Source organism: Carassius carassius, chromosome 46 (assembly GCF_963082965.1).
Source record: "Carassius carassius chromosome 46, fCarCar2.1, whole genome shotgun sequence".
Taxonomy (NCBI): domain Eukaryota; kingdom Metazoa; phylum Chordata; class Actinopteri; order Cypriniformes; family Cyprinidae; genus Carassius; species Carassius carassius.
In genome coordinates, this window is record NC_081800.1 from 15,314,279 (window position 1) to 15,381,283 (window position 67,005).

A 67,005-nucleotide genomic window follows, 5' to 3' on the forward strand; every position below is an offset into this window, starting at 1 on the left:
ATGAAGAGAACATAAAAACTCCCTTGTATATTTGAAGAAAATAATAATTCAACACAGCAGAATGAGGCATATAAGTTAAGTAAAAGAATTCCTGAAGATGCGGCTCTTGTCTTTTTTGTCTGCTGGAGCGGTCAGAGAGCGTGGCCTTTTTAGCAAGGCAATTTATCAGCTAGGGGTTCTGAAATTTCAGTCTCCATCATTTTTAAAACCCTGAGCATCACACTAGCTGATAAAAATCTCCTTCACTATTCTCTTTTTATTGGTCCCCTTCAGTGGCACAGGAGCACAATTCTAGCACAAGCGCCCGTCATAAAGGCAGTCTGTGGTGGCCAGTAACAGGGCCATCTGTGGAAGTGTTATTAGAGTGTATCATCCCAAAGTCCCTGAAATGCATGTTGGTTCTAGAACAGCTTCTCCCAAGGACTTATTACACGCAGGCTTTTCTGTATATATTGGCAGAAGGCTGGTTAGTGTTGGTTCTTCATTCTCTGCTGTGCAAAAGGTTCACCTCTGGCTCTGTTTAATGTTGTGTTCTCATGCTACAGACACAAGGTTCAGTGTGAAGGATATTGAGGGAGCCCTTCTCAAACAGCTCAATGCATCTAAAGACACTGGTATAGTTGTGAAGAAACCTGAGGAAGAGAACATCCGCATCACCACCTATGGTAACCTGTCTTTTTTTATTTTTCTCTTGCCGCTTTTTGTTGAATGTGATTGCTCTTCAAGCTGGCATTTGATAGTCATGAGTTACCTCAGGACTCATAGCTCAAAAGATCCAGCTTATTGAACATCAGACTGTATGTCTCAGCCTCGGTTTCATTTGTCAAGAATTAAATATGTCTACCCTGACTAATTTTTCTTTCTCTCAATTTTTTAGGTCTTTCAGCTGTTCCTTTCTTCACGACCACGACAACCACCGTGGCGTCAGTCACAACTCCCATCACCACAATCCTGTCTCCCACTACTGCATTTACCACTCTCCGCCCGATCACCACTAGACGACCCTTCACCAGCCGCAGGACTACCACAGCCGCACCAGCCACCACCACTCCATCTCAGGCCCCCACGACCACAGTCTCCCTGAAGAACAGACTGACTGTCCACCCCAACAGGCTGTGTGACTCCCAGCCCTGCCGTCACGGTGGAACCTGCGAGGAGGAGGATAATGACTTCACCTGCATCTGTCCTGCAGGAAGAGGAGGAGCCGTGTGTGAGAAAGGTGAGGGGAACTAGAAAAAAAAATCTGTGCATTGCAGGAAAAACTGATTGAAAGGGTGAATTTCATAAAATCTTAGCCAGGTCAAATTTTAATGACCACATAATCAACAGAAAAAAAAAATATTTTCCTTAATAAAACAGAGAAATTTTTAGGACCATTTAAGATTTATTTGTTGCATTTTTATGTTATTTTCATGAAAATTTTGGTAATTTGACTTTGAGAGGGATTTGTGCCAATTTATAATGCATTCATAATGCAGAAATAACCTAGCATTTAATTGTATTATTATAATTTTCTTCAAGCAAAGTATTGTTTCCTGTTTCTTTTGAACCTTCTTTTGGTGTGAAATAAACCACAATAGAAGTACACTTGAATATTTCAGATATGTTTTAATATTAATTATTATAAATAAATGATTGCAATTAAATATCCATTATTTATAACTGTTGTTATTTATTATTAATATGCTGGCATACAGTATTTGAATCCTTAGAGAAAAAAAAGTATTCAATAAGGATTGAATATAATTTTGTAGCCCTGCTGTTACCCTGAAAATTTTTTAGCTCAATTATTTGTCTCTGTTGGTGGGATAGGGATATATAACTACCTTTTGCAGCTGTGTCAGGTTATAATTGACACTAATTACATCGATGAACTTTAGTTAGTATCAAACCGCTGTGAGGTGAAAAAAAGCCACTAATTAAAGGCTTGTAAGCAGCCCTCAAACACTTCCTCTGATCAATCAGGTCATTAAAGAGTGATGTAGAGAGAAGGCTTCATCAGCCTTGCATTCTCCCGAGAAAAGGGTGAGAGACAGCTGAAAGAGAAAGAGAGAGAGGTGGTGAGACATTTCTGAGCATGGGGATTTTCTGTCTGGAATGTCAATGTCTAACGGAGAAAAGTCCAGGGAGAACTATGATACTCCTCTTTGTACTTCATCTTATGTTTTTTTTTTCACATTATGGAATATAACACAAACTGAATGGCGCATCACTGTAGTATTGACGGGGTATCTGTGTTATCTGAGGGAGACATGCCTGAGTTTTGTTTGTCACTTTATCAGTAGAAAGCAGACTGTTAACGGGTTGAAGGCCAAGTTTAGAGTCTCTGATGACCTGCTCTATCTGTCCTACTCAGTTATAAAGTACTTCATCCCATCCTTTGGTGGTAAGTCTTACCTGGCTTTCCAAACGATGAAGGCCTACCACACTGTGCGCATTGCCATGGAGTTCAGGGCTTCGGAAATGACAGGGATATTGCTGTACAATGACCAAAAAGGCAAAAAAGACTTCTTGTCTCTGGCACTGGTTCAAGGACATGTGGAGCTCAGGTAAGTAACCAATGAAAAACCCCTACATTTGTTACATGCTGTAGGGATGGAAATCATTTCTTATTCGGAGTGATTTTCATGACCATTACAGATCCATTAACCATTTTATTTTGTGATTTTTCTCTGTGAAGGTTTAACACTGGTTCTGGGACGGCTTCAGTGATCAGTAAGGTACTGGTAAGGCCGGGTCGTTGGCATCAGCTCATAGTTGTGCGTAACAGGCGTAATGCCATGCTGAGTGTGGACAATGAGCCGAGCGTTGAAGGACAAAGTCCCCCAGGAACAGATGGACTCAACCTGGACACAGACCTTTTTATCGGAGGAGTGCTTGAAGACATGATACCAGAGTAAGAGAAGCTCTAGAACGCCTCCGAATAACACTAACAAGAGCCTCTTTTGTCTTGTTAGAAGCCATAATGAAACAATATGGAGAATAATAACCTAAACCACTGACGGTCTAAGATTGTCTTCGCATTTTTGCAGAAACCTGCCAGAACAGCTAATATGACTTAATAAGATTGAGCAGAAATAGCCAAATCAATTTAGCATCAATCAAAGATGTTGTGAAACACCACTTGAGTGTAATTGAATGTTTTTCCATCTGTTCTCAGTAAGGAAAATAGTGTCTTTTCTCAAATGAGAAGATGACGTCTTTGTTTTTTTTTTGTTTTTTATTTAATAATTTCATGCTGTTGTTTCATTTTCCATGTCATTTAAGAATTAAGATTAGCATTAAGGAAGAAAGGACTGACAAGACCTCACTTGTTCTTGCAGTGTAAAGGAGAAGACATCAGTTTCAACAGGCCTGGTGGGCTGCATCCGCTTGCTGGACGTCAACAACCTTGTCTATAACCTGCAAGAGAATGGCAACAGCATTCTATACGGTTCAGGCGTGGGAGAGTGTGGCAACAATCCATGCCTGCCGAACCCCTGCAAGAATGGAGCTTCTTGCCAGGTCAAAGAAGCAGAGATGTTCCACTGCAAATGTGTCAATGGTTTCTCCGGTAAGTACACATTTTCACTTAAATGGACACGTAGGGTTTCTCTTGTTTCTATGTTTATTAATATATTTATCTGAATAAGTGTTTGTTTAAATAAAATAAAACAGAAATACCTCAACATATTACATATATATTAATATTTGTAAAATATTTAGCATATTTTTGCTATATATATATATATATATATATATATATATATATATATATATATATATATTGTTTTTGCATTATTTTAATGAGTCTTTGGGAGAGAAATGTGTTTTCTCGAAAATAATTTAATAATGGAAATTAAATAGAATTCATTTACTTTAAGCAAAGCATTTGGCACAGCCATCAGGACAGGTCTCAATATTTCCAGTGCCAATTTGTTCTTAATGCCAATGTTATAATGAACATTTTTCAATGTCTGTCACATGAAGTTTGACCAATCTTCAACAAAATTGGCTCAGGTCATCTTCAGACCAAGATTCACAAATGGATTTCAAATTCTCAAAACCACTTGACTGTAAAACACCACCAAATTTGATGGTGATGCTGCCAAACAGAAAGTTGTAGCTGTGTCTTGGATCTTAGAGGGAAATCTTTTCATTTTATTTTTTACAAGGCAGAAATGTAATGTTACAAAAATAATAACACTATTAAAATAATTTTACACCATCACAGCTTTAATTGTATTTTTTAACAAATAAATGCAGCCTTGGTGTGCATAAAAGGAATCTTCTATTAAAACATCAAGAAACCTTACCAGCTCCAAACTTGTGAAGGATAGTATATATTCCACTGTTGTGCTTGGCCTTGTAATTACTGTTTCTGGCTTTCTCCTGTATGTCCATCTTTGGTTTCTCACAGCATAAGGAACTGTAGGAGTCATCCACACAGAAGATACAGTGTTCTCTTTGTTCACTTCGAAGAACCTTTTTTTTCTCTCTCTATCTTGCCGTGTTGCTCCAGACATTTGAAATATTGCCCATAGTAAATTGCTCTGTTATTCTGCTCACAAGACTTTATTGAACAAGCTTTATTATAATACAGTTCAATATCCACCACTTTATTTCAGTGCTGCAGAATGACTGCAATAAGGTGTGTAGGAAAATGAAGACCCTTTGAAGTAGAAGTGTACACAAAGAAATTGGCTAGAGGGATAAATATGTGGGATAACCTTTCATGTTTAAAGAGCAGGATTATAAGTTGGAGGGTTTGCGCACTGTCTCCATGAGAGAGCGGCCTTATAGTTTGAGAGTAAAAGAGAGAGACACCTAGCAGAGAAGGTCTTTCATTACAGCAAGCAGCAGTTGCCGCCTGTGGCGTGATCTCCTACTATCTTCTTTGCGATGATGGGAGTGTTCTGATGAGACTAGAAGCACTGACCTGATAGAGTTTCATTCTCTCAAACCAGGAGGGCACACAAGCACAACGTGCAGCACTATGGCATAATCTAAATTTGTAATAATGTAAAAAAGAATTCTATTAGAAAACCTCTACACTCTTAAAAAGAAAGCTTCTTTATTAGAATCTGTGGTTCCATGAAGAACCTTTAAAGGATTTGTTAATTAAAAAATGTACTTACCCCTGCGTATCCAAGATGTTCACGTCTTCCTGTCCACTTAAATAGTGGCCAAATTGTTCTATCGCTGCAACCCCCCCACCACCACCCCTTTTGGAACCATTCCTTTTAAGAGTGTATTTAGGTGCAAATTCATATTCGGACATATGCTGACTCAGTCCATCTTTGTAACATTTCTAGGCAGCTGAATCTCAAACAGTTTGTCAAGTCAAGTTTTAATAACATATTTCATATTGGCAATAAAATCTGACAACACTGGTATCATGAATTTAACTTCTTTAGCTCGAATCATGGTAAAAAAAACTTTATTTTTCACAGTATTTATATTTTTCAGATAATATAGCTATTAAACAAACTCTTTAACTCTTTTGACTTAACTAGCCAGTTTGTATTAGGGTTGACAGGAAGTTGGTTGATTTCTCCCCAAGTGACCTTCTTATCATCTTTTGTTTATGCCACAATTTCTGTTAACAGGTCCAACTTGCGCTGATGCCCACAACCCTTGTGACCCCAATAAATGTCACCCGCCATCACGGTGCCAGGTCCTTCCAGAGGGAGGATACAAATGTGAATGTCCGATGGGACTTGAAGGCAAGCACTGTGAAAAAGGTACAGTACTACATCATAGTAAAAATACAGTAAATGAGCGTATCGACTGCCCTAAGGACTGAAATAACTGCTGCTTCTCAGTTGTAATTTCAGTATTGATTTTTGTTAGGATCGTTTGGTCTGACTTGGATTTTTGCTGTAGAATTGTCATGGGAAAAAAGGGCTGAGGTTATGGTGGGGTGGTCAAAGTGAGATTCTTCAGTGGGTACCATACTGTTAAATAGGTTTTACCAGTATAATGGAGAGTCAGCATCTGGGAGGTGATTTGAAATTCTTTTCCCTTTTACACTGTGTCTGAGTTGCCATCCTGAACTGGAAGATCAAGCATATGGTACAGTAGGTGGGGTGGGGGGATTTCTCTCCTATGGGAGCTGGACCCTAACCAGGGAAGAGATGCTTCGTTCTGATGCCATTTCAAAGCTTTTATTAGCACTCTCACTCTGTTGCACTTCTCTCTCTCACCTCATTAAAATTCCTACAGATGGAAGGTGGGGGGTTGGGTCCAGCCCTATACACTAGGCCATGAACCCCTTTAAATGTAGGTTAAATTTCTTGCAATAGTGCGCACCCACTTTTTTCAGCAGCATTGGTTCTGGAAATATTTTTCCAATTAATTTTTTCCATAGGAATAAAAAAAAAAAAACCTTCAATAAAGAGCTAAAAGCCATCAACCAAATTAAACAATCAAACTTTGACTTGAAGGAAGGAAATAATTATTGGTGGAGATTTCTTGCAGAATCTTAAGTAATGTAGTTTCTCATGAAGATTCCAGCTGTTTAAACATGATAATTTACAAAAATAAGTTTAAATAGTGTGTGCTCCGTCAACAAAAGCACATACAGTTTATAACCAGCCTTTTAGCTCAATGAAAATAATTTTACTTTTTGAACCTGATTGTCACACATTGTAGAGCTTCCAAATCATTTACATCAGCATCAAGTCTTTACTGACTGTTAAAAACTTGAAAAGCTTAATTTTCATGACCATCATTGCTGCCTGTCTGTATCAGCGATACTATTCCAGTATTTTTATTAACAATATGATATCACTAATAGTGGGCGGGCCAGTTTCATCATTCACAAGGTACCTGAGGACTGCAGTATGTCATTGCACACACATTCAAGCACCTGTTCAACTATCATATGAGAGGGACCAGAGAGTCATCTTTTTGTCTAAGAAAGTCTCCCTTAGCGAGTGATTAAAATAATGTTGAACCAGAATCAATGAGTTGAGCACATCCATCAGACAGAGTGTTTTTTTTTATCGCTTGAATCAATGAGATGAGTAATTCTATCAGTCAGCTGCACATCATGATTAATGGGAAGTCAGTCGGGCAAAGTGTCCAGGGAGAGTGGCTCTTTCAGATAAGAGACTGTCCCGCACTGTTTGGCTTTTGTGAAATGACTAAGTCAGTTACAGGAGAGTGCGCCCTTATGGGCGAGGTCAGAAGGTAAAATACATGCAGCATGCTGAAAGAAGGAAATTTACGTTACATAAAAGGCTAATCAGGAAACACTTGACTCTTAGGAGTTACACTACGCTATTGTCTCTAAAGCACTGCTGGCCGAAAGAATAATTAAAGAATAAAAAAAATGAATACATGATTTATCCATTAGCTGCTATTTAGAAATTAAGATTTGTATAGTCAGTGAATTGTTTAAAAAAGCAGTTGCTTTCATAATGGGGTGTATTTCAAAGGAAAAATGTATTATATTCAGTGAGAAAAAAAAGTGAAAAAAATGCTAGTTTGTTAAGCAATGCTTAATTCTAATGTTAATTTACAATATGTTTGTGATTTACAAAAGTGTCATATACTTTCTCTTCTACTAGTTTTGTGAAAGTGGAATGTTTTAAACAAAAAATGCTATTGCTTAATGGAATATTTCAAAATAAATATGTAAAGGAAGGATTGTTCAGTTTTCAGTAATTTACCAAGCATCCTGTACTGTTGAATGCTGCCAATTGCTGAGCTTCTATTTCTGCAGTGCAGAAATAGAGGCCTCTTCTTTGTAACTTTCCATTTTGACTTCTCACTTTATTGAGGTGTATGCAAGTGTTGTGTCTTCTTGTACAATAGCGAAGCTGTGGCTGTGTTAAACTATAGCTAATTAGCTTTTTAATCTCATTCTACCATCCCAGACCGAGCATGCGCTCATCCTGTGTAATTACTACAGGGTGCATGCTGGGCTGAGTGGCAGTGCTATGTGCTGATGGGTGTGAGTGTATGTGTGATCATGTAAGCTATATACAGTGTCACTGTCTGGGCTTATAATTGGAGGAACACCTCAAACACATTGTTATCTGTTAGCATAATAGACTTTTTCACATTTTCCAGTGTCAGACAAGGGAGGCGCTTACATTCCTTACTTTACTGGAGACTCTTTCCTGGAGCTCAAGGGCCTTCATCTCTACGGCCAGGATCTGAGGTATTACATTAAATATTGACTATTGTTTATTGCATTTATGCAATACTATTAATGCACATAGTAGTGTTATATTTGTAGCGGTCTTCTGAAATGAGGCAAGTTCTCTTTCTTCATTTGTTTTTTTAGTTTATTCATGTTAGTAACATGTTTTTATTAAGTAGAATAATTCTATTTTATATGAAAGTGTCTTGTATATTAATAATTCAGTAGTGTGCTGTATATTAATAATACAATAATAATGATGATGTCAATCATACAATAAATTAAAGAAACATATTTTGTGTATTGGGAACTGCTAACGTTTTTCTGTATTATTGTTAATAATAATTTTTAAAAGTTACTAAATATCTAAGCTTCTTTACAGACCGAATATCTTTTTAATGATGCCTTTTTCTCAGACCATTATTTAAAAAATACTTGGTAAACACCACTTGTTTAATTATGCTCACGTTTCAAGTCATTTCAAGTTCATTTAGATTTCGGACATGTTGGATTTGATTTCAGTAATTATGTTCAGTTGTTTGAGCTGTTAACTCAGTAATTAGTCCATCCGTTTCCACAAATGTTGATGCATATTTGCTGGCTAAATGCAAACATTGTTTCTCACACAAGGAAGAAAACCTCTCTTATGTATCTAATTGAACTATACTTATTTGTTCACAGGCAAAAGTTCAGCCTGACTGTGGTTCTGTTGGCCAACGACTCCAAAGGAATGATCTTCTACAACGGTCAAAAGACTGACGGCAAAGGAGATTTCATCTCTCTCTCCCTGAATGATGGTATCCTAGAGTTTCGATATGATCTGGGCAAAGGGCCAGCTGTCATTAGGTAAACAGCACTCTCTATAGTTATATTCAAATGCAGTTCAATTTAAATTACTCCGCTGGGTTGTGTTCAGTTACTCTTTCAGTTATTTAGCTGTAGCTTTTGGGTTTATTTTCATATTGTCATTTAGAGGGGCAAATAAACATTTTTGCTATGTTTTTTGTGTGTGTTTGCAACAGGAGTAAAGAAAAAATCAAGCTGAACGAATGGAACACAGTGAGTCTGGAGAGGGCCAGCAGAAAAGGAGAGATCAGCATTAACGGCAAAGACCCCGTCAGAGGAGAGGCGCCGGTAAGAGATCTCTCTTATGCTAATGCTGACCTATAGGCCACAAACATTACCCTTCTTTACAAGAACAAGTCATACTAGCTGTTGACTCCACTTGTTCCTCAAATTGCTATGCTGAAAGTGTCAACTGTGATTAAAAAATTACTAAATTAAGATTCTAAAATACAAAAATCTTTTAGACCCCACTATAAAACATGGTATTGAATGACTACCATATTCACATACCATGATATTGACATTTCAGATAATACTATGGTATTATCATGGTACATTTAAAAGAAACCATGATATTACCATCATGCTTATTGATATTGACCAGAAAGTCATGCTTTGTTTGCATTCTGTGAAGTTTAGTTTGCTGCTTTTTAACGCAGGGTCTGGGGTGCATGTGTGGGAAGCTTTCAATACGTCTCTCTTTTATGCCTCATACTTGTGATCTTTTGCCCTCCATTTGCTTTTAATTGCCATGTGGAAATGACTATGTATGTTGTGCTATGGATTGGCACCCACTCAGATCAATCCCAGCAGCCTCTGTCTTAGAGCTGCACAATATTGGAAAAAATTACAGTGCGATATTTTATTTTTCTGCGATATATATTGCGATATGAAATCTAATCAAATTTTATCTTTGATTAGAGAGAGCAAGACAGCGCTTGTGTTGTTTGAAGACGGTGAGCGTGCGGCCGGGGCTCGCTCGCTCACGCTCTCTCTCTCTCTCTCTCTCTCTCTCACGCGCGCTCTCTCTCTCTCTCTCTCCCTCTGTCTCTCTCTCTCTCTCACGCGCTATCCCTCTCGTGCGCGCTCTCTCACGCTCTCTCTCTCTCACGCGCACTCTCTCCCTCTCTGCCCTGTCAAAACTTTCACTCTATGATGGTTAAGCTGTGCAATTAATCCGCTAATCACATTCGTCAAGGGCCGGGGAGCAGCTGGCCCGTACAGTTAATGAATAACGGATCAACTACGACAGCCTACATCACACATCCTGCGATGTGACTATCGTGGATTCGTACATCGCGATATCGATGCTTAAACGACACATCGTGCAGCCCTACTCTGTCTGAGCTCGTGTCAAACCCGAAGTACGACAGCAGAACAATCGGGCCGCTCTCGTACACAAATCGAGGCCGTGAAATAATCTCAAAACTCTCTCATCCTCCAGTTATTCTAAATAGTGTAATTTGTGATCAGCTTGATGTAGTCTTACACGTAGGCACTTAAGTGTGCCTTTTTTGCCATTAAATCTTCCTAGGTATGATAATTGTGTTTCATTTCAACAGTAGAGGAAGGCAAATCTTATTAAAGTAAGAGCGTGAGAGGATGAGAGAGGAACAAAATGTGAAGAAACCAGAAGGAGCCGTCTGCAGCGAAACCCAGAGAGAAATGCTTTCATATTGCTTCGATGGCCTCAGCTGTTCCACTGAACAGACTCTAACTACACTCCCATATCATAAAGCAAATATAAATAATGCGGGTGCAGTAGTGTAAAACATAGCGCAACTTTAATGCAATTTCTGATTTACTCTGAAAATTTGTTTCCAAGGCACTGTACACACATATATTTATTTACTTGTGAGCTGCATGCTAAAAGTCTTGCTTGAGCTATGCCTGTGAATATTTATTCCTCAGGCTTACAGTTTACTGCATGTTTCTGTTCTGTGTGTACTGACATCCTCTCTGTTTTCTACACTGGTAACATTTTTTTTCTTCCTTCCCCTGTGCTCTTTTTGTGTGCTGTCTGGATATAAGAAATCACGCAAGGTAATGACTGAAGTCTGAAATCGCTTTCTCGAATCCACATTCTCATTCCCACCAAAAGCAACTGTCCATTTCAGCTTCATTGTCCATTAGTCAAGATCTGGTAGAGGATCAAACGAAACAAAGGCAAGGTTTTTTTTTCTCTTCTTAAAACCATTCCATATGCTGAAAGGAGTGATGCAGAGAGAGATATGGCTTTCACCTCAGACCAGCTGGTATGGGGGCGACAAGGGAGAGAGTTATCATTTGACCATCATTGTTTCATCACCCTTCCAACAACAATGAAATGTCTTCATTAGTCTCACGTGGGAGGGCCATTAAACCGCCTCGCTGTGGATGTAGACTGCGAAAGAAATGCTGCTGGTGTAGGAGAGAAAGGGAGTGTTATCAAGAGAAGAAAGAGATGTGAGAGGAAGAGTGTGTGGTACAGAGCTAGGAGTTGTTCTTTTGGCACATTTGTTTTTGGACTCTTCAAGGGTGTCTTACTTTTTTTTTTTTTTTTTTTCGTTTGAGGTGGTACCAGTGACAGTCTTGGCTCATTTCCTGCCCTAGGCAACATAAGACATGGCCAGAGAAATACATTCTATAAATAAGTGCGAGACATGATAGTCTAGTGGTAGAGTTTCTTTTAAGAATCCTAGGGGTTTCAGATGTGTAACTTTTGAACCCCAAACTTTTTGAACTTTTGGGATAGGGTTAGAAGTCTCTTATGTTCACCAATTTGTGTTTTGTAACATTATAAATGTCTTTAATGTCACTTTTGATCAATTAAATTAATCCTTGCTGAATAAAAGCATTACTTTTCTTCCAACCCTAGACTTTAGAATGATATTATATAATTAATAAAGAGACATTTTAAGATTTGTTTTTAATTGATGTATAATATTATTGGGTTTGAATGTATTTATTCATTTATTGCAAGGAAACCTTCTGAACCTGACAGCTAGTGATGATTTTGATTGTGAATAACTTTGACTTTTTAAAAACAATATCATTTTCAGTTTAAAGCAAATGATCTGCATTTCTACCAAATTCCTGGCTCTAAAATTGGAGGGGGCACGTGACAGTTTGAGTGGGCATGATGCTTCTGGGCCCTTGGGCAAACTACCTAAATAACAATGACAGTTAGCTATTCACTTCACCTGCTCAATCTCAGTCTCAGCTTGTGTTGGCAGAGAACGGGAGAGTGAAAATGTCTCTCCCAGCCTGTGGCTGTCGGTGCATTGCAGCTTTGTGTCAAGACTTCTCATTGCACACGTCTCTGACCACATGAAACAGCAGCTGGGTGAAAACATTCCTGGCTATGCTGTCTTGGCCCAAACGCATGCTTGGACTGGCCTCTGGGTCCGTAGCCAGAGCTTTTCAAGCCTTCGCCTGTATCCGTACTTAGCTATTCTTCTTTTTATATCTCCGGAATGAGAGCTGGACCACACATCAGAAATTGGCATTGCTGTTGATGTCCCATCTTTTTTTTTCCCGGCAATTAACTTGCCTTTCCCCCCAAGGCAATTTTTGGCCTACATAAAATAAAGATTTTTAATTCTATTCAAATAGAGTCTCTCACAGAAAAATCCCTCTGTAACTAAAGCGATTTTAACACAGGTTGGAGAAACGCTCATTTCATGGTCATCTGCATTGTACTCTATACACCAATTAGAGTTTACAACTCAAGATTTTAAATGTCCGAGGAACAATTAGGCATCCATTACACTAAAAAAAAAAAAAAACATCCATATCAATCATCCTAATTTCAATTGCTTCAATTTTCTCTCACTTTTTTCTACCTCTTTTCCACCTGTCTAATATGTTAGATTCAGAGTCATTTACCATTCAGGTAACTGAGCTTAATTATGGTTTTGCAATACAATACTTACACTGATGTGGATAAGGATTAGGGGTAAAAGTTGAATTAATAAGCCTGCTGATATACAGTAAACATCCACTCTTCTACTGATTTTACTGCAGTTGCTCTATTAGATGGCCCATAAAAATTTATAGCCATTTTATTTGCATTAAAGGATGTGAAGTTTGAACAGTGAATAGAGGACAAGGAACAGTTCATGTGGTTTCTCACACTCATTTTTGTACTCTCCAGAATCAGCACACAGATCTTAATCTGAAGGAGTCACTCTTTGTGGGCGGAGCCCCTGATTTCCGCAAAGTAGCCAGAGCTGCTGCGATTAAAGATGGCTTCAAAGGGGCCATTCAGAAGGTGAGAGCTATCATGGATGCATTAAAGTCATGAATTTCCATTTGCATTCCGTTTTACTTCCAACAGCTGATGTACAGTATGTTTAGAGTGAAACAGGATATTCAGTGTGAATAAACCTGAATTTTACTCTCTGGGAATTACATGGATAGTAAAAATTAGATGTTACTTACCAGAATGAAGCCAAATCTAAATTTGATTTGCAAAAACACCCCCTAAATAGCTGTTTGGCTATTGGTTCACATCGTCCAATGACCTGTACAGCCATAATGACAAATAATGAAATTTATTTTTTTTAGAAGCACAACTTAAGTCTATTTAGACACAAAATTACATAGAGAACACACTTTTTAATGTTTTCTACTAATGAATCCTCCAAAGTAAGACCAGGAACATGCATTAGAAAAAAAGGAAATAGTTTTTGAAAATAATTTTGATATCTTCATAGATTACTCTGATGGGAATTCCAATCCTGAAAGCTGATAACGCACTTCACTCCAGTGATGTGTCCATGTATCCCTACCACCCCTGCTCCAAAGATGTTTGTGAGAACGGAGGCCGCTGCAACCCCCTCTTGGATAGCTACGAGTGTGTCTGCCGCCACGGATTTGTTGGACAGCACTGCCAGGATGGTAAGTGCCTTATTTCATCAAATCGATGCAAAATCGTATTACCCAGTACAGCCTCTCCTCCAACTCCCTCACACTCCTTTAAGGCAAGATTTGCATACGTCTTTTGAATATATCAACACACAACTTAATTAAAAGGAAATTCTTATGGCAGTTTTAGCCAGTCATTTGCTCCATATGTAGATTTAGCTAAATCCACACCACAAAACTTTTAGAAATAATACCAGCCATCATCCTTGTTCAATTTGTATGCTCATCACAAACACACATTGGCACAGTTGCAAGAAACCCAAGAACTTTTACTCACCTCATTAACCTTGCTGGGTCCTACTGTTGTATCTTTAACCTGAATTAAGCCACAAAAGCATAGAGCCTGCAATATATCACGCTTTCCACCTTTGTTTTAATTACAGTGCTGTGTCTCATATCGATTAATGTAATTTCACTCTGTCTTCTTTCCTCCCTTCCAGCAATATATGAGAAATCTGCTGGGGACACAGAGGCCATTGCATTTGATGGTCATACATTCATCGAATATCACAACGGAGTCACCAAGAGGTAATGTCAATGGCCTCCCCAATGATCACGATCCACCCTGAGCATCCCATCTCTATATTAGCAGTCAATGAAGGGTGATGACAAGCTAGATTACTCTGGCCCCATTTAAGGTCCAACGTTTTTCCTCGTCGTAGCTAATGGTTTGATCTCATCAATTACCGCTTGCACTGGCCTGTCTCTTTGGTTTTCCATGAACCCAGCCTGGTTCTAATTAACATAGCACCCGAAGGAGTCTCGTGACTCCACTACGATGTACCACACTTATGCGCTGTAATGAACCTTCCCCCACCATCACTAGGATCTCAAAACCACACGTCTCCACTACCACACATATCCTAAAGCACCATGGATGGTCATGTCTTGATAATTGCTTCCTTCAACACTTATCAGATGATTTCTCTTACTTTGGTTGGTCTGATGTGTCAGCAGTCCAGCAAGCACCAATTACGTCAAGCGTATTCTAGTAGAAAAAGGACTGCATTTTTAACGCGTCACAGGTGTTATATATTAAATTGCAATGTCTTTACCAGTGTTGAGGAAGCTACTTTAAAATATAGCTTTCAAAGCTACTCATATTTGAAATTAGATAAATTACAGTGAAAATTCCCTATTGAAAGTGCCAATATCTACACTGAAGGTTACTTAAAGTAGTTGACTTCAGTGAAACTATTTATAAAGCACATATATAAGGGCATTTTTCTGGCACAAAGGATCTCAATTAGGATAACCATATTTAAATTTAAATTACTGTAATTTACACATCCTGATTCAAAAATATAATGAACGGCAGAACTTATCTAAATATTTGACTACATTGACTCTGAATCCATTTCAAATTAATTGGTCCTTCCAGTGCTACATGTAAGTCAGGGAATCGTTTATAACTAGATTAACTGATTTACAAATCTGAGTTGACATTAGAAACATTTTACTATCATTGCTGCTTTTTACTGATCATACAACTTAGAAATGCATCTCATACCACCTATTTCACAAACTAGCATTCTGAAACGTGGTGAATCTTAATGTAGGACTCATCTCTATGTGTAGTATATGTGTGTGTATTTGTGTCTACCTGTCTTTCTCTGTACACAGCTTTTCTTGTCTTTGTTCTTGTCCGTCTGTCTCATGTGAGTGTACTCTGTTGTCTTCCTTCTGCTCTCAAGCCAACTGACCAATGAGATCCCAGAGTAAGTAACCCAGAAACATTCTGGGATGGATTTGATTAAGCAAAACTAACATTTTAAAAGACAAACCATTGACATAACCCAACACAAGGCTTTCTTGTTTTCCCTTGTATTCCCATTTACATCACATTCAAGAGAATTTTCATCAAATATACATAAATATCTATTTTTCCAGGAAAGGTAGATTTTCATCTGAAACCAGTTTCAGGAATGCATGCTTGGCATGAATGATGATGAGCATTGTGGTACTCTGATATATTCCCACAGGAATCATGCATGGAAATACCTGAACTGACTGGAAATATGTCTGTGTGTATTCTTATGTAAAAAAAAAAAAAAAAAAAAGAAAAAGAAATGAATGAAGCCCCTTTTAACTGCAAGTGTTATTTAACTTTTTAAAGCACAATATACATCAATATTTTGTTGGTTTTTACAGCTGGGTTTAAATGGCATTTTGCCGCCCCATTAGGGAAATTTTCAATCTGTTATAGTGTTCCTTTTAGTGATTCTTATTTTAAATTATTTGTTTCCTTCTGAATGTAATTAAGTGTCTAAGTGGCTGCTCTAAGCCCTTAAAAAGCTGGCAGCTTGATTAAATGGAATTATGTTATGTATTATATGCTCATGAAAAGTTCCTACCCCGCTTTTAAGCCACGTCATTTTGTTTGTCAAATCGCTCCCAGTAATTTCTAATAATTGTGCCCAAGGATGAAAGCAAAAGTGGCACATTAATCAAGGATTTGTCTCTCAAAACCGGACGCAGTTAAAGAGGCTCCGTCCAGTAGAGAAAGTGAACCACTGCTGGCATCAGTAACGGTTAGGAACAAGGCCCTTTTCATTGACTATCGCTATTCTTGGTGTTTATTGCATGTCACTTCCTGTAAAAATGAAGTGCCGGATTAAAATTAATCTCAACCAAGAAAGCTGACCAGCCCTTCAAAATGAGTGTCATCAATTTAGCTTGATCTGGTTTTGAACAGAGCCCTTAAAGTTAATAAATTCCTCAGACGACGCTGACATAGTGGCGCCGCATCTGTGGGAATTGAGTTATATTTCTGTTAGTATTTACTGTGCTCTTCATCTGTCTTTATTCTCTCTCTTTAGCTCAGCAGCCTTGGATCAATTTACCCATTTTTACCATTTAAGTGTCCTGTTCATAAATGCACTTTTTTATATAATTGGCTTTTGACAAAAAATTTTTTAAAAAGTCTCTTGTATTTAGTTTATCCAAAACCTTGCTGCCTTTTTAGGAAGCATAATAACTCTCACCCTAGACCAGTTATGCTTTACATAAGCAGAAAAGCACGCCACATAAATAGAAACTTGACTCGCAATTGATTTCAGTAGAGTTTGATGTTAGCATTTTGCTAAGCTAACAGCAGCGTAGTAGGCCTAACTATACAGCTTCAGCTCTGCACAGTTCAAAAATGATAAGAATAAGAATATTTATTGTTGTCAGCCACTTTAACATTGTAAATACACAGTTTGATCACTGCACTGTGCTTACATACAGGTAAATGAAAAACGTAAACAAAAATTAAAAAAAATTTTTTTTAATCTTTATGTAATTTAGTGATTTCTCTGCGTAACCACTAGAGGGAGCCTGACATTTTTTTAGAGCCACTGATTTAAATTGTACCGAGATTTGCAATTATATATTTCTAAAAACACGACAAGAGTATGTTATCTTTGAGACTATTATAAATAAAAAATATATATACAACACACCTAATGCATGGGATTCATATCTCATTTTAACCATATTTCAACATGGTTGGTCATGTGCCGGCTGTTTTTCAACTGTTCAACATTAAACGTTGTATCAATGTTGTTTCAACGTTGAAACAACAACTGACCTTATTTCTACCATATTTCAACGTTGAAGGTAGGTCATGTGCCGGCTGGGATGCTTAAGCTATGGTTAGTGTAGCAAAACCATGGTTAATTAGTGGTTACCATGTTTGAGGGGTGAGGGGTTGTTTTATTTGTAGTAAAGTCATGGTTCATTTTCAAGCCGAGTAATTAAGTTGAGTGGACCTATGATGACTTTAAATACTGGCTCCACAGGCAGCTCACTAGGTTTTGGAATTTGATCGAAAATGTCCGGTCTTTCAAACATATACTCACTTAGTTACTCTTTCTCTTGCTTTCTTGCTCTCTTGACTGGTTGAGAATGATGGAATCATTGATAAATTGCAGTAATTCAATCATGTGACAGCACAGAACAATAAAAGCAGCTTGTCAGTACCACTGGTACCGCCGATACAGACTTACAATGTTATTTCTCTGCCTATGCTGGCATAACAACTGAAAGAATAGAATAATTTAGTGAAGTCACTCCAGCTCTTTGGTGCGGATCTTCTTATCTGTATGTTATGCGATCCCTGTTCTTCCCCTCCACCCTTTTGCACTTATTGCATGCCTATCATTTCTTCCCTTGCTCCTCTAAGCCCTGAGTCACTGGAGAACCCATCTGACCAGAGGTGAGTCCCCTCTGTCTAAACTGTTTATAATGGCACGCCGTCCTCCAACACTCAGCCACCCTGCAGAGGCTAAAGGCCAGGGCTTTTGTCAGGTAGCACGTCGCAGCTTGCACTCTGAAATCATGTCTCAAACATGTTTATTTGTCTAATACACAAGCCTAGATAGAATATGTGGAGTACAACTGGTAACGCATATTAAGCAGAACAAAGGTGCCAATGCACACAAAAAAAAGCTTGAGGTCTGTGACTGCAGATTCTTTGTGGAACTGCTAAAAATATTAGAGACATGTATGTACTGACTATTCCCATGTGAGCCACTGCCCCCTATAGGTGGACAGCATAAACCACTCTTTAAGTCTGATCACTTCAACTATGAAAAAATGATGCACCACCCTATTATGAAAGCTGCTGCTTCTGAGATTTTTTAAAAGCAAAATACTCAAAGCAGTTTTGTTGCTCACCTCCCATTAGGATCTCAAGCATCTAGAACATTAGAATGATCTAGATGCTTGAGATCCTATTGGGACATGAGCAATAATAAGCTCAGCTGAGTGGTGTATAATCACAGAGAGCTGCCCTGATGCTGAAGCTCTGGCCTGTGGCCGTGCAAAGGGAAGGCCTATGAAAAGAGTCCAGTCAGCACATTACATGTGTCTCACCGGGAAAGAATTCAATTACAGCAAATAATTATTCAGCTTTGCACCATCAAAGGCTCATCAACTGCATTAGCGTAATGAAAATCTGTCTTTTTAATCAAACAAATTAAGATGTGTTATTTCAAATTCTCAAGTCGTAAGTAGAGCGGCTAATATTGTGATTTAAAAATTTGACTTGTCAGTCGGGCAGAGCGTCTGATTTTACGCCTGTTTTCAGATTAATTGTTCCTCAAGACAGCACGTATTGTTCGACTGGACTCTTCCTAGGTTAAATTCTCGGAAAAAAAAATGCACCGGCGATTTATTCATTTATTCACCCAATCTTTGAAAGGAAACACAAATTCTGTACAAACAAGCTCACAAATAAACACCATCAGTGATATCACAGTTTGCACACCCATGGAGAAAGTGTCTCTATTTGCTGCAATGTGGTGTGAAGATGCGAGCGCAGTCACCATCTGCTTTCTTTTCTTCTGTGTATCGTGTCCGTTGTTTTGTTCCTCTCCGTTTTGTCTTTGTCTTTGTCTTGTCTGTGTTTTTATCCGTGTTGTCACTTGTCTTTCTCCTGTTTACACGTTATCTGATTTAGCAAACAAGCCCCCACACACTTGCTATTCTGTCTCACAAATGCGCTCGCTTTCTCAAATAATGGCTCTCTTGATGCCACAACTGCAGGTACACCACTGAGAACAAAGGAATTGTTGTAAAAATAGCTGCTTTTATTTTTGGTGGCGTATCTGTGGGAACTTGCAAAGGGGCAGAATGCGAGGTGTGTTAGATTAAACCGACTCCCCGTTGACCTGAACAATAGCTCGCTCGGAGTGACACCGTCCTCCCCTGAGGACGGGCAGATGTGACTTTCTCGATGCTTTACAAGGGAGTGCTGCATCCAGGGAACCAGATCAAAACACAGATCAGACAGCAGCTGATATGGGCATCCTTCCTTAGCGCTTCCTGCACAGGAAGAGAAAATCTAGAGCTTGAAGGCAAATTAGGAAGTGTAAACTTGGAGATAACCTAAAGTGTGTCACCAGCCCTCTCACACATACACGTGTTCAAAAGGCCCTTCCCCCATCAGCGTGGCCTAGTTTACCTAGTGTCATACAAACCACATCTGTTCAGTCTGTTCATTAGTTTATCAAACCCTTACTGGGGCTTTGACTGTATCAAAGTTACGTTTTCACTCATAATTGCATCACTGTTGTTGATAATATAGCAGGTAAGTAAGGGTTTCATGCAAGTCCCGTGGCATCTCTGAAATGGCAGTGGATTTGTGACAGCATTTCCTGTCTCTCTTTGATCTAGTGAGAAGGCCCTGCTGGTGAATAAATTTGAACTGAGCATCAGGACTGAGGCTACTCATGGTCTGATTTTGTGGAGCGGAAAGGGAGTGGAACGCTCCGACTACATTGCCCTCGCCATTGTAGACGGCCGTGTGCAGATGACCTATGACCTCGGCTCCAAGCCTGTGGTGTTGCGCTCTTCTGTACGGGTCAACACCAACCGCTGGATACGAATCAAGGCCAACAGGTAAAACATTATTCCATCATTGCCTCAATAGTAAGGAATTTTGCATGTTGTCCAAAGCTTGCTGCAGGTTCATGACTACAAGTGTAAAGCTGCAATCTTCTTTTTTTTCCCCTCATGACTACAATTTAATTTGCCACAAATGTAGTACATATTAACTACAAGTTTGCCAGAAGGCCAATCTTCAGGAAATGTGAGGGGGAAATCAGATTTTCAGTGTTAATGCTGAGCTGGGACTCACTATCTTCCTGCACTTCTCTATTCTCCACAGAGCGCTCAGAGATGGCTCGCTGCAGGTTGGTAATGAGGCAGCTGTCACTGGGTCATCACCATTGGCTGCCACACAGCTGGACACAGACGGCGCTCTCTGGTTGGGTAAGTCCATCTTAGGTCGCTTTGCACAATCGTAGTTCATTTACAAACCATGTACATAAACCTGCTCTGACACACCGAACATCAACAGTCCCACCTTAGCTTGTGAAATCTAATGGGATCTTCCCCCAACATGAGTGCTTTTGATGAGCTACATCTCTTGTTACCCCTGAGCATCACTCAATATTACCTAATTATGTTTAATTAATTATTCCAGAATGAGTCTTTACTATAGGGTGTAAAAAGCCCTAATAGGGTTTAAAAAGCCCTAATGTCTCAGTGTTTGCCTTTTCTTTCTCTTTTGACAAACTTAAAAGGGCTGATTTATTCCATTTTAAGGTTGCGTAAAGTATTTCAGCACAGGCCAGCCAGTAGAGCACAGGGCAGCCGGTGGCTAGAATACATTATCCTCAGACAGCCAGAACATCAAGAGCTCCCTCTGAAAATCCCTTCTTTCAAATTTCATTATTTATTTACTTATTCAGATGTAATTCACTTGAAATTAGCCCTGTCAATTTTACCGTTGCAAGCACACAATCCGATTAAAGGGGAAGCACATGGGGAGGTGAAAGGAAGAGAGAGAACTGGGTGAAACGTGAGCGAACTGTAACGGGGAGACCTTTTTCGCCGTGCTCAAGAGCAGGAGACAGTGCTTGATTTTCAACAGTGTCAGGTCCCTGAGGGAGGCGAGCGTAACTCTTGCTCAGAAAGCTGTCAGGGAACGTCCCCAGAGCCTGGCCTCACAAAAACACTGTTTGATCTTCTCACCTGTTCCTGAGTGTTGTGTCTCTATTGTGTCTCATTCTGACACCCCCACCTTACACCTTCTGTGTCTGTCTCAGGCGTGATTAAGTTTTTAACAGTCTTCTACTCAAGGTTTCCATAAGCCACAGACTTCATCAGCCTTTAATAATATATAATGCTGTGGCTTGCCTTCATGGTGTGTTATATATCAAGTTACACTAAGATATTACCCACCATGCAGGCAAGCTACAGGTCATACTATAGTTCAGCTGACATATACTGTACAGTACAAGTGTTCATGGTAAAAAAGGAATGATTGTTGTAATTGTAAACATTTGTTATATCTTGTTGAAAAGTTTTTTTAAGTTCATTGTGTACTTTGTGTTCATGTTGGTTTCATATGGTTTTGAAAACTGTTTATATAATTTTAAAGAAAATTATACATTTGATGCCTCTTAAAATTGCAAAGGGAGTAATCAACAAGTTAAAGATAAAAGCATATACCCATCTTTAAAAATAGAGATTAAAAGCATTACTTATAAATATGGTGAATTATTAATTCACAAGAAAAAGTGTGTGTGTGTGTGTGTGTGTGTGTGTGTGTGTGTGTGTGTGTGTGTGTGTGTGTGTGTGTGTGTGTGTGTGTGTGTGTGTGTGTGTGTGTGTGTGTGTGTGTGTGTGTTTTTGTGTGTGTGTGTGTGTGTGTGTGTGACTCGCTAAAGTTTTTCTTGCTAAAATTTCATTCTTTTAATGAGTCTTTTTGCTCCATTTTGATAGCAGAATAGGTGTATCACCCTGACATTTTTTACTTTATGCCCCCAAAAATATCAATATAAAATCATTCAGAAATGAAAAAAAAAACATGCTCATCATAGAAGAGCTGTATTTCTGAAAAGAAAAAAGTATCATCGTCTTATATCCAATGTGATGGCATGCATTTCTTACAACCTCTTGAGAGTTTTAAGTGATTAGATGGCTGTTTATACCAATTTTGTGATGTCCACTACTAATAGAATGTTTTATTCAGGTTTATTGTGTGAATATAAAGTGCTGTGCAGTATATCATGTACCCTTGATCTGATCTTGTCCATTCCTCTCGTCTTCAGGAGGTCTGGAGGAGCTGTCCGTAGCTCGCCGGTTGCCCAAAGCTTACAGCACTGGCTTTGTCGGCTGCGTGAAAGACATGATAGTCGACGGGGTACAACTACATCTGGTTGAGGACGCCTTAAACAGTCCCAAAATATTACACTGTTCTGCCAAATAGTCTGGCACCACCATCCTCCCAACACCATGTCTACTGCTGTAATTATTTTTCTATTTTTTGTATAATTTTCTTTGCCTTTCATATTGGAAAAATTACATTGTTTTAATTATAATTTTATTTTGTTTTCTTTGTTCCCCCATCATTGCGTCCAACCATAATCATGTCACCAGTCAGCGAACATGGTGTCACAAAACAAGCAAAAAGTGGCATTACATCTGTCCTGTTCCTATGACAAACAGCAGAACATGTACTTGCTCATTACTTGAACAGTGGCAGATGAGATTGGTGCTGTTTGTGCCGTCTGGATTGCCTTCTCTCGCTTGCTGTCCAGCAGTCATCATACATTCCTCTGAGCTACTGCTGTGGTCCATTACTACATTTAAAAAAGGTCTAAAAAAGTGACTTTCTGCTTTATTGACGCCACAGAAACTGTTAAATACACTGAGCAAGACTATATACAATATTCCTCATTTATGATACCACTAACAAGGGCGAAAGCTTGAAAAACTTGAAGCTTTTGAATCCTGAACTGTTAGTAGCTGACGTAACATTTAGCATTCCTCAAAATTCACTAGTTTTTTTTTTTTTCCCATGCAAAAATCATTGACCTGTGAGATGAAATAAATAGTAATGAAATACATGAGACTGTGAATTTTGAAGATGCTATTTTTGTTGCAGTCATTCGTCTCATGTGTTGTGCATATCTATACATATAAATATACTATATGACCATTTGTTGCATGCATCTTTTTAAGCGTTGAGTTGATTTTGCATTGGTTTTCTTGATCTTCATCATTCCATTCAGGGCAGAAATGTAGCTGACTACATTGCAATCTCGACATATGAACATTCAAGTTGAGAGATACTGAAATTTTATATATATATATATATATATATATTATATCTGCTATTTGTCAATCTGGACTTCGTGTGTGTGTGTGTGTGTGTGTGTGTGTGTGTGTGTGTGTGTGTGTGTGTGTGTGTGTGTTGGAAAAAATGGTTGTTGCAAAAACTCAACATTGGGAGGCGCTGTAACACAGGAAGAGATGAGAGACTCAAAACACATCAGATGGACAAAAACAGCATTGACATTCTTGGCATGTTCCGTCATCGAACAAAAATCTAACATTTCTAACGTATGTCAGTTGAAAATGTCGCTTTAAAATGCTGCCAGCACTTGCTATAAAAAAGGGATGATGTATGTAGACTCCTTGCATCCTATGACCCCCATAACAGCTGTTCATGTTCAGTGGTAACCAGTTAAAATAGTAATGCATGGGTTTAAGTCAAGTCAATATCCCAAGAAAAATGCAATGCTGTGTTGCTGTTTCTGTGTAAAAAAATATGAGTTTGATGCCAGATGCTTTGCAGTATTCCGCTAAAAATATGCCTGTTCAAGGTGAAGAATCACCAAATGTTTTTTTTTTTTTTAATGATTATTTTTTGTAATTTTATTTTACATTTTTTAACAAACCCTGGAACATGCAAGATCATAATCGCCATCATGTACAGCCCTGTGATTTTTCAAGTGTAAATTTGTTACTGAGGTTTTGTTTTAGTATTATACACTGGAAGCGAGTCTGAGAGCAGGGTGGAGGATTGGGGGAACATCGATCTGGGGATGCCCTTTGTTACTGCACGAGCTGTATGGACCATCCTAAACTTTTCCAGCGGACTAGATTTTTGATCGTTTTTATATTAATCAGAGTTATTTTTTGACATCCTCCTCACGTAGATTTGCTCTCAAGGGATGAGGCTCATGGTGAGGAAATCTGCTTTGTGAATGGAATCTGAGAAATGCCTTAAAATCATTCGTCGTTCATCGGTGACAAAAGTTCCTTTCCATATTGTTCTGTGCTCTCACTTTAGCCAGTATATACGCCTCACTCCCATTATGTAAATTAATTCATAAATGTTAATAATTATATTAATAATGCTTATGAGAATTTCCAGACGGCCTCAATAATAGTGGTCCTGGACTCTACAAAAATACTGTTTACTGTACAAATACTATTTTCAGTATATTATTTATGTCTTTAAAAGGATTCTCAGTCTGGCATTTTGAACTACTGTTTTGATTGATTGATTGATTGATTGATTGATTGATTGATTGAACTAGATCTGATTGGCTGTGAATGCACAGAATGAAAGGCATGACCTTACCATTACTAACTTTATTACTCGTGTCTTGTGTTCCAACCACCATAAAATAAAATGTAAAACAAACTGACCTGACTTTCTGTACTCCTGATAATGTCTGTGAATAAATCCCACCAGTTCCCAGAGTCTCCCTAAAGTGTTATATTGTATATTATGTTATATTACAGATCAGATGTTTGGGATTGGTAAGATTTTGTTTTGTTTGTAAGTTTTTTTTTTTTTTTTTATATATAAAAAAATAAAGTAAAACAGCACCATTGTGAAATATAAAACTTTAAAATAACTGCTTTATTTTAATACATTTTCATCTGAAATTTGATGACAACATGTCTTTATATATACTGTATATCTACTATCTACTATATTGTATGTTTAAGTGTTATTGTTTGTCAACAAAAAAATGCCTATATATTAAAACATTGGATGTATCACTTTATAAGCCCAATAACATGCAAAAGCATTACCCTGATGAAGGCTGAATAGCAAAACTGGCCATATTAACATGCATAAATAGCATGGAAAATGCATTGGGCCAATATTAGAATCAGCCATAATACCAGATGATAAATGAGTTTGTTTGATTGTATGCACAGCCTTTTATGTCAATAATATATGGAATGTTTCTGAAGTGTTTCTTATTTTAAAAGTTTATTAGACTATTTATTTAGCTATCCTTGCTATAATATTGAAGCCCTGAAATAACAATAAAATAAGCATATTATAAGGTGTGCATACAGTAATCTTAATTTATAAGAGGGATAGTGTATTATTCATTTACGTAACAGTTATTCTCCTAAGGGGATATAAAATGTCATCAGACATGACAAGCTCAGGGTTGCCTGGAGATGTTAGAGAAACAGATCTTGTCAAAGAACTCTGGTACTCGGGGTACAATGCTTAATGGGAAAATTCACTGGGTTTTCACTGTATAGTGCTAAGCATATGAAATGATCAATGCTAGATGAGCAGAAGGTTTCAGTACACGTGCTCACAGCGGTGCAATAAAGAGGCTTTTACTGTGTGTAAGGCTTCAGCTGTCTGGCTTCATCAGATGATCTGTGGCTCTTATTGTTCCTCCTCATGAGGTTTTAGTTTGGACTGAAGAGTCCTCGGTCTATAAGGTCAAGGGGCGTCTTGGAACAGAGCTTGTCAACAGCACTGGCTCTTCCTATAGTGAGTGATTTCCTTCACAAAAACAAAGTCAACCACGTAATAAGCAACCACTGATCAAGACACTTATTTTGTTACTAAATGCATCCCGGTTTTGAATGAATCATCAAGTGTATGAGTCAATGACTCGCTCATAAACACCGTCACTTGTTTAATTCCTGAATGAATCAGTGTTTTTGAATGAATCAGCTGAGAAATTGATTCAGTAAATATACAGTATATACTATACATATAAATAAATGACATCAATATAACATAATGGATCATATGACTTAATACGTTGAAATGATGAGATGAAAAATCCTAATTATGACATAACATATTTATAATTAATTAGAATTTTTGTCAAAACTCATAATTATGATTTACCAAAGCATATTTTCTGTCTTATGTGGCAAGAAATGGGCATCCATAATATATAAAACATTGTGAACTGTCCTCAAGTCTAAAATTAGAGACATTTTTTGCATTGGCTCTATACACTGCACAGAAAAGAAAGACTCACTCTCTAGAGAGAGAAATCCATATATAAAGCCCTGCATTTCAGAAAATTGCATAACCACGTCCCCCAGCAGATTAATCTTTCTTAGGGCCAGTGACGTCACGGCAGCCATGGCATTGCTGCAGTGTCCACAGCTGCCACCATCAAATCACCCCAATGCAAATGGGGTCAGGCCCAAATGGAAACTGATGAAATGAAAGCAGAGTCAACATTCCTGTTGTGTATCTTCTACCCCCTAACAAATATAGCAGCATTGCAAATAACAGAGTAATAATAAACATGCCTGGAAATGAACTAAAGGTGACAATTACATGGAAGGAACAGCTAAAATATAACTGGAGGAACTGAAGTCAATGTATAGTACTGTGTATGTACATCATTTCTTTATTGGCCTCTCAGGTGCTGGACCTCTAAATGTCTAACACCTCCACCAGTGAAGAATTCAGCTGCCAGCAGGTGCTAAAAATCCTCTTACACAAGATCACATCATAATATCTGAAATGTAATCAAACAAAATCTTACACATTCTTAGACATTCTTAGTTTTCCTTTATTTAGTTTTAGTTTTTAATAATTCAACTTAATCTAAATGATAATAAGAAATGTTGCCCTGGCTGTCTGAAATCAAATGTTTATATTAGTTTAGTTAATGTTTATATATATATATATATATATATATGTGTGTGTGTGTGTGTGTGTGTGTGTGTGTGTGTGTGTGTGTGTGTGTGTTTGCTCTATTACAGTCTGTTTTAGTTAATGATAACTCTTGACACATAATTATGATACAGGCAACTGAGTCACATGAGAGTAAAAAGTAAAAAGTATGAAATATTAAGTAATATGACTTACAGTAAATGGTTTAAACTGTGAGATGAAAAATCATAATTCTAACATGAAAGTAAAATTGACTTGACTTTTTATGTCGTAACTCGTAGTTATGATTTTCTTCTTATGTGGCAGAAATGGGCTTCCATAATATAATATAATACTAATGGCTTATGGCTTTCTAATAACCGACTAGTTTTGAACCGGCCAGATAAAGTTTTTCCAGTGTGTTGTGAGTGTTGTGTGTTCGCTGTCAGTGAGAGGCGGAGAGAGTGAGTGAGAGTCAGGCGCTGTGTGACGCCCCTCGCTCGCGCTCGGTTCTGCTGCAGTGACTCGGCGAAGGCAGGATCATTTTATCACACTTTCCCCTTCAGTCCGCTCACACACACTTTTGACATCTGACAGCACCCCAGGACGGCCATGACGTCTCGAAGGTAAGCTGCAGGCTACATTATAACAGCAAGAGCGTGTGCTGATGGTTACTGTTACTGTATGAATGAATCGACACGACACGCAGCTCAGCGAGGCTCCTGATCCTCTCCGGCCCATTATACTGTAAATGTGTTCGCTTCGCTCAACGATTTTATACAATAGGCTATTTAGAAATATGTCTTTTTTTTTCAATAGCATATGTAGATTGTAGGCATCGCTCTCGCCTACCGGATGTTGAATGTGAATAATCAGCGCAAAGTCACTGTAACAGTTTCTCTCTCTAATGCAGTGTAAACAGTGCTTCATTAGTTTATTGAGGCGGTTTATTAGGAGATGTATGGTAATTCCCTCCTACTGTATTTACTGTAGTCTACCTCGTGTGCTAAAACAATCATTTAAAATATTAAGAGAAATATGCACTCAAGCGCTAATACAAATCTGTAAATGTAGCTGCAAATAATGTATTACTGTAAACTCTTGCCTTCCTTGGTTATCTTGTGATATGTTTAACAATGTTAAGAATTTATACTGGGCTAGTAATTTTTTTTTTTTTTTTTTTGGTGGGTGGTGAGTTTAGATTTTACACTGTATGTTTGAAATTCCGAGAATATCTGCATATGTATGAGGTCAGTAAAATTGATTGGACAAATACAGCACGCGACCTGTTCTAACAACTGGTCGTACAGAAAAGTGTGTAAACAGCGCGTGAAAGTTTCGACTACTGTACAAAGAGCATGAATATTTAGTTATGAATATTTAAGGTAAGAGGCATTTTATAATTAGTTGTTGCTAAACATTTCTGGAGCAGGGTTTTAAATTTAGCCAGGGTTGAAACAGGCCTTTAGTCAGCGTCTAAAAGACTTTAACCCAAGGATAAGTGTGGTGTGATGCTGTTTTGTTTCCTGAAGTTGGACATATGATTTGTATATTCTGAGTGTCATATCTGCATAAACAGAGATCTAGAGATTCATTGGGTTAATGCATGCACACAAAGAGCTGAACCACACACCAGTTATTGTGAGAGTTTGCACAGGTGGCCTTGGTTAAACAACATACAGTATGGAAACAACACTCAGTGTTGCTTTATGCTTGCACTAACCGTTAACACAACATGTTCTAGGATTCAGTGCTGGTTATGGCTTCACCGGCAGCTTTCATTTGTCAAAGTAATAGTCTGTTAGCCTTTGGCCTTTACTCTGCCTTTACATCATCTGTTATATAAATAGTTCGGCTGTCAACAATTACCATTGACTATTATTAGCATCATTAGATTATCATTACTGATGTCCTTCTCATCTCATTAAATTAATAGTTCACCCATACATGTTAACTTGTGTGGCTTTATTTCTTCAGCGAAGCACAGAAAGAGAGATTAGAAACCTCACTTTCATTGCATCTTTTTCTATACAATGAAAGGGAATGTTGACTGAGACCATCATCTCTTTATGTGTTCCACTGAAAAAAGAAGGTTGTACAGTTTTAGAAGAACGTGAGTAAATGATGACTCTTTAACTGGTATGAAAAGTGATCTCACTTAGTACATAACAGAGGATGAATCTGTCTAATGTGCTAAAGTGGCAGGGACCTGAACTGTGCATTTTGGTTTTCAGTTATCTGTGCTATACAAACAGGAAAATGAAAAATTATTTCAATAGATGATTTACATATATTACACTTACAAATTTTTTATTGTTCACAAGAGGTTTTGCATAGAGGAGGTCAAACAAAGTTACTTAGCTCAGTATTCATGCATATTTAACATACTGCAGTAAAGAAAATTTAAACTGCTCCTAATTCTGTCCAAAAGAGATTTATTTCTTATTATCTTCATGTAATGTAGAAGACTTTTTCTTGGTCACTAAGCCCACCTGCTATATTTTCAATTATTGTTACTTCTTTCTCTTTAGATCATAAAGCATCTTTTGTGTGCAAGTGTGTAAGCGTGTACAGGAAAGATGAAAAAGGAAGAGATGGCTCATAGCGTGGTTATTTTTGTATGGTCATGAAAATATGGGGTCATAAATATTTTGGTTGCACAAAAATAGTCACCTGTTGCCAAAATTCTTTCTTTCTTTCTTTCTTTCTTTCTTTCTTTCTTTCTTTCTTTCTTTCTTTCTTTCTTTCTTTCTTTCTTTCTAAAGCACATTTAATAACAACCATGAGTTGACCAAACTGCTATACTTAATAATTATTAAAAGGCAAATATATTGATAATATTTTAGTAATCGAGTACTCTACCAAAAAATTCCATCGATTAATCGAGTAATCGGATAAAACGTGTTTTTGCTTAATTAAAGTCCAATATTAATTATGCAAGAGAAAATAAGACTCCTGGGTCTCTTAAATTGAACAACTAAGTTTCCTTTTTTAGAAAAAAAAATATTGTTATTTTTTAAATGCATAGAATGCAATGCATACATCGAAAATAAACATTTAATTATTACCCATTGTTTCTCTGTCTGTACTTGTACTGTGAACAATGACAATAAAGTTGACAGGTGAATTAAGTGCATTTAAGTGCCATTCAGTTGGGGTTTTAAATAAAGCATTTTCTGAGATGCACATTAAACATTAATTTAATTTATCTTTTAATTATTGAAAATTAAGCAAACTTAACTTTTTGGTAAACAAAGGGGATTTACTATTAAAACATGGAAGAAATGTTGTGTGATTAAACCTTTAAAAAAAATAATGTTCGATTTTTTTTTTTTAGTGGTAGGGTATGTAACTTACATTCTGCTGAACAATAGTTTTTAACCGGACTTTTATTTTGACGGGTTGACGTACCTTTACAGTTCTGTGTATGTGATGTGACACTAGTTTTACTCAAATCAAACGGTCAAATGCTCATGAAGTGACCGTCAGAGTCAGAGCAGTTCTGGAGATGTTGTTCATGTGTTCACGTCCTTATTTAGAGAGACGACAGACGCTGAAATCACCAGAGCGTCACACGCACTTCAGTGTGTGTTAAAAAAGTAAGACACGCTTCTGCTCCATTCGTTAACAGAGACACGCAGAACATGCAGGATTCATATTTAAACAGACTGTTCCGGCTTAATATTTACAGATGTTAGTCCATATCGTGATTTGATGTAAGTGCAATGACCTATTTTTGATTAATTCATTCAAAATTGAGCAAATTTTGTGCATTCCGCATTAAAATCCTTTTTTTTATGACTGGATTCCGCGATTCCCTCCACGTTTTCTGCATCGCGGAAATCATAGGGCCCTAGTAGTGGTATGCCAGCTCTATCTTGCAATGGACGCACGCCACAACATTCTCTTTACGTTTGCATGCGCCCTCAAATCAAAACACTGCTGACTCCTTGCAGTATGCGATTTCAGACTCAGCGCTTGTGTCTCCTTCCGCTTTGTGTGTGACGTAAACGCGCTGTGTCACATTTAAAAAAATAATTGCGAAAGAACCTGACGTGAGATTTAAATTAAATTAAAAGAGGCTTCGAGGCAGAGGAATTTGCCTCGATCATTTTTTGTAATCGAGTTACTCGAGGAATCGTTTCAGCCCTAATTGATAAGCATATTTTCAAACAATGCACCTTTGTTGAAACTGATAATTTTTTTTTCCATCATTCTGTGATGAATAAACATTTATTTGAACAGCATTTATTTGAAATAGAAACTGTTTCAATTGTTTGCATCCTTGCTAAATAAAAGATTAAAATAAAAAATATTCATTTCTTTCAAAAAACAAAACAAGATAGTATGTCAGTATTTAGGGTATGTCTGAGAGTTTGACTTGTTTGTCTGAAAGTAGAAAGGACAGGACTGATAGTGTTGTGCTAAAAATTCACAGACAGGAAAACTGCCTTCAGTGTGGTGAAATGAGATAGTCCGTCCAAAATTTCCAGGAATTCTGCTAGTCGTTACCAAAGTTTTTTTCTTTTCAGTCATTCATTTATAATCTTAAAGCACCAGGATCATTGTAGTCAACATTTTCTTTGTTATATTGACATTTATGTTAAAATTTAAATCTAAAGTGTTACATATCATGGGTTGTTTGATGATTATCATTTATCATTTTATAAATGAACCCTTAAAATCAGTCCAGCAGACTGACAGCTATCCAGCATGGCCCTAAACCCACATTACTTATTAATCAAGGAATTATTTCACATCAGATCAAATGAAGCATAGATTATATACTGTAGATCAATGTCTCCATAATCATGATATAGATTATGGAGGCAATGTATTTAAGTATATGGATGTAGTTCATTTCATTGTTCATTTCATAAATCATCGCTATTTTATTTTTCTCTTAGACACCATTTTAGGGTGCAAAGCCAGGTCTTGATGCAATTCCAGGAGGCTATTTCTATTGAAAGGGTTGTTATCAGCTGTCAAGAACTTGAATATGATCGTTGACGTTAGATTTTGTTTCACATGTCCTTGGGCTGTCTAACCCAGGGCAAGTTCAAAAATGGCAACATATTTCTCCCTCAGTAAGGGGAGAGAGAGACTGCTACTGCGTATGTATCATAGTTATGTGTGAATTGATTTGACATTACATGTACGTGCTTGGGGACTTTTGTTAATCAATGAACTCACACTTAAATAACTCAGATTCACTGCTGTATATTACTCATAGCTAGAACTGGGTGGAACCTACAGTATATACCCATGTCTGACACTATATGTGTGTGGGTGTATTTAATATTTTCTCTTATCCTTTCCATTGCTAAATTGATTTGATCAAATGTACAGTAAAAACAGGAATATTGTGAAACATTATTACAATTTAAAACAACTGTTTCCTATTTTAAAATATTTTAAAATCAAATTTATCCTGTGATGACAAAGCAAAATTTTCAGCAGCTGTAACTCCATTATTCAGTGTCACATGATCCTTCAGAAATCATTCCCAAAGTCTTTTATCAATTCTCAGTTTCAGAATTGAACAAAAATATATTCAGCAGGGATGCGTTAAATTGACAGTAAAGACATTTATAATGTTACAAATTATTTATTAAATAAATTTAAGCTGAAGTAGAGATGAAGTAAAATGAGACAAGCTATAGGACCGTGTGTGTTGGAACTGACTAAACGTGTCACCGCTAGACTGACATGTGGCAGCATAATCAGCTTTTCTATAAATTCAGTAACGGTACCAAAATCCAGCCAAAGGGCTCTGTCTGCCCCCAATATAGACGCAAGGGGGTCTTTGAAGCTGAGTTGGAGGTACTATGTATAGTGCTTTTTGTCACCAAGCCTGCTGCTTTAAATAGCCAACTGTGTTGAACTTGAGACATTATGTAAGAGGGAAGAGGCAGCTCAATGTGTGCGTGTGGGCCTGTGTTTCCCCTGTCAGAACACTTTCTGCCTGATAACACTCACTCTCTCTCTTTCTAGCCTTCACTGTACAAGCTTTTTGTGCCCCTGAGTTAGAATAAAAAAAGAGAGTCTCTGGTGTCACTCAACAAAATGTGCCAATGTGGATGTGACAAAAGAGGACTGTGGCCATTCCTGTTTCAGATATTTTAAAATCTCATTTGCATGTTGGTTTTACTATTACTAAAAATGTCATATTGCTTTTGAACTGCATTCAGTGTCTGTTGTTTCATCTTGTTGGAATTTATTATTATTTTAAGTTTTTTGCCAGAGTTAATTGTTATTTTTATCAGGCAGCAATGGCTGTTAATTATTAAGCCAGGGGAGAAAGTCATGAATTTATTTTATCGAAGAGGAAGCTAAAAGAACAGAAGAGCTCTTCCTTTGGATTCTGACCATTATAACACTAATGGCCTCAGATTGCGTTTAATGTGTCCTTATGAGATCGTTTGGGAAGGTTTAAAGGGAAGTTACAGGACAATGTTACTTCCATGATGAAGCATTAAAGAGAACTGATAAGAATTCAAGCTGAAGTGTACTGCTTTTGACCATAAGACCTTACTTTGTGCCCCAGTTTACGATGTGGAGATGGCCAGAAGTGTGCGATTTGTAGGTTGATTCCTTGAAAGTGTAAAAACGGACTCTTTGGCAGAAAACATTAGTGTTTTTTTAGCATCCTGGCATAGCAACATTGGCTCAAGCCTCAAACAGTGATGTGTAGTAGGAGCGTCTGAACTGTATTTTTGTCCAACGAATGGCAGATGGCAGGGAAATCAGTCTTTTTTTTTTGCGATTATAAAATGACACACTTCAGCTTTAACTAAAGCTTAGGGTTTAAACTCTTAATATTTTGGACTCATATTGTGTCCAGCTCCATTCTGGGGAAATCCTGGAGTTTTCCTGGCACTCAGGTCTGTCCTATTTCTCTCTGTCCCATAGTGACTCATGCCAAAGTTCTTCTGTAATTAGAAAAAAGCTTCATAAGCCTGACCAGTGCAATTTATTCATGTGTGTTCTCCATCTCTTTTAAAATCAGTCAGACATTTAGCTACAGAATTACTTCATTACTTGGCAAGCATTTTTCACTTATGCAACCTACAGTAGCAGAGCACAGTGTTTGCATAAGCTGGCAAGTGCACGAGTACAGGAGCAAATCATCCTTCAAACTTATTCGTGCCCTTAAAAGTTAGTAACTGTTGGGACTATAGCAGCTTTGTCTCATAAAAATTTAAAAAAAATAAAATAATAAAATAAATCATTATCATTGTGAAAATCCTTATGTTTACCAGTAAAAATACTGAACCATGCAAAAAACATGATGACTTTACTTGAGAAGCAAAATAAGATACTAAGGATTGTTTTCAGAATATGTATCTTAAATTAAGTGTATTTTAATTAAAAAGGACACATTCAGTTGGTGAAAAATAGCATTTGTCATGTTACAAAATCTTCCACACTTAAGCAGCACAACCATTTTCAGCTAATAATAATAATAAATGTTTCTTGAGCCCCAAATTTCTTAAGTGATTTCTTCAGACAAAATTCTGAAAATTCCGCTTTGGCAATAGAAGAAAAACAAAAACTTTAAATATATTAAAATCAAAATTTTACATTGAACAAATGTTTCACAATATTATTTTTAAAATGTATTTGTTATCAAATAAATGCAGCCTTTGTGAGCATAAGAAATTCTTTCAAAAGGACCAACACTTTTACTGACCCCAAACTTTTCAAAGTTGCTGTTATCTTTATGCAAGAATTACCTAGTTTTTAAGCATGCTCAATAATTTTACTAAAAAAGAGACCAAAATACTGATTTGTTGCAATGCAAACATGGTTATTTGATGCCATAAAACAATAAAAATACAAAATGTCCATGGTTTGTCAACATGCTTAAATACCCAAGCTGCTCTGAATATGATCTTGTACTGTACTGTACCATTTCATTACATTTCTCTGTTTTGTTTTCATTTGTTTTCCTTTCTCTTGCCTTCATCGGTGAGTGCAGTATGTGCAGTGCTGTTTTTTTCCAAAAGCTGCCACTCTTCATTTAAACCTAATGGTAGCAAAGATAAAGATAAGGGGTGTAAGAGTGTGTCAGGCAGCATGGCAACGCTGCGTCACGTTCAGAGAGAGAGAGAGAGAGAGAGTGAGCAAGAGAGGAAGGGGAGGCAGGAGGGATGGACAGTTGCTCAAAAGCTGATTGTACGGGCTGGCTTTCCTATCAGGGCAGCTCACACCATCCAAATCCCAGATTAAACACCCCCAACTCTCTTTCCAACCAGCAGCGCTCCTACAAGTCCCTGCCCCCTCTCTTCCTCCCTGTGTAACTGTACTGAGCGTGGATTACCAAACTCTGAAGCAAAGCAGGGGCTCTGACAGGCTCCGAACAGAATGGTGAGGTAGGAACATGAGGCATTAGTTGCTGTTATCATTTTTTATCCGGACTATGCCGTTTTCACATGCAATTGCGCTACGCTTTTCTTTTGGTGCCACTGTTTGTGCAGGAGTGTGTGCGCACTTTGCAGGATGGTTTGCGGTTTGTTGTGGCTGTGTGTTGTGCTCCTGGAGAGCTGCTGGGAGCTCAGTGAGGCTTAGAAGTGACCTGGTGCTGTTCGTTCCTGTGTGCAGATCCTTGCCTGAATGTCTGCATCCATACATTCCCGTTCGAGTAAAGGACCAAACACATCCATCACAAGAGAAACCTGTCCTGTTGGTGTTTTTTGATTACATGCAATCTTTATTTTTGTTATCGTGAAATTGGGAAGTTATTGTTATCTGTTCCTATAGTTTCAGGGAACTTTTTTTTTTTTTTTTTTGTGAAGGGCTGAGCACAGTTTTGGGAACTGAAAAGAATCGTTAAGGGTCAGACTAAGCCCACTATCATTGTTTTATGAAAATACATAACAGCTTAGCTGGGATTAGTGACACCTCCTATTTTCCCTTTATGTATTTTCTGATGACCTCAAATTCCACAATTATCTACTAAGATGTTTAGCAAACACAGACATAAAGAGCAGACCTAACTGAATCAAGTCTTTGATGTTGTGGGTTGCGTAATTGTACATATTCTAATGAATTATTTGAATGTCTCCACTATCTGCTTTTTTGAAGAAATAGTGTAGTATCATGCTAGAGAGCACATTCTATCAGTTCTGGCCCTTTCGTGTATTTCCCTTTCAATGTAGTGTACAACACGACATACATTCATACATTCGTCAAAGGTTAACACTCACGGGACAGTGCACTTCGCCATCACAAATGTACATTATTTGCATGTGCTTTAAAGCCTTGCCCGTTAATTCAAACATTTCATTTCAAACATTTCATTCTGACATGCTTTAATGTTAATAAAAGAACATAACAGAGAAAAATCACTCACTGCTCTTGACTGAAAAATTTTATACAGCTGCTGTAAGAATCAGTGTAGGATCATATATACAGTGTATATAATGTTTTGTTTTTATATTTGTTCATTAAATTTCTTGAATGATACTGCTAAATACACCTGAAAAATAAATAATATTTGTATATTATGTGGATTTGTAATGTTGTTCTTATTTTTTATAACAAAGATAAAATAATTAATGATTTTTATCTTCACCCACTTTTTAAAAAAAAATCTTTTTTAGCTTTGTTTTTAAAATAGGGAAATTTTTGGCTGTACTGCTCAGACAACTTGCAAAAAAGTAAAACCAACATGACAAAGAATCATGATAAAATTATGAATCAATCATGCTTTTCCTGAAAAAAAAAAAGTTATATATTTTTGCCATATAGCCCACCTCTAGGCTCAGTTAAATATTCTAAAACAGAATATTCTGGTCCATTGCTTTAATGTTGAAAAAAAGATATTGAGCCCATGTATTATCAGCTAATGTATGATGACATGTTTATCTACACAATACAGACCACATTTAGTGCTATATCTTTATTAAAGTTCTTCATGACTTATGGGGCATGTTAATGATACTATGCATTTTATAGATATATTAAAATATCTCTTTTGTGTATGCACTGTACACTGTTTTTAAAAAAGAAAAAAGGCAGCTGTCAGTTATCAAAAGTTCCCTGTACAAAATAAACTTATACAGGGTGGCAATACATTTGATAAGGTATATAATTTCTTTTTTTCTCTTATACGTATGTTAATATACTGTTATTAAACAATTAAAACAATTGTAATTTCCAAAAACAAAAACTAAGATTAAAAAATTACTTTACAAAAAACATAACTTTAGCAACATTTTAATGTAAACTTTCTTGTCTTGTTGAAATATATTCAAATTTTACGACTAAAAAGGTAATTCAGATGTTTTACTACCAAATCTCATGAATTTTGCTGATTTTTTACAGTATAATTATGTGTATTTCTTTTTATAAATTGTGTTAAATATTTATATATAATATTTTTTTCACTATATATGATATGGTAACTCACTTATGGTAAGCGTTTCTTTTTTGTTACAATTACAAAGCTGTGCATAAATTTGAGTACAAATTTGTTTCTAGGACGTAGTTGCTTGGACTTGCTTTTCTGAAAGTCACTGTCAGGAGGAAAAGTGCTGACAGAAATGTCAATGAATTATTAATCCAATTACATTGTAATATTTTTGCTTTAGTGGCAAACTTTAGAAAAGATAGGGAAGTTAAGGACTATGTTTAATGATGATGTGACAGGAGGGGAAAAAATGGACCTTTTGACAAGCATACAATCAAAGAAGCAGTGAATCATGATGAGAAGGAAAGAGATTCAGAGCTCTCAACATCCCCTCTGATCAGTGAAACCGTGATTACCAAAGCTCACAGGTAGTCTCGACGATACGATACGATACGTCAAGGGTGCTAAAACACTCCCTCTGCAGTGAAGAACTGGAGGAAGTGAGTGATGCTCACTTGCTATGTGTGGAAAGATGGAGGGAGAATAGTGAGTTAGAGTTTAAACTCACGACGTAATACGCACATCTGTTCATTAAATACATGTTAATCTTTAGACAACATTTGAGGAATTCTGAAGAACATTTAGAGTTGTTCACAATAATGCACCAGGACTCTAAATCTTACATTTCTTTGTCGTGCACATGTTTGTTACATGTCTTTAACTCTGTGCATTACACAATGCTATTGTTTTGTATTTGTCCCAGAATCATATCTAATATATGGACCATTCCATCTCAAGTGCTTTTTTTTTCTTTTGCAAGCTTAAGCAATTGTTTGTACTATTGTATCTTTTTGTTGTCCCTTTCTGCTGATTTCATTGTCATCAAGGGAATGTTATCGCTGGTTTACATATAGTTGAGTTTTTGAGAATTATTTTCTGTAATAATGAGAGCCAGATTCTGCTTCACTTGTATTGAATCTTGAATATTCATTTAATTCATGCATAACAGAATTACCTTAAACTCAACACTTGAGAATTTAATAATACAAGAATTATTTATAAAATTTCTTAAAATAGAGAACTTTTTTTTTCAAATGTGCTTTATTTGCAGTATTACTGTTTTTACTGTATTTATGATCAAATAAATGCAGTTTTGGCGAGCAGAAGAGACTTAAACTATAAGAAATCTTGCTGACCTAACCCTGTGTACTCTAATGTATATAATAGCTATCATACACTTTGGTCAGGATTTACCCAGTTCTGTCAAGATGAAAGTCAGTGACCCGCATGCGGTCACTTAAAGAGAGATTAAGACATAGGGCCCCTAGCAGGCAGCCACGCTTAGAAACAGCACACAGATAAAATTACTCCTGACCCCTGGATGGCCATTCACAAAGCCTTCTCACGTGAGGGAGCCAGTGTATGAACAGACGGGCTGCAGGCAACCAGACAGCTGGGGCTCAACACTAACCCAGATTACACATGACCTCTCGTCCCCTTCCACCCTCCCAATCAACCCCGAAGGATTAGGAAATAACTTTTCAAGCACAGCAATCGTAAGTGATAAGAAATGGCATTCGCCTTGAAATTGGACACAAATATACCTATGGATAAGCTTGCTTGATGACATCACTAGAATGGGTGGGTCAAAGGGGAGGAGCCAAAGAGTTCGGAGAGCCATGGGATGCAGAAATGCATATATATTTTAGATATATTTATATAACTTTATAAAAGTCTTTATTACCTCTTTGGATTGATTTTTTTGCATCAAAACATTTCAACAATAGTGTGTAAAAATTAAGCATAAATGTTAGAAATGCAGAAGTGAATGCTGTACTAGTGACTTTGTCAGACCTTAGCCTCCCATTGTACGATTACAAGTGTTAGCAATATTTTTATGAGTTTTGATCATGAGATGCTTTCATAGCTATTGATGATCAGGGCTTGTTGTATCTGCTGAGCATGTCATTTTGCTTTCATTTTAGGTGGTTTCATCCCAACATCACTGGGATCGAGGCAGAACACCTGCTCCTGACACGGGGCGTCCATGGCAGCTTTCTAGCAAGACCCAGCAAGAGCAACCCAGGAGATTTCACTCTCTCTGTCAGGTCGGCATGTTTACTGTCCTGTCATGTGCACTCCTGCACATCTGCCCCACTTCGCTTCTACTCTTTAATTCTACAGGACTCTTATGTCGGTCATTAGGTTTTTTTGGCCTGCTGTGGATTGTGAAGTTTAGCTTGAATTGCATCTCTCCTGTTAAATGTTTATCTATGCATTATTGATTTCTTACTTGTTAGTCTAGCTGGCTGTTTCCATGCCTGGTAAAGGATTAAAATGCTTGTTTGTGTCACAGATTTCTGTGTCAAGTCCACATTTGTTTAATGCAGTGAAAACTCAAGAGATTACTTTATAAAATACAAACACAATAGGGAATCTTTACTAAATAGTAAAACCATTGGCATTATCACATAATAAATTGCATTGAGTCAAAGCACATCGATGATTACAGCAGTATTGTTATTGGTTGCCATCAGTATTCGATGTTAGAACATGGATGACAATAATAAATGGCACTTTCCCTCCCATTTTCCAGAAACTCTGGGCTTTTAAGTTGCTCCTGGGCCAGTGTTTAAGCATTACAGTGTCAGCTCATGGAAGGTCAGTGAGCCATTGCAGCTGCTTGTACGATGAGTGATTGGAGAGTGGATGGACAGGGAGAGAGAGAAAAACAAGCTTTCATAATAGCTTTAAGATGTGGAGGCTATGGAGCCCCAGACCTGCTGTTTGTGGTTATGGTGGTAAGACTCTCACTGTATCTAATGTTCTCCATAACTCAGGCCACGTGGCTCAGCTCCACCACAAGCCTTCAGGCCGGAGCCCTGCTGCCTGTAAACTGATTTATCTGGCCAGCTGTGAAGCGATGAAGTCAGCTCGTTCTGATTATCAGATGCATGGTATATACACAGGTTAATAGTGAAGGCTGTTGATTAGTGTATTGTTGGACACATGTTTTGTGCTTTTCAGCACCAAATTACTGGAAAATATACAGACATACATCTGTTCCAAATCCTAGTGAGCTCACTACTGCCAACGTAAGGAGCTGCCCTCATAACTATCAGGAAATCTCATAAGTGAACAATTTGGAACGCACTGCATAGGTTTCAAACTGTGCGGCACACAAATAAAACTCCACAACTCTCATTGACATCAGCAGACTTAGAACAATTTTTATTTATATTTGCCAGTATTCAAATAAATCATCCACCATCTTGGATTTTTTTTTTTTTTTTTTTTTTGAATTGTTGCAGTATATTCTTGAATTGCCAACAGCTTTTCTGTTCAAACAATATAATTGTATTGTTTTTGTTATTCCAACTGCAGAATTAATGCAGAAATTATACTTGACCTTTAAGATTTTTGCATAATATTTAATATTGTTTTTGGCCCACATTACAATTTATTTAGGGGTCATTCCATCTGAAATGCTCCAAAAAGTGTCCAAAAAAGTTAGGCATTGCAATTGTCGAAAAAAGTAAATACATTTATATATGTATTTATTTATTTGAATGATCAACCATGTGTATAGTAATTGCAAAACCACCCATTTTTACTTTTATTTTACTTTACTTTTCACTTTATAAAAAGCTGGTCAACCTCCATTTAACAAGTTGAGATGGACTGATCCATATTAATTATATGGCACATTGAAATACTTCATTCTTATTGGTCAGTTGTGTCAAGTTTTTGTGTGATTACTGCTAAACATTATATTTGACCGTTGTCCAAACGACTGGATCGTCATTTGAGGTTTTATCATTCTCTGTATTCTCACATGACTTTTTGTATTAAAATTAATATTCATGTCAAGTTCCTGATTACCTTTTCAAAATTTATTTCACAAAAATAACTAGCAGATCCGTGACAAATTTCATGGCTTACAGTATGAACTCAGTAAAACAAACAAATAAATAAATAACAATAACAATAACAAGTGTGTTTGGAATGTAATGAGCAAATTTGTAGATAAAGAAGCATAAAACTGACCTAATGCATCAGTACAATGCAGATATCAGCTGAAAGCTAAACAAGTTGCCTCACTGCAATTCTGCCTCTCGGGCCTAATGTAGATCATGTATATAAGAACGTAATTACAAAGTTATGAGGCCAAATGGACACCTAGGGACTCCATCGCATTATCTCCCCCTCCTCCATGCTTCTGTTTCTCTTATCTGTCTCTCACCATTTTTCCTGGGTGGAAACTATTGCTCAGTGTCTGCTCTATTGTTAACCGTTAAGTAGCAGACAGAACGCTGGGAGCCGAGTCACTGCACTGCAGTGTAACGTATGATGTGTCAGGGCCAGGTGAAATGTGTTATGCGATGTTTCCTGTCCGGCTGTTATGACTTTCAGGAGCAGGCTAAAGGAAGTGCCCCTCTGAAACTGTTTCTACATTCACAAAGCATAGTTTGACGCACTAGTTTGGGTTATACTTTCAGTATTGTGACTTTTATAGTAACAATCAATCCAGAACCAGTGTGAAGTGAAAATTAAATGGAAGTCGTTGGAATTGTATAGCATTGTATTTAGTGGTCGACCGATATGTGTCTTTTGACAGCCAATGCCGATATCTTGAAAAGCAGGAGGGCCGATAGCCGATATAAAGCCGATATAATTTTTTAATTATTATTATTAATATTTAAGAAATTTGAAATCATTTAGCAATGAAACACACTTATACTTTAGATGACAGTATTTTTCACAAATACATAAATATTTAATAATAATAATGTTTGCCTTTCTATTACTAATAGGCCTAATATAAAACCAATCATTAATACTTTCTTTATACATTAATTCCTTTGTTTAACCGTTTTATCTGATTATTAGACAGACTATTATCTGTATTAGACAAAACTGTTAACAACGGCTGCCGCTCTCAGCGCCGTCAAAATAAAACACATCAGCTAAACAGAAGAACATATCGGCAGATGGCGATATTTGAAAAATAACAAATATCGGCCGATATATCAGCCTTGGTGATATATCACTCGACCACTAATTGTACTGTGTAACCTGAGGCAGAAATGTTGAAGACCAACCCACTAGTGGTAAATGTATGTTTGACAGTCTGACACTGTTGTAAACAGAACTTTTTAATCCATTAGGTCCAATCTATAGGATATACACTTTGCTAAGCCTTCCTTATGTATCATCATGTCACACAGGATGATATAGTCTCCATCGCTCCATCACAAAAATATGAACATTTGAAGAATCACATGATTTCATTCAACATATTTTTGTTTTGGCATCCTAATGTAAAAACATTGTCTGCATATGTGCCACCACATGCAGTTCTGGAGAAACAAATATCATTTTAGGCACCCTAGATGATGTTCTGGTGGTCAATTTTTCTGGTAAAAGTTGTTATAAGACTCGACAGATGTTTTCCTTTGTAGTTAAATTGTCTTGCGTTACTTACATCAGCAAGATTCTGATTATCATACTTAAAATTAGATTTAAACCTTGTATTATGTTGCAGTTCCTAATAAAGTTACTGGTGAGTAACTCACTCATTTCATTTACTCAACCAAATCAATTTGACTTCATTTGGCAATTGGCGAGTGTTATTTTTGGGCCCTGTGTGCAACCCTTGATTGTGTTAAGGAAAATAATTTGGTAGAAAAAAAGCTGAACACCACTGCCAAATTCATCCCCGAGTTTCTCTAAAGAAGAAGAATCACCACAGACACATTGATGCACATTCATAAGCATTTGTTGCTCCAGCAACAGTGATTTTACAGTGACAGCCTGCACCTTTAAGCGTGGACATGGAGAGGAGCTCAGTTGCAGTATTGTGTTCCTCTTTTGGTTTCTGCAGAGGCTGGCTTTAGCAGGAAAATCAATGATGAACTCATGCTCGACGATAAAATTCAGCGGGTGTCCTTGAATCTGACTGTAGCTAGAGCTCAGTCATTCTACTCTGACTCATATCATGGTGCAGCCTCATGCTCATGATCGAATCACATTCACACATTCTGAACATTTACATTTGAGTTGAAGGCATCTGACAGGGTGCTATAGGTCTAGTATAAAGATTTTTATGTGTGCCTATATTTTAGTGGAAGCGGAGTGCAGTTGTCTCCACAAATGTCCAAAAAAAAAAACTCTTGGAGATATCCAGAGATGTCTCAGTTGTAAAAAATAATTGTTTGAATTTTATATAAAATTATGTAATTTAATTTTTGTTTTATTTTATTCACTGTTATAAAATAGATTTTTGTAGACTTCATATTCTTCCAGTGGTTTTCTTTTAAAATGTGTGTGTGTGTGAGTGCATTAGTAGCTCAGCCAGACCCAGAGCACAGAGCTGCTCATCTGCTGCAGTCAGCAGCCATTAGCCCCACACTGCTGAGACACCGTGCTGCACTGCCTCCTCTGTTACCTCCATAATGCAATTACACAGTGGAGAGTGCAATTTCATGAGCCAGGTCAGTGATGGATAGAGCGATGAATGCCTAGAGAAAGCTAGAGAAATGAAATGAGAGGAATCATGGTCTCATATTAGATCGGTTGCTGTTTTTCACTTGATTTTGTTTACTGTAGTTTTATGTATGTGTGTCTGAGCTGCATTGCTGTAGGTATGATCTGCTCACGAAGCGTTAAGTTGTGGTTTGTGCCCGAGCACAGCTGATTATATCTATGCAGGTGTTCCTTTCTGCTTTTTCCATACGCTGCCATTTAAAGCTGCGGTGCAGTTTTTGACGGTTTTGATGACAGTATACCTGAAGTCTACTAAGAGTAATTTTCCATTAAGTGTATTCTATTTGTGATTTTGGTTGCTACAAAACATTTTGTCCCTCTTTGTTTTTTGTTTTTTTGTTTTTTTTCTTCAAAATATCTAAGGTCACTTGTCTAAGTAGATAAGAATGTCTTCAAAAACAGTGTCGTAGCATTTTTCTCAAATATAAATTGAGCATTACATTTTACTTTAAGAAAATAAATAAGAAAATTAAACAATTTAATTCATTTGCAATGATGGCTGCATATTTAACAGCTATTTGTAATTTTATGATTGCTATATAAATGTATAAAAGCTTTTGCTGGCAAATCATGGCCTACAGTGCAGATTTACACAAAGATTTTGAATTTTTTATTTATGTTTAAAATTGATGTCATTTATGTCTGCTAAAAAACTGTACCATTGTAAAACATTTACGTCAGCATTTAACGTGTCATTTTTTTAATGCCAACCTCCTAACTATTATGTCTTTTCCATCTTTTCCATCCTCTCTGTCTTCCCTCATGTCCTCCCTCCCTGCATTTTCCCTGTTGTGTCCCATCTGTTTGTCCTGGGTAGGAGGATCGATGAGGTCACCCATATTAAAATCCAGAACTCGGGGGACTATTATGACCTGTACGGAGGGGAGAAGTTCGCCACGCTGGCTGAACTGGTCCAGTACTACACCGAGCAGCACGACCTCCTGCGGGAACGCAATGGAGATGTCATCGAGCTGAAATATCCCCTCAACTGCAAAGACCCCACGTCTGAGAGGTATGGCAGATCCACCCAGAGCAGTTAGAGCTTGACAATGGCATCAGTGTGGGCAGAAGAAATCCTGCCCCCTAGTGTTCAAACCCCAGAGAGGGCTGATTATTGGAAAGGAAGAGTAGCAGACTGATGGTTTGTTTGTCAGACATTTACTGTGCTTATCTTGATTTCATGACTAATAGTTTGTTTTAGCGCTGTGGAACAGGCCCTTCGTTCATTCTGTTTGTGTTTGATGTTGATGTGTTAGCGGTCCAGTCTCATTCTGGAATCTAGTGTACTTTGTAACTTCCTTCACCTAAACATATTTGGGTTTGTTTAGTGTTTATAGGGCTGCGACATCCTCTATGTTGTGAAATCAAAGTGAAATATTTCTGTACATAAAGGATAATTGATGAAAAACATTTACATTCAAAGGTAGTATGTGGTTCGTTTTTGTGGTTTTTCCAGTTTGTGAGCGAGTGCCTCCCACACATATCCTCATATCATGACAGCTCACACCGTCTTTACATTTGCAAGATTTCTATGAACACCCCTGTTCATTTTCCGACCACAAACTATAGTTTAGAATATAGTTTTCTATAGTGAAAGTTGGAAATGTGCATTTCATGTAAAAACGTTTTACTGGTGACAACAAAAAGTAGGCGTTTTTGTGTGTGTGGGGGGGGGGGGGCTGCCATTATTAATCACTTACATTACAATAAGAAGGTTTAGATATAGAACATTGCAGGGAACATAAGTGTTTAGATGCAGAGATTCTGATTGTTGTGTTTTTGCTGATTTTTACTATTTAAATGTAGATTTCAAAACACAGATAATTTATCCCAGAAGGGATTCATTCATGATTTCTGAAAGATCATGTGTCACTGAAAACTCGAGTAAGTGCTGCTGAAAATTCAGATTTGCCATCACAGTAAAAAAAAATTTTTTTGATGCATTTAAGAAAAACACTGTTTGTATTTCCGTGCCTCATTGTTGTGTTTTACCGCCCCTCAGGTGGTATCATGGACATCTCTCAGGGAGAGATGCTGAAAAGCTTCTTACGGAGAAGGGCAAATCCGGCAGCTTCCTGGTGAGAGAGAGCCAGAGTAAACCGGGAGACTTTGTGCTTTCCGTCCTCACTAATGAAGAAAAGCATGAAAACGTAGACCGCAAGACTAAAGTTACCCATGTCATGATCCGTTATCAGGTAAATATGGAATGAAAGCTAAGCATTTTCTCAAGAACAGAAAGCTCAGCCTTTTTAAAGAGATGTTCTGATCTCTTTTACCAGGATGGAAAATATGATGTAGGAGGAGGGGAGAGGTTTGACACATTGGCAGATTTAGTGGAGCATTATAAGAAAAACCCCATGGTTGAGAAGAGTGGAATTGTTGTACACCTTAAACAGGTGAGTAAATCAAGCCTGAAAGCAATATGGTTTTTTTCTTTCCACACAAACAGTGAATTATGATTGCAAAGAACAAGTATGTAAAATAATATACATTAGCATTCAAAAGCATGGGGTCAGTAATGTTTTTTTTTTGGGGGGGGGGCAATAAATCTGAGCAAGGATTGATTAAATTGATCAAAAAATATGTTATGTTATAATGTTGCGAAATAATTCAATTTCAGTTATTTTATTATATATTTTTTATTCAAACTTTGTATTCAAAATTTACTCTTTCAAAACATTTTAAAAAAGTAATATTTTTTTTTTTAGCATATTGGATAATTTTTATAACCTAACATAACTTAAATAACATTTCTGTATAAATATTTAGTTTTAAATGTTTAGCTTGAAGTGTGTTTGTGCTTTAATCCTTTTTATTAAATGCCACTCTTTTAACCCTCATAACTACATTTAGGTCTTTTTTAAATTTTTCTTGTTGTTTTTTTATCGTTCTTTTTTTATGTACCAGCCATTCAATGCCACAAGGATAAATGCAGCAAACATTGAAAACAGGGTACGAGAATTAAATAAAGTAGCTGACAACTCAGAGAAACCCAAGCAAGGCTTCTGGGAAGAATTTGAGGTATATCTGTCCATATTCATTCTTCTACTCATACTTTCTGTTCATCATGGGATGTGATGATTCAGCCCAGGTTTTGTTTGAAAGAATAGACAGCTTACTTCCTGTTGTAGTACACTCATTAAACCTCAGAGGAGTGTTTGATATGAGAGTTGTTTATAGAAAGACTATCTGCTTGCTGACCTCTCAAACTGCAGTTCCTGTTGGGTGGTAACTGTTTAGTTAAACAGGACATTCCTGCAGGGGGTGCTGACTTAACATAACATCTCATTACACCGCAAAGTTAGAATGAATACTTTTCAAAGGTTTGTTACTTATTACATGGAACAACATTTCATCCTAACTTTCTTTATCTTGTCCCCTGTGGTGGTTCTGTAGGTTTTACAGCAGCAAGAATGTAAACTCCTTTACCCCAGGAAAGAGGGGCAGAGACCAGAAAATAAAAACAAGAACAGATATAAGAACATACTACCATGTGAGTTACTCTCTTTTATGTACATTATCTTTCAGTTTTCATAATGGACAGATATGTTTCTTTATTTAATGATAGAGCAACAGGTATCTCCAGGGCTCTTGTTCCTGTTTTGATCATCACTTTCTCTGTTGCAGTTGACACCACTCGAGTGCAGATCAAGGAGGCGGATCCTGACGTGCCATGCTCCGATTACATCAATGCTAACTATATCCGAGTAAACCCCCCGCTTCACTCATCACTTTTACATGTCAATCCAAATGTCATGCTTTTGCTGGGTTACTTGAGCTGTGATCAATAATTATACACACTGTATGTTCCGTATGTTCTTTATAGTCCTCATCGATTGTTTTTTAACTTAGAGCATGAATGAAGAAGGGCGTCATATGGATGAAAGTAAAGTGTTCATCGCCACTCAGGGTTGCCTTCAGAACACTGTCCTAGACTTCTGGAAAATGGTGTATCAGGAAAACACTCATGTTATTGTCATGACAACCAAGGAGATGGAGAGAGGACGGGTGAGGTCCAGCCCTGGATGGAACAATGTTGTTGTTTTGTTTGTTTTATTTTTTGTGAGTGTGTGTGTGTGTGTGTGTGTGTGTGTGTGTGTGTGTGTGTGTGTGTGTGTGTGTGTGTGTGTGTGTGTGGGTGTGTTTTTGTGACATATCAGGACACAACTTTGTATAATGACATGGGTATGACACAGGTATTACAAGGAGAGGGTGACTTATGAGGACATAACCCATGTCCCCATTTTTCAAAACGCTTATAAATCATACAGAATTAGTTTTCTGTTTAGTTAAGTAAAAATGCACAAAGTTTCCTGTGAGGGTTAGGGTTAGGTGTAGGGTTGGTGTAGGGCCATAGAATATACAGTTTGTACAGTATAAAAACCATTACGCCTACAGGATGTGCCCACTTTTCACAAAAACAAGTGTGTGTGTTGTGTGTGTGTGTGTGTGTGTGTGTGTGTGTGTGTGTGTGTGTGTGTGTGTGTGTGTGTGTGTGTGTGTAAATTTGTAGGTCATGAAATTAAATTTCACAAGATCTCACAATTTTCTCTGAAATTATAAAAAAAAATGCACAGCACATGTAATTGCTAAATGTAAAAAAAAATAATAATAATAATAATAATAATTGTAATGTCCTTATTTAACATTACAATTTAATTTTTATTAATTATTTAAAAACAAAACTGGTAAAAAAAAAAATATTGGAAACATTCTTAATGCTTAATTTGAGAAGTTTAGTTCTCCGTTTCAAAAGTGTCTACAACTGTTTAAATTCAAAACATCACTATTTAACTAAATGTACAACACAAATGATTTATTGTAACTGAAAACTTAAATTCTATCTATAGAATAAGTGTGTGCGGTACTGGCCGGACTTAAATTCAACAAAGGAGTTTGGGAAGGTGTGTGTGAAGAACATTGAGGAACACACAGCTCAGGACTACATAAGACGAGAGCTTGAAGTCACACGTCTAGACAGGGTAAGAGCACTCTGGTGACAGTTGAGATGATGTAGTGGAGGGCAGGCGTGACCTTTGACCTTTTTGTTTACAGTAGCAGCTTGGAGAGAGCCCTCTACATTACTTCAATGATGTGTTATGTTACATTTTTGTACAAGTCCAGTTTAGATGCAGTAATGTTTCTTAATTTTGTTTGATAATCTGATGTTTTTGTTTTGTTTTTTAATCTGTAATAAAGAGAGAGCCTCCCAGGTGTATCTGGCACTATCAGTACCTGAGCTGGCCTGATCACGGAGTTCCAAATGAACCTGGAGGAGTCTTGAGCTTCCTAGAGCAAGTCAACAGAACCCAGAGTGCCATTCCAGAGAGTGGACCAATAGTGGTTCACTGCAGGTATAGCACACCTCACTTATCCCTTTGACTAATGTAGTTTTGAGAGTGTCATAATATGATAAGGAACTGCTGAACTGAGTTGATTATAGATGTCAACACAGTTGTTTAAAAATACAACATTTCCCCTCATTGTGTGCTCTATAATCTAAACCTCCATTTGTCACTGTCATTCTAGTGCGGGGATTGGAAGAACAGGCACAATTATTGTAATTGACATCCTTATTGATATCATAAACAGACAAGGTATCTGTTTTATACAAAATTATCTCTGTGTTGAATTTTTTGCCTCTTGATGATAAAAAAATAACACAACTGAACTGAATCTCTAAGGGTTGGATTGTGACATCGACATCCCAAAGACCATTCAGAGGGTGCGCCAGCAACGGTCCGGTATGGTTCAGACCGAGGCCCAGTACAAGTTCATCTACATGGCTGTTCAGCAATACATTGACACCGCTCAGAAGAGACTGGAAGAGGAGCAGGTGTTTACACACTTCATTTCACCTGATAATAATGTGACATGTTCACTGATAGGACTGTCAGAGTTTATCAAAAAGAATTATTTGATGAGTTTGAAATTAAGTATAGAGAACTTCTGCATAAATGTAGCTTTCTCCAGTGCCGTTTGTAAGATATAGTATGCATATACACTACCCTTCAACATTTTGGGGTCACTAAGATTTTAAGTGTTTTTGAAAGTCTCTTATGCCCACCAAGCTGCATTTATTTGGGAAAAATACAGTAAAAAAAAAACAACAAGAAAAAAATTCAATCTGATTAAATTTTTTTTAAAAGACTGAATTGAATTGATTGAAATGGTTAAGTGAATTAATTAACTTAAGTACAAAGGAATTTAAATATTTGACATCCCTTAGGGTTAAAATGCATAAGTTTAATATTCCTTGTTTTTTTCTGTTTTTTGTTTTTTTACAGAGGAATAAAACAATGGAGAGAGAGTACTCTAACATCAAGTACCCACAGATGTCAAATGCCAGAGCCAAGCCAAACATGAGCTCGTCTCGCTCTTCATCTGTGTGAGTGCTGATTTCCTGTTGTGCACGCAAACACACACTTTGAAAAATGGCCCACACAGTGTTGTTACAGGAAAACAGTTAATGAGTTTCTTTTGGTAAACTCTACTATCTCCTACACTTCCTCAATTCTAAATGTATTTATTGCTAAGTGAATCATTTTCCGTCAAAAGGGTTCTGACGCTGCTCTGAGTCAGTTGTTCTAGAACAATAAACACAATATGCATTTTCATACAGTTCATCAAGTCATAAAATGTGTTTGTAACAGTGACAGTTTCAATTTTGGAACATCCGTTTTTTACCCCTATAATTGAACAGATGTAAATTCAGTCCTCTTTATTTCAGTAACACGCTTCTTTTCAACTCTTCCGCAGAGTGAACGATGACTCTGGCATTTATGAGAATTTGAACATCAAAAGTCCAAAGGGCTCCACCAGCAGCAATACCAGGAGATAAGATTCTGTGTGTGGGATGCTGTCTCAGGAACTCTGGGAGTATGTTTTTCCACCCTCGCTCACACAGTTCTTCGCATTGCTGCAGCCATGCTAACGTGCACGCACACACACAAACACACACACTTGCATCAAGGCTGTTGAAGTTGAAGAGACAGAAACAGAACGAGTAGGAGAAGCACAGTAAGGAACAGATGGGGTGAGAGAAAAAGTATAATCTTACAAAACAGCACTGTAAGCCAAATGACCTTAAAAAAATCACCATACTTCAAAGAATACACACAACTACTGATGTTTTCAAAGGTTAGTATGCATTCTAAATACTTACTCTATAAACTAATAAATACATAAAATGCAATCTATATAATTTAGTAAAATAATAGCAAAGCAATTAATTTTATTATAAATAATAATTTCTTGTTTTTCTTAATTTTTATTTTTATTTATTTTTTTAATTCATAGACTTTCGGTTCTATGTTAGAATGATTTCTAAAAGGTCATGTGACACTGAAGATTGGAGTAATGGCTGCTGAAAATTTTGTATTGTCATCAGAGGAATATATGAAATTTTAAAATATTTATTTAAATAAAAATCAGTTATTTGAAATGAACATTGAGCAAGGCACTGAACCCCCAACTGCTCCCCGCGTGCCGCAGCATAAATGGCTGCCCACTGCTCCGTGTGTTCACTGCTGTGTGTGTGCACTTTGGATGGGTTAAATGCAGAGCACGAATTCTGAATATGGGTTACCATACTTGGCTGTATGTCATGTCACTTTGTCTTGCAGAATTTGTTGGAAGACTCAAATGGATGTGTCCTTTCTATACTGACATTTTGACACAGCCTTTGTAAAAAAAAGTCATTTGGCATCTTGCTGACGCCTACATCATTACTATAGCAACCATTGTACAGTATATACACCAGATAATGAATCCACTGCCTGAACTAATGTATCAGATTTGACTATTTGCGAAAGAACCAAGAAGTATGTGTAAAAGTGGCAGAATTGTTTAAAAAACGCATCCCTAAATGTTCTCTTCATATGCTTTGCTTTGCAGTTCTAGAGGTGCTGTGTAGAAGCACCTGATCATGGAGCAACACTGGATTAAAGCACTGGGGGGAGGGGGGCACCAGCAGCATCTACAGCTGCTCGGCTAGAGATTCCTTCGAAATCTCCAACAGCTCCTCTCTTCATTTCCTGACTTACTACGTCTAAGAAACTCACACTCCAAAACCAAGTGCCTAAGCAGCAGCTGAAATTGTTCCCGCAAAGGACGCGTGACTTGGTGCTTTCTCTCCCCACTTCTAGTCTAACAAGCCTCTCTGCACTGCACTAAGCTACATGATGGTTTGTATACGTTTGAAATATATATGAAATATGAATATTTACACTCAGTGACGTAACTTTGGATGAAGCTACGCTCTTTCCATGTGGTCTACGGCTGTTTCCAGACCTTGCTTTGTCTACTGGATGTCATCTACTGTAACCAAAGGCCTTTGATATATATCTCAGAACCAACAGTTATTTGTGATGCTTGTCTGTGATGCTTGTGGCACGTTGATATAAAAAGAAGAGAAGTACAATGCCCAGCGTCAAGAATCCCCCCCTTTCTTTTCAGAGCATATGAGAGGTGATTGGTCAAATAAAGTTCGACCAATGATTTGGATACCATATGTAAGTAGGTGTTTCAAATGGGCTGAACTGGTACAGTGTGGTCGAATCTATACATTATGTGCCAATTAGCAGCCTGTACATCATTTTCATGAAAGCTTCTGCGTTGATGCTTTTTTATTGAGCTTTACCTCCAGGCTAATGAACAGTTGGAGGGAGTCAAGTGCTACTGTCAATCAAAAGCTTATCAACCAATCAGGCTGCCTCTTCATCAATGGGCTCCTTCCTCTATGCGTCTGCTTTCTTGTTCTGAAAACATCAGATGAGCCTTCATTAGGTAGGGTTTTGTTGGTTTGTTAAGAGTCATTTTGTTTGCAACTATGATTCCCAATTTTATCTTTTCTTGTGATATTTGTGAATGTGAATATGAAATCTAGGCCTGGCATTTTTTGATATTATGCATTTCTTGTTTTTGGCTATATTATTCCACGTTTTCCTCCTAAGAGACGCATTAAGATCTTTTATCACATATAAACAGGGTGTGTGTGTATTACGGTGTTATAAATGTGCCGATAAAGCTCTTTACGTCAATAGCGGGTTGTGATTGCACTGAGGAGGCCTTCAAATGATTTTTTTTTAACGTTAAATGAAAACTGTGGTGTTACAAAACCTCTACAAGAGAGAGGGGTATGTCAGGATGCATTTCGGTGGAGACTTTGACTAAAAAGGAGACAGGCCAGATGGCCTGCAGCTAAGATTAAAGAAATAGATTTGTGTAGGGCGAAAAAAGTAATTTAAAACATGGCCGTAATCCACACGTAGCTATTATTAGGTGAGCTCAGCAGTGATGTCATAAGATGTTATATATATACGCTACCAGGTCAGTAAGGTTTTGGGGTCAGTAAGATTTTTTTTTTTTTTTTTTTTTGGAAACTAATACTTTTATTTAGCAATGATGCATTAACTTATCAAAAGTGATAAATAAACATATTTCTAATATTTCAAAAATGTTCTATTTAAAAAAAAAAATGTTATTGTATCCATCAAAGAATCCTGAAAAAAGGATCATTTTTTCCACAAAAAAAAATTTAACTGAACAACCTCAGTTTTTAACATTTGATGATAATAAAACATAAATCATGTGATACTGAAAACTGGGGTAATGGCTGTTTTACTTGCACAGGAATGAATTACAATTTAAAGTAGATTAAAATAGAAAATAGTTATTTTCAGTTGCAACAATATTTCACAGTATTTTTGTTTTGACTGTATTTTTGGTCAGATGAATCAGGTGCAGCCTATATTTGATCATGTATTCAGCCTTGGTGATCATTAGAGACTTCATTTTAAAAAACATTTAAAAATCTTACTGACTAAAAACTTTTGAGTAGTAGTGTACATCTTGGCTTAGATGAAGCAGGACATAATTTATGTGATTAATCAGCATGTGACTGTGAAAGTGGTGTTAGTTTTGGCCACATGGGGGGATCTGTGATGTCATGATCTGAAGGGCTACCGTACATGTTCAGAGAGAGGCCTGGGTCTGCTTTTTTTGCACTTGAATGGATGAAATGTTTGCGTTTTATACTAAAGTACCAGTTTGTTAAAGGCCCAGAAAGTAAAAGCAATGCCACTGCATATGATAATCATTATCCATGGAATGACTGACTGATTGAATGAATTTGTGATTTATGAACCTGATCGTGTGACAGCAATGTACTACTGGCATCTGAAAGCTTGGAAGCTGTTTGTCTGCTGTTTAAATTAGATTTATTTTAAACTCTGTGAAAATGTGTAAAGGGTCAAAAATGTAATCACATATTAAGACTTGAATTTCAGTTTGAACTGCTGCAAGGTAGTGTCTATGGCTGTCAGAATGTCCTTTTGTTCGGAGGTGTATATAATGACTACTTTTTGTTCATATGCTATCAGTGTGGTGTTATGCGTTACAGATCAATCTTTTTCTTTTTTCTTTCTGTGGTCAGTTGATTTGTTGTAAATTAAATATTTTATTTGTTTGTTAATACAGTGATGGAAATATTCACAGCCGTTTTGCATATTATTTTAGGATGATGTTAACATTGTTATTACTACTACAATTATACAAAACATCAACAGTTACAAAGCTTTTTGCTTGCATTATCACAATTTCAAAGTCTTCTCTTTAAATTTACTTGAATACTATGTTGGTGGTGTTTTTTTTATCTCAGTTGATGATCAGTAGGTTTGATCTGAATCGTGTTGTGGTGATTGTCCTTGTGTGATAAAGACTGTGTTCCCTCTTGCACTGGTTCAGCCTAAAATGCCTTCTGCCCTGAAAGACACAACTGGTGTAAAAACTTGCATTTCAAATGACAATACAGGAATAGTTATTGCATAATAAAACATACACTGGGAACTTTCAACTAATTGTTTTTGACTCATTTCACCTTGCTCCAAACAAACAATTGTTGACCTATTTTTTATTTCCTTCCTGCTTCATAATTTCCTTCTCTCTTCAGGGTTTAATAATGAACAACGTAACATTAGTTTATTTTAATAGAAAACACCTGGAAGTAGGAAACTGATAATTCATCCCTACAAAACACACGCAGAGGATCAGTTTACGTGGGTGTGAGCGTGTACACAGGACCCATCACCACAGGGCTTATGTTTCAGACGGTTATTCTTTGAGGTGTGTTGGTTTAACCATCCTAGAGCAGGAAGTGATAAATTAGGGCCACGTGAATCTGTTTTATCATTATTGTACCTATTAAAATTGAAAAACATTCCATGACACCATTCCTTGTGTGGTTTACAGAAACAGTTCACTTTTTTTGTAAACAAAATACACTTCATGGGATGTAATACAATCAAATAAAAAATATATAAATGAATGTACAAGTAAAAAAAAATCTGCTTTCTTTGGATTAAGCTGCAGTTAAATGTACTTTTCTCAAGTCAACTCAGATTTCAATAGAAATCTGTGTGATCATCTGGAAAAAGTTCTCAAAACAGATTTCACTCATGTTCATGTTGGTAATGCAGATTTGCCATGTTGACCAACAGAAAGCTGCTGTGACTTTCATTTCACATCATTACACTACTGACAATGGACCTTTTTGCCTGCAAAATTGCTCCAAAATTCTGTAAAAATGTAGTTTTGATTAATGTAAGCAGACATTTAGCCATTGATCAGTTTTGTCACACTTGTTCACATGTGCTGTAAGGTGACATAATGATTCCGATACAGTTCTTGAGTCTTTACAGCAGTCCTGCTGCTTGCCTTAACCCCTTGAGCACCCAGCAGGCTTTGCAAGGAGTTATGGATGTACTGTAAACTCACACCGGTCATCCTGATTTAGCAAGTCCAGTAACAATCTAGACATGTCTGTCTTATACATTGTCTGTGGTAATAGAAGGTGTGGTAGTAGACATCTGCAAGTTCTGGGGCACACAACGCATGGAGCCCGTCGTGACGATGCACTGCAGGGGCCACAGAACGATCCCCAGCAGCAGCACCATGAGGAATATAAATAGCACTAAACGCTTCCAATCCATCAGTCGTTCCAGAAACCCAAGTCGTGGTTGAGTTTGGGAAGAAGATACAGTGCTTTGTCCACTGGCCCCAATATTGACACAGATGCAGAACGCCGGCACACCTGGAATGTCTATTGGCCGCTGATAGCACAGCCTCTCTCCATCCAGCCACACCGGTTCCTCTTGCTGCTGTTGGACGGGCAGACGACACAGCACCTCCTGGCTGGTGGTCAAAGCCGGAGGGCCTTTTCTTGGGATGGTAGTGGGATGGCGGCAGAAGGGGCAGGAGATTTTTGAGTTTTGGGGGTCCATGGAGGTGGTCATAATGCGGGAAAGGCACTCGAGGCAGAAGGTGTGCGTGCAGTCCAACTGTTTTGGCGTTTTGAAGACATTATCATAGATGTTGAAACAGATGGAGCACTCAGGATGCAAGCTCACCCTCTCCAGGTCTGTTTCCAGCGGGACCACCTGAGTGTGCCACAGCGCAGGGCTCGGCTCCATCTCACTGAAATATGGTCTTCCACTCTCTTACTCGTGAGGGTTCACTAGAACAAGCGAGACAAACCTCTCAAAATCACCTCTAGGTTCATTCCATAGGCTCTAAAGCAAAACTAGGGCACAGCTCATGAAGTAAACATTTACCGCCAGGTGATTTATGATTGTTTGCATGTCGACATTACAGTGCAAACAGAAATGGTACAGTGAACAAGAAACCCAAGAAAGAAGATGGATTCAAAGTCATCATCATGCCTTTGTATGATGCCTTTTAACCAAATAAACTGTGACTTTGAGTTGGTCATCAGTTTTACAAAGAACGCGTTACTGTGCATTCACTGTTACAAGCTGTATTGCATTGTATTTTGTATTTTTTTTTTTAAACCATTTGCCCACCTGCGTTACCTTGCTTTAGACTATACGCTATTAAAGATACTTTTTACTTTTTTAATGGTTCTTTGTAGAATGTATATTAATTTATTTTTTAAACTCCTTTGGAGTTCTTGATTTTCTAGTTTTTTAGATCAGTATATTGGTTCCTGGGTTGATGCACCAGCACATGGTGTTTTCTAAAGATGCATACTGTATATAAAAAGTTCTTAAAAAGGTTTTCAGTGGTTCTTTGCTAAACTTTAGGTTCAGCAAAGAACCATTTTTCTCTGTATACACGAAAAATAAAGGTTCTTTACAGACATCAATGGTACTGTAAAGAACCTTTGTTGTTGAACAAGGTTATTGTGGAAAGAGTTTCTTTAGGTTAATAAAATGTTCTTCACACTAAGAAAAATGGTTGTTTTAAGAACTTCTTAAGAACCATGTCTTCCCTCTTTTATAGTGTCCAAACGTTCTTGGTTTTCAGAATAACTAGAGACTAAAAAGGTTCTGTGGCATTAAGTTGTAAAAAGGTTTTGGTTCTAATTATGAGTTATTTTTAAGGATGTACAGAAATTTAGTTCATGACAAGACCGTATGAGACACCTGTGCTTACAATGTTGGTAAGACACAGACTGCTTTGTTGTCTTTGTTCTGCCAACGTCAGAACTACTGTCCTTCAGAAACCCTTTCTGAACAGAATAAGGCTGTCTAAAAGTCATCGCTCCACTGGACCTGGCATTTGGAGCTGAGAAGAATTTTATCAACAAGGTGACTCTAAAGCTCACTACCTTGTATAATACAGTGAAGTATTTTGCAGAGCCCATCCTAAACTAAATAATAGGAGCATCTAATCCTGCCCTTCTTTTACGTGGTTTTGTACCTGCACAGGTTCAGGTAAGGGTTTGGTTAAGAGCAGATGGCCAGTTCTCAAGCCCTGCAGGGCAGACCTATGTGTGTGTTTCTTTCTCCATCCCTGCACTGCACAATGCTCCTGTTTGTTCTCCATTATATTGAGCTGACTTTGGCATTCCTGGAGAACAGGCCGGTGACCAGCAGCCAGTCTCTCAGCATTGTGTAAAACCCCCAGACTCAAAGCCATGGCCTCAAGAACACATGCAGTCCGAGTCCTTTCTGACTGTCTCCTTTCATGACCTACACCTCAACGCAAAGCTGTTTAACCACCATTAGTGCACGAGTCCTTGGTTATTCATTAACTCAACCGCCTCTGTTGTTCCCCAGGCAAAACACACTAAGGGTTGACAATGTTCTTGACCTGATTCTCCTTCCTTGTGTGCAACGGCTCCTGATGCTTTCACATGTACTGTGCATTGTACTTTGTCTTAAAATCCTTAAACTAAGTATGTACAATTTATTGCTACCTTATTAGTTATGTCTAATTTTAATATATTATTTTTTAATTGATCTTTATTAGTCTATATTGGATATATAGTTGTTCATGCACTTTAAAAACACTAACTTTTTTTTAAGCAAAAATCTAAATAAATATACCTTTTCAGTAACACTTTAGAATAGGTAACACTTGTTAACCATTATGACATTTCTCTCAATAAATTCTTAATTTGCTGCTTATTAATAGTTAGTAAGGTAGTTGTTAGATTTAGGTATTGGTTAAGATTAGGGATGAAGAATAAGGTCAAGTAGAATAACGTATTAATATGTTCTTTGTTAGCACTAATACATGGCTAATATTCTAGTAATATGCATGCTAATAAAGAACTAATAGGTGTTACCTATTCTAAAGTGTTACCTTTTCTTTTTTAGTGTTTTATTTTCTCAACCTATTTTTTCCATCTTTTTTACTCTAGTTTTATGATCAGATCTTTTATTATTATTATTGTATTGTTATGCATATGTGGATTGTACCCTCTAAAAGTTTTATCAGACCTCTGAGAACACTTTGTGTGCTCCACTTTAAATTGCAGTAACTTCACTGTGCTCTCCAACGTTGTATATATTACTCTATATTATTTTCTAGTCTTCTTAAACAAGATTAGAATCACACAATAGGCAGTTGAAGTTAACGTCCCTTGAGGCACTGAGTAACCCATCCAGTTTTTCTTCACTTCAGTTCTATTTCCAAACGGCTGCCCTTCTGCATATCAGCTGAAGTACCGCCACATGTGGCAGACAATATTGCACATGTTCTTACCTGTTCTGATAACTTGAGCTCTAGTGTTATCCTTGTTCCAATGATTCCTCTTTTATCTTCTCATCACTTTGTCTCCCTAAGGACACTAATGCATTCTCAGCTCTGGAGCTGTCAGCAGTCTTTTTGATAATGTAATGTCCTCCTCTTAGGAGTCTGTTAAAAGTGGAGCTGAACGCAGGTGGGCTGCCAGTGCCTGTCGCAGTCCTTCTCAGTGTCTCGTGTCCACTCTCACCTGCCTCAATTTATCTAGTCTCTTTCAGCACTCGCTATGGAAATGACAATAATGGGCAGGAACAATAACACGGCCTTGAGGGAGTGCCAGAGACGGGGGAGGCGGGGGGTTAGGATGAAGGAAAGAATATTCATAGTATAACATTTCCATTCTCTTCATTTGCCCATCCTCTTTTTTTCTTTCTCTGTTGTCCAATCTTCCCCAATAACTTCCGAGCATGTTGCATACTTTTATATAATCTGATTGGCTTGTATTATTACATCCTGGAATTTCAGAAAATACCAACACTTACTTACAATTGGGCATTTCACTAACATTTTATTTTCACACATGAAACTAGCATAGCCAGCACACATGCCTTCAGAAATTTGTCTGAAGATTTCAATATCTTGGATGCTCATTAAAATATATGAAGCTAGTTAGTTGGACAGTCTTGTGCACATGATAAAGAAAATAAAAACTATGTATAGCCTAATTAGCATCTCATTTTTGTATGAGGGTTATTGTCATTATTATTATGTATAACTGATCTGTAAGATATTATATGCATGAATTAAGCTAGGGCTTCTTTATCTGAGTCTTTAAAAAAAGTTGGTTACTGGTTAGCATTAGAGAAAACAAACAATGACAACAATAAAATCATGAGGCAGCATTTACTTTTACTGTGATTTGCCACTCTAGTTTTAGGTTACATTGTTATAAGGAAGAGATAGAAAAATTTATAACACATCATTAAACTGAGCTGTTTGCTTACATCTGATTTTATGACATTATGAGATGTTATTCGAATTGTCAGAAATACCTGCCACTGCTGACTTTCTTGTACTGGTTATACAGCAGCTTAAGCACAATACAGTATCTGTTCATGGCAAAAAGAACTGGTTAAGATCATGTTTGGTCAGGATTTCATTAAATTTAGTTTACACAATACGGAAGCCAGACAATAATAAAAATGAGATGACAATAATCAAAGCTTATCACATAGTGATCATCTCTAAAAGAATAATCAATACATGAATTCCCTTTATTTGTGAGTCAGTCTGTAGGAAGTAAACAGACAATGACAATAAAGTACTTAAAGCGAGTCAAACTGATGGTAATCTGTTCATCTAATATAGCCTAATCCCCAATAGGCAATATCAAGTGCTCCACTTTCGGACTCTTGTCATTCCTCTACATCTCACTCCACAGGAATGTGGAGAATACATGACCGATACTTCTCTGATGGTCTCACATGATCACACATCAATGCTTGCCCAATTACCTGTGAAACACTGATGAGGCTAAATAAAGGCAGTTCTGACTCTAGAGCTGACTTTAAATTAGTGGTGAGTAACATCAACACATTATAATACAAGAAAGTCATATTCCTTCTCAGAATTGTTTGCTGTTACATACTGCTATTTAAATCTTTAGTCCACTGAAGCCATCCCTCTAAACGTGTTTTAAATTCAGTTTGTGGATTATTGTGAATTTATTAATGCTATTTCTTAAAAAGCAATTTACTCTATTTACTATCATGATATTGAATGTTGAGATAAGATGTAGTTACCTGTGAATCTAAACATAGTCTAAAAATATCAATCTACAGCTAAATAGTTAATAATTGTTTTTAACATTTAGTGCACTTTTTCTTTTATGAGTTGAAAAACTTTTGGAAAATCCCTTCTTACTCTAATGAGGATAAATTACTCTTTCCTCATTGTTATTCATTTCACAATTAGTTACCAAAATGAATTTCCACTGGGGTCCAAAGTAAAGCCCTCTGTTCTCCAAATGTGCTTCAGTGAGTCAGAGGTGCATGTCTGGCATGTTTTATGATCCACTGATCCACATGATAATATAGTAGGCCAATCTGATAATATGGAGGAAATTATGTATGGAACACATTTTCACCTTTGTCAACCACACAAAATAATACATTACTGCTGCAGAAGGTTGAGAAGGTTGAGCTTTGTCATACATGTCCAACCAAAAACAACACGTGGCTCAACAGCTTCAGAGTCAAGGGTGTGATTGAGTGGGTGGGTGTGTGTGTGTTTGCATGATTTTTACTGATACAGATTCTGACCTGAGTCTTTACTGGAATAATAAACCTAATGACTGTCCCCCTGTCCTGCAATACCACAGTAACTCCTAATAATAAAAAAGATTGTATACAATCATATATGATCTTTGAATAATATTGGTCTTTACATGCAAGATATTTAAAGTGTACCTGAAGTATACTTGCAATACTTACACTTGAGTATATCTTTAGTTGGATGATATTCTGACAGTAGAGGACCAGCACAGTGCCTCGGTGTGAAATCTACTAACTAGAGATGTGTGAGGACAAGGACTGCTGTGACCCTTTTAGAGCTAATTTGATTTTATTGAAGATTTGGATTTAATTACACTTCATTGGAAAAAAAATGAAGTGTTTAATTGGATGTTATCAAAACACTTTCATAAAAAAAAAAAAAAAATAGTTCCGGGTCAAAGTTTTTTTGTTTTATAATACGCAAGCTGGAAATCATACACATCTAGTGTATTTCATGGCAAATTAAGCCATAAACTTCTGTTTACTTCAAGTCTATAAGTATGCTGTTCATTAATTAATGTAATTTTTATTTAAAATTAAAATAGTTTTGGCCTACAAAGGTCAAAGTGGTTGTTTTGGTGTGTATAGAGTGGTGCAGGTATGACATCAGAATCCAAGGAGATTTTGACGTTTTGTCCTACAATGCAAACTGCACACAGCTATAACAAAAATGTGAATTTTATTTTCATTTTTGAAAAAGTATGCCTGCACTAAGTAACTAGAAAAGTCAATATGGGCTGTATGTGCAGTTTATGTTGTAGAAGAAAATATCAAGTTTACCACAGACTTTATTTTACTCATATATAAACCCCATTATATAACCCCATAGAAAAATTTGTCAAAGTTAAAATTATAGTATTTAAGCAGACTAACTATAAAAACAAAAATGGTCATATATGCATTTCTGGATTTTATATGCATTTTTATCAGTTTTGCCATGACTCTAACGTAAACATGATGTTCAAAACATGTTAAAGCACTTTTTAGTGTAGCAGACTTCAAATTGTAAAATCATTATTTTTTGCATGTTCAGTTGCACAAGAATTCCAGCATTACCACATACAGGAACAGTTTTGACAGTTTTTGTTAAATTCCCCACAAACTGGTCTGGTAGTTATACCTGCACAGGGACAGACACCACAAATACAGTTATGGCTAGTAAAGGGGTGGTATAACCTGAAATATCTGGCGTATAGTAACCAAACAGTTATGGGTTTACACTCTCCAATGGATGCATCATCACTAATTGTATCACAGGTGTAATGTTTTAGGCTCCCTGTATACTCTCAACCTACACAGTTCATTGGAATTCAGTTGCACATTTGAAATACGTGAAGAATTTACAAATTGTCACTTTTTGTGTAATTTTTGCTCATAACCCTGGTTCATTTCTGACCTTGAGTCAGAAAGTCACTTAATAAAAATAAAAAATAATTTTTAAAAATATGGTTAATAATCAAGACTTTGGGGATGGGCTGTGCACACAACTTTCGCAATCTTTAATTCATGAATAAACCTCTATTGCAGCTAAGTAGTGCTCAAATCCAGCTAACAGGGAACATTCACAGAACTTTGTCTAATTCTAGCATTCTAGCAAGGTTCTGTCAAAGATCTGAACAAAATATTCTTCCTGCCTGCAACATTATAGAACTTTCATTCAATGTTATTTGGTCTTTAATATCTTTTTTATCTGAAATGTTTTAGTTGATCGTTTGCCTAATGTTTTTTAAATGTTACTCACTATTTGTTTCGAGAGCGGTCAGAGAACATTCAGAAGTAACGTTTCCATCATGTTTGATAACGTAGGGTTGACCAGGTACAGTTGGTACACTTTTTGCTTTTTCCTTTACCACATCAAAACCAGGGACAGAAAATAAGTGATTTTTTATATCACAGTTCCTTTACTTGTCTACTAATATATTAATAATTATTAACATCCACAAGTAGGTCATAATTGCCACAATTAGCTCATAGACACAAGAAGCTTTTTTGTTCCAACTGTACCAATGTCTGGTACAGCTGGAACAGTACCTGTGTACAGTTGAGACACCCATCCATAATGCTGTAAAGCTGCCTAGCCAAGTCATTGCAAAAGTAAAATACCTTTAAAAAAACTAATTCAACAGTTTTTATTTCCATTCAGTATTTTATTTGATTATTTGTTTAGTTTAAAGTAGTTCATTTGTAAAACATTGTACAGTAATGACAAACAGCAATAAAATATTTAATTTCAGTTCATCATTTTATAATTAACAGTTGAAAAGTTAAGTAGCAATGAAAAACAATTGCAAACAGCAATAATAAAACAGATCAAATGCAAACAAAAACCTAATAAACATAATAACACAATAACGTAGTGCAACTAAGGCCCTGTCCACACGGACACAGGTATTTTATAACCGTGACTTTTTTTACGCGGTTCGGCCTTTCGTCCACACGAAAACGCAGTTTCAGGGCACCGAAACCGAACATTTTTGAAAACTACAGCCAGGGTGAGCATTTTCAGAAACGCCGGTTGCAGTGTTGTCGTGTGGACAGTATAACCGGGGTTTTTGCCTTGCGACGTCAGAGTGTGCGCCGTTATCCGCTGTGTTTGACGTCAGATTGTGCGCTGCTGCCTGCTTCTGATTGGCCAAGGTGACTTTACAATTTGGGTTATATCGCCGCCTGCTGGTGTGACATGCTCTTGACAGCGCTTGATAGCACGTTTTTGCGTTTTCATGTGGACGGCATTTTTTTTTTAAACGCAGGAGGAAAAACTCCGGTTATAAAAATACCCGTGTCCGTGTGGACTAGGCCTCAATTGCATGTTCTGCAAAAGGAATATAGTGCGGGTACATTTGGTACATTGTGTCTCAACTGTACCCCGCTGACCACCTCCGACATTTCTCTAGGTTTGACAATGACCTTGCATGACACAAAGTCATCAAATATGTCAGTTTTTAGAGCACAGATTAAGGTTTACTAAAATGTAAGTTACTCTTAACAGTCATGTAAGGATGACAAGCTAGTCAATGTGCAAGGGATGAGGTGAAGTGAAAAACTTTTGCCGATTGGAGAAACTCATGTACTTCAAATTTCCCATGATTGAAGAGGACGCTAATACGCATGTGCGAAGCAAATATCACAGATCAGACTTGTTGTGCACGCAAGTTATTTAAGGTGTTTCAATTGTACCCCTGTACCAACTGTACCTGGTCTACCCTAATGATAAAATGGAACATTCCCTTAATGTTTTCAAAAACATTTTAAAAACTTGATGTTTTGAACTCTCAGAGCCCATTCAGAAATACTGTTTTCATAACTTAATGGGAATGTTAACGAATCATTCTTAGAATAACTTTTTTTGTTAGTTGAGAACTGCTCTCTCTAGAAACTTTTAGGCCTAATAGAGTGAAAATGTTTGTGTCTTCTGTTATGTGAACAGTGAGGTCTTCTTTTGGCTCTGTACGGCGGGAGAGGAAGGTTTTGGCTGCCAGGAAGGATTAAGATTTAGGAAAACTACTTGAGACCAATGAGTTATTGTTCCTGGACCAAATCAGTTTGGCTCAAAATGCTTCATAACTAATCATGGCAAGATGGAAATATCTATCGTTTGAGCAGTGGCTTAAAATTAGAGAATTATTTACATGTTTTATTGATTTATTTTTCATGTTCAGTTTTCACAAGATCTCTCACTGGCTGGTGCTACATTCAAGCCAGGCTCATGAAAACGAGATGAACCAGTTTGAGAGCAGGTGACCTTCAATCATCTCTGAAAAAAAATCAATCCAGGGGTCTGTGAATTAGTTTAGCATTGCTATCATACAGTCACCTGCCATGTAAATATTTGATATTTACTCAAATTAGTATGTGAAAAGTGATCAAACAGGTAAAGGACAAACAAACAGGTAACAGGTCTGCAGACAGATGGCCTTCTCACCTGTTGGAACACTAACACTCAGAGCGCCCTCTGTCGGTGATAGACCATTGATGCAGTCAAGGACAATACAGCACTGTGCCATTGAAATGCATTAATAACTTTGATTTGGCTGTAGCACTCGGGTTATTGAAATGAAGCAGTCTACTGGAAAATAATATTTCGTTTCTATAGGGCCCTAACCAGCGGTAATATTGTTATATTTCTGAGAGGTTGTATTACAATTCAGCTATCACGTTCGCCCACTTGTCCTGAAAGAGTATATCTCTGATTACTTTATCTGTCTAATTATTAATACAAAGATGTATTTGCTTTAACGCTTGGTTTGTTAGGATAGGACAATATTTGGCCGAGATATTTGAAAATCTGGACTCACACAAAAGGGAGTGAGTCCCACAGACTACCCATGTTAAAATCAGACCCTGCTTCCCAATGTTCGTACTATCCATACTAATAGTATGTTAGATTAGAATAAGTGTGTCCCAAAGCATACAGTAGTTTGTTGAAAAGCGTATGCCAAAAGTCCGGGAGCGATGCGCTGCCAAGATGTCGACAGCCGGCTCCGCCCACTTTGAGCTTCAAAAACGCTCTCCAGAAAACTAGAGGTGACGTCATCTACAGTCTATGGTTTGAATACACCTTTTACCGAACTTTTTTTCTCAACTTTCAAATCTCATATCACATTGGAAAGGCATTTATTTTCAATAAAAATTTAAAAAAATAATCAAAAAGTTGAAAATAAAGTATTGGGTAGGGTAGGTTTAGGGAGGGCTTAGGTGGCATACATTAAATAATTTGAATTAAAATTACAATTTACACTCAATACATTATTACTGCATACTTTTTTATAATGTAATATAATACTGAGGTGCAGATAATTGCCACTATTTGCAATAAATAGAATAAATAGCAGGATTTTCTATTTTAATGTGTAAATAGAATCTATCGTTATCTGCATTTTGTATAAATAGCTTATTGTTAAAAATACTGATATTTTCACCTAAATATAATCCATTGCTATTTGCACAGTGTAAATAGCATCCATCACTATTTGCAATTAGTGTAAATAGCCTCTATCGCAAAGAAAATATGCTATTTTCACTTAGTGTAAATACAATGTTTTTTTTTTGGCTATTGCTAAAAATATGCTCAAGCAACTTAAAAGTGTCATATGATGCTTTTTTAAAGATCATTATTGTGTATCATTATATGTGTATTTGGTGTAACAGAAAATATTGACATGCTTTAATGTTCAAAAAACACATTATTTTTCAAATACTGTACAATATTGTGCCACCGCCTCTCTCAAACACTCGTTTTCTACAAAGTCCCTCCTTCCGACAAGTGCAGTCTGCTCTGATTGGCCAACTGACCCAGTGCATTGTGATTGGCCGAAGACCACAAGCATTTGTCGGAAATGTAATGCCCATTTTCATAATCGCGAGCTTCATCTTTCAAAATAAATGTAAAGACAGTTAATAATGTCCTTAGTTTTACCATCATTTCAAGCCTAAAAGAGGAACAGTGGCCTGACAGACAAAGTGATGAAGGTTGTATGTGTTTGCAGTACACAAGCCACGGACGGTTAATACAGCTGACTCCACTGTGTGACACTGTCTGAGTAGTATGAAGTTGAACACTCGGAGCCAGCTGCATCTACATCCTAACACTCCAAAGAGAAACAAAAAATTGAAAGCACATCATATGACTCCTTTAAGACTGGTTTTGTTTTGCAGGGTCATATATATATAT

At 37.1% G+C, this 67,005-nt stretch overlaps 3 protein-coding genes across 4 annotated transcripts in view; 2 read left to right on the top strand and 1 right to left on the bottom strand.

The window, feature by feature from the left end:
• LOC132129020 (agrin-like) overlaps positions 1-23,351 on the top strand; it is a 268,355-nt gene extending 245,004 nt beyond the window's left edge. Inside the window, exons 22-38 of the mRNA XM_059540418.1 lie at positions 546-665; positions 878-1,219; positions 2,357-2,549; positions 2,681-2,896; positions 3,324-3,553; positions 5,589-5,723; positions 8,059-8,149; positions 8,813-8,977; positions 9,154-9,265; positions 13,113-13,229; positions 13,675-13,858; positions 14,326-14,413; positions 15,580-15,603; positions 18,051-18,083; positions 20,045-20,269; positions 20,538-20,641; positions 22,489-23,351. Of these exons, the coding sequence (XP_059396401.1) occupies positions 546-665; positions 878-1,219; positions 2,357-2,549; positions 2,681-2,896; positions 3,324-3,553; positions 5,589-5,723; positions 8,059-8,149; positions 8,813-8,977; positions 9,154-9,265; positions 13,113-13,229; positions 13,675-13,858; positions 14,326-14,413; positions 15,580-15,603; positions 18,051-18,083; positions 20,045-20,269; positions 20,538-20,641; positions 22,489-22,646 (2,537 nt within the window). The 3' untranslated portion in view covers positions 22,647-23,351. The remainder of the gene's footprint in view (positions 1-545; positions 666-877; positions 1,220-2,356; positions 2,550-2,680; positions 2,897-3,323; positions 3,554-5,588; positions 5,724-8,058; positions 8,150-8,812; positions 8,978-9,153; positions 9,266-13,112; positions 13,230-13,674; positions 13,859-14,325; positions 14,414-15,579; positions 15,604-18,050; positions 18,084-20,044; positions 20,270-20,537; positions 20,642-22,488) is intronic.
• Positions 23,352-27,600: 4,249 nt separating this feature from the next.
• On the top strand, positions 27,601-52,787 carry LOC132128882 (tyrosine-protein phosphatase non-receptor type 11-like). Of its 2 annotated transcripts, none has more exons than XM_059540264.1 (16): positions 27,601-27,736; positions 39,450-39,572; positions 44,828-45,022; positions 46,013-46,205; positions 46,290-46,406; positions 46,918-47,031; positions 47,407-47,503; positions 47,638-47,717; positions 47,863-48,018; positions 48,861-48,992; positions 49,210-49,364; positions 49,540-49,607; positions 49,695-49,846; positions 50,298-50,398; positions 50,770-50,889; positions 51,907-52,787. In XM_059540264.1, exons 1-15 carry the CDS (start codon positions 27,723-27,725, stop codon positions 50,849-50,851), a joined length of 1,779 nt encoding a protein of 592 aa, XP_059396247.1. In that variant the 5' UTR covers positions 27,601-27,722; the 3' UTR covers positions 50,852-50,889; positions 51,907-52,787. The 2 variants fall into 2 exon arrangements, with proteins under 2 accessions (XP_059396247.1, XP_059396248.1); XM_059540265.1 differs by lacking the exon at positions 27,601-27,736 and adding an exon at positions 35,297-35,485.
• A 1,945-nt stretch (positions 52,788-54,732) lies between these two features.
• On the bottom strand, positions 54,733-59,320 carry LOC132128884 (RING finger protein 223-like). Its single transcript, XM_059540266.1, has 2 exons — positions 59,020-59,320; positions 54,733-56,524 (listed from the first exon to the last, which is right to left on the bottom strand). The coding sequence occupies exon 2, from the start codon at positions 56,478-56,480 to the stop codon at positions 55,836-55,838; it is 645 nt and encodes a 214-aa protein (XP_059396249.1). The 5' UTR covers positions 56,481-56,524; positions 59,020-59,320; the 3' UTR covers positions 54,733-55,835.
• Between the last annotated feature and the right edge of the window lie 7,685 nt (positions 59,321-67,005).

Bases quoted from the DNA above. Each gene is read 5' to 3' on its own strand.
- LOC132128882 (XM_059540264.1), top strand. The intron at 49,365-49,539 runs GTATAGCACACC...CTGTCATTCTAG, and splicing joins CCAATAGTGGTTCACTGCAG to TGCGGGGATTGGAAGAACAG. The intron at 49,608-49,694 runs GTATCTGTTTTA...TGAATCTCTAAG, and splicing joins TGATATCATAAACAGACAAG to GGTTGGATTGTGACATCGAC.
- LOC132128884 (XM_059540266.1), bottom strand. From the start codon at position 56,480: ATGGAGCCGAGCCCTGCGCTGTGGCACACTCAGGTGGTCCCGCTGGAA.